Here is a 65,997-nt window from a genome sequence, read left to right on the forward strand (position 1 = left end):
TGTATTTCAGAAAAGAAACTGATATCAAAAAAAAAATTATAAATAAATTATAAATATAAAAGTTTGCTCCAAAATACACTAATTATAATTATTATAATATATTTTGATTGCATATATGTAGAGGTGTGCATTTTTAATTAACATTAAATAATAATGTGTGCTATTTCTCCTTACCGCCACTGTAATCCTCAAAAACGACGAATGTGATATCTCAATATTTTAATTAATATTACCAAACTATAATAACATTTTTTATATTCCTTTATATGTTTTAAATAAGTAATGAATTATTGATTTTTTAATGACTTTTAATAAAGGTTTATATTAATACCAAAGCCTTATACAACCAATTAACAATTCTAGAGAACTATTTATGAATTATCTTGCAACGTAATATGGTTAATTCAATAATATTTAATTTATTATTATTTTTCGAATTTTTACTAGGACCAATGATGATAATGATGATGATGTTAATTAATTGATTGACTGTATACAAATGTCCGTCCCGTTTTAATCGATCAACTTGTCGAAAGGAACATTAAAACAAAGAAACAGCAAACAACATTTTAAGTGTAAAGCAGGTCCTTTGTCGGCCGTTCGGCCGAAACCAAATTAAATGTGTTTTAAATTTTATATATTTTCGTTGACTTTTATACATGCCTCGTACCACAGTCAGATTACCAGGATCGGTCACGTTTGTGTAATGTAGAATCACTGAATAGATATTGTGAAAGGACCAGGTAGATGGGGCGTCAACGCGATATTGTTCTACATAAATATTCCTGTCGGCTCTTAAGTTAGTTCGGGATCGTTTTCTGTGCAAACATTTAAAAAAGTTAATTTATCAAGGTCCCTTTATCATTTCAAAGCTACCGGTATTTAGGTATTCTTATGGTAATTTCCGATGGTTAATTTGATTGGCTATTAAGCACACCGAAATTGGAAGGATTGGAGCAGATTGAATAGATGTTTCACAGGTCTGAAACTAATTAGACGTCGTGTTTATCATGTTTTATCTAATTGGTTAAGTCTCTATAAACCTTTTAATAATGTTAGCCTTATGCTTACAAGCCAACATTCTTTATACGCAAATTAAGCTCCTAAAACTTTTTAATAATACACACTTACAATAAATATAAAATAAAAGTGATACAATTATTAATTTTCTAAAATTTCAAAACAAATTAATTTGATTTTGATATATTATGATAAATTATTAATATAATATATAATTACAAAAATATTTATTATTAAAATATTATTATATATTATATTATTTAGAATCTTTAGAATATTATATTAAAATGTTTTCATTTATAAGCACGTGTAACATATAACAATCAATTATGCCTTGAAATCATTTAAATTTTAAAGATAAATAAGAATCATTTAATAAAACATTTGTCATTGTAAATATTACGTCGAAATATCGAAACAAATGCATTAAAATATAAACAAGCATGAAATAAACTTGAAAATAACAATAGTCATTTTCAATTTGGAATCTTAAAAGGCATTTATTATTCCATATCAATTATCAGTTATTATCGGCACTTCAAAGATATAAAACACACGTTCTAACTGAAATTGATAATCAGCCTTGGCGAATGGAACAAAAATCGCCGACTAAGAACACTGATAATGCCCACTCTAAACCTCTTTTCAAGCAGTCGGTCGAATTGTAAAATTTGTTACGTGTAATATCATAAACATTAAACACGAAAATATTTACACTGTAACCACATTGAGTTTTGTGGTGCGTTTTGTGTGTGTGATTGACAGGTGTCAGGATAAGCAAAAGGATTTTCCTTGGCCGGCATAAGAGCAGCCTTTTATTAGAAAAGGGCCTCGACTAACAGGACCGGGGGTGCAAATTGAAGGGAGGAGCGTGAAAAATTTAAATGCGTGTGGCCCTACGGTGTTAAATAGGATTGAATCTATTCCTTAGTACCTTATTTTTCTCGTTTTGTTTTTATGAAAGCCGTGTACTAGTTTAAGTTATGAAAATTGGCAAGGATGACATTTCCAAGAATATAAATCAGATAGGCTATTTATTTTAAGAGGGTCAACAATAATTTTAAATTTAGGAAAAATATGATTTGACTAACACGAAAACTTTTCATAATTAGGAAAAATTTATCATATAATAAATGAACTTTTATAATATTGGCTTTAAATAATTAAATTTTAATATACTTCTATGTAAATCTGTTTTATATTTTGTTTCATTCAGTTATTGTAATTTGTTATTTTAATAATTTGTTCTCGTTAAGGTAGATAAATATATTTTTTAAATTAATTTAATTACAGTGATTTGTCTTTTTGACGAAAAATATAATTTTATTAAAACAGTGTATATGTAATAAAATAATAATAATATTAAAAATTACAATAATAGTATAATTTTATTTTGTTTTATAAATGTTAATTATTTTTATAGTTTAATATGCAATTTATAAAGTAATCTACATCTAAAATGTGACACTAATAAATGTTTAACTTTATTATTTTAATGAACTTTATTATAAAAGTAAGAATTTTTAAAATTTATCAATTTATTTTTAACAAATATAAAGTGCAGCACCTTTTAATATTATTTTATTATATTATTATTATTATTATGAAATATTAATATTAATAATTATTAATTAATAATATTAATATTATAATTATATTATAATATTTTATATTATTAATATTAGTAAGAAACATATGTACAGGATGTTTTACATTAATGATCCTATAAATTTCAAGATTCGATGGACTTAAAATTTTAACATTTACAATTTGAATTTTGCTAAAATATTTTATACACAATGTTCACTTTTAAATCAATAAAATAACTACCACTATAATTTCAGTAATAAATAATTTAATAAAGCTGTTTTCTATTAAATATTGAAATATTTTTGTAAGAATATTTTATTTTTTAGTAATTAATACTGAATATTTATTTTTTATTTTCATATTATCTGTTAGTCAGCAAAATAGCATTGAGTAAAACACTTTTTAAAAGAGGTGTTAGAGGACTACCTTTTTTGTAAAAAAATAGTTTATAGTATGATACACGGATACTTGGTAATTTGGGAAAATGTAGCTAAATTGCCATTTTAAATGGTTTTTATTCGTGGCCGATATCGTGTTCCATCCTGACGTTATAAGGGGAGACCCCACTGAATATATACTTTAAATCTAAAATTTATATTTTTAGATTTCTTAATTTTTGCTGTTTAAAATTTGAAAATTAAATTTGTTAACAATTTGTTTGTATTAAAATATTTAAATAACATTTAATAGATAGATAATATTATAAATTTCTCAACAAATTACAAATAGAATTAATGGCAAATTGGACCAATCTAAAAAACTAATAACTTTTTCATTCTAAATGTTGTTTCCTGTGTTTCATATAATTAAATTGGAAATTCCAAACGTTTCTCTATATATTTATAAAGTTAATAGTATACAACAACCATAAGTGACATTTTGTTCAAATTTTTTTAGAAAAATAGTATAAATCGAATTATAAATGCTATTATTAAACTTTAAAATAGAAATAGAACCTTAAAAACGTCTTACATGAAACACACTGTATAATCCCATAATTTTATTAATATTGTGCATGAATAATTTAATATATTATATTATATATCGTAGTTAAATAAAAAATATTTTATTTTTTGTTTATTATTATTTATATTTTTTTTATAATTGGTTAAAGAAAAGTATTGAAATGATTGAAGTTTTATATTAATGATACATTATATTATTTATGATATATTAATATTATATTTTGTTGAAACCAATTAACAGATCTTCAGTTAGACGCAATAGTTTATTTATAATTTATTTGCAAGTAATTTATGAGTTATAATGTAACATAATAACGTTAGTTGATTTTTAGCCCCATTGTATAAGTTAAATCATGTAAATGATGATGATTTTTCGAGTTTTTCTTAATACCGATGATGATGATGATGATGTTAATTAATTGTTTGAATGTATACAAATCTAAATTTGAAATTGATACTGGTCCTCAAAAAAAAAAAATACAACATAAAACACTCAGTATATATAATAATTTTTATAAATTATGAATAAACAATATAATTCAGTATTTTTTAGTTTTCGATAAATAATATATGTTTGTTTTTTAATAACTTGTAACAAATATTTAAATATTATTATTTATTATTATTTAACAATTTTGAACAAAGAAAAGTCTCGTAATGATTAATATTTTGTACTAATATTACATTATATTAATTCCTAAGCAAAACATATGGGGAGTATTTAAAAAAATATTGGTTGCAACCAATTAACAGCTTAAATACACAACAGTTCAATTTACATATTTTAATAGAATTTATTCGCAAATAATTTATGAGTTATAATGTAGGGTAATAACGTTAGTTGATTTTGGACCACATTCTATAAGTTCAATAAATAGTTTAAAATATGAATTAAATTTGAATAACAAAAATGTTTTGAAATTTGTAATTTTATATTAACAAGTCTCACATATATGGGGTGTTTTTTAAAAAATATTTTGTTGCGACCAGTTAACAACTCTTCAGTAAACATGAAAGTTCAATTTACTTGTTATATTAAAATTTATTTGCAAATAAATAGGATACCGTCCATCACAAATTTAACACGACTTTTATGAGATATAATGTAACGTAATAACATTAGTTGATTTTGCACCCCTATATCGAGAAATAAGGCAGTTAGTTCAAAGCGAATTAGCCGGCATATTAAAGTTGTTTTTTTGGATTCATAAAATGCACAATTTAACGATTCACCTGCCCCTCGATTATTATTTACTGGACACTCATTGCCCTTTAATGTCGTTCACTTATTCATAAATCAAATATGTTTAATTTTTACTGTTAATAATTTCATTTATATGGGATTCCGATGGTGCGTTTAGTTTTCTTGAACGATAACATCGTATTGTGGCATTTAAATAACTGTCCGTACGCGGTTGATAAATAAATAAAAAAAATTGAACAAATCGTTTCTGGTGATGAACTCGATTAAACGAAGTCTGTGTAAATGTTGATCTTGTCAGAGTTTAATTGGTGGCGCTTATTTGAATGTCTTTGTGGCATGGCAGCGCGTTTTTCAACTCAATTACCGACTGGTTAAATAAAGAGTGTTTAAAACAAGAGGAAACAATACCGGCCGTAGTTAGGCTAATTAATAAATTAGTTCTTTGACGGCGCCAGTCGGCGTTTCAGAAAGAAAAAAATAATACATTTTTAACAGGATCCTTAAAGGCATCAACGCCTTTCTGGGTGTACAGTCGGAGAGAGAAATTTAGGTCGGACGGCACCGGCCGAGACGGTGGACGCAGCGGCTCCTCCGCACTGCTAAATTGCCATATTTCTATGATTGACGGCTTTAATTTGTTAATTCTAGGTTAGATCTCAGAACGCACAGTCAAACTCTTATATAATGCGACATTTTGATAACATTTATTACTGCCCTAATCTCACATCAATTCGGCATTAAAAATACATAAACGGGAAAACTGATTAAAGCTACATTTTTTTGAAATGTTAATCGCCGCAATAAGCCTTTCGATACCACTGAACGGTTCCAAAATATCGACGAAAACTGGCATTTGATAGTTTTAGAATAAGTGTAATACCTTTTGTATATAATTTGTTTTAGTTGTCACAATCAGATTAATGCTTGTGTGTGAGTTTTCTTGGTACTGAGAATTTAACTAATTGTAAGAACTAATGTGTTAGGTCACCATCTAATGTTCTAAGATATTTTTGCTGTTATTTCAAGGTTTATTTGATTAAAAGGAAAAAAATCATTATTTTTTTTTTAATTTTTTTATATAAAAAATGTTATAATAGAATTCTTTTGAAGGATATACAAAACAATTTTCGAAATTCGAATTATAAATAAATAAAATTAAGTGAGTATTTTTAACTTAAATGTAAAATTTAATAACATTTTCACTCTAAATGTTGTACTTTGTGTATTACGAAATTCAAAAATCATTATCCTATATATTTATAAAGATAATTATGTTATGTACAAAAACAACAATGGCATTTTATTCAAAATATTAGTAAAATTGTGTAAATCGAATTATAAATGCTATTAGCGATATTGGTTCTCAAAAATGACCCAGTATATCTTATAAATTTGATAAATATAATCTAATACATTTAGTATATTATATATTTTAGATAAATAATAAATGTTTGAATTTTTTAACAACTTGCTTAAATATATTTTTTATTGTAATTATAATAATGTTGATTAAAGAAAAGTTTTGAAATGACTGAAATTTTATACTTATTATTATATTATTTTATATTAATGTTATATTAGCAAACAAAATATATGGGGTATTTAAAAAAATATATTTTGTTGAAACTCAACAGCTCTTATATATTGTATTAGAAATTATTTGCAAATTATTTGAGCTATAATGTAACTTAATAACGTTATCTGATTTTGGGCCTCAGTTAAATCATGTAATTCTGATTATGATTAAGTGATTTAGTGTAAACAAATTAAAATTTCAAATTGATATTGGTCCTCAAAAACAATATATTTTGGATAAATAATAAATGAATTTTTTATCAACTTGTAATAATGTAAGTTTAAATATGTTTTTATTAATTATAAATTTATTATAATTTGGAATAAAGAAAAGTTTTAAAATTTCAATCATTTCAAAACTTTTCGTAATAACCTTAGTTGATTTTGAGTCCCATTATATAAGTTAAATTATGTAAATTATCATTTATTTTTCGAGTTTTTATTAGCAATAATAATTATAACGATTATGTTAATTAATTGATTGAGTGTATACAATGTAAAATTTCAAATTAATTTTTTGTTTTATTTTTTATTATTTTTATTTTTAATTAATTTTGGATAAATAAAAGTTTTGTATTGATTGAAGTTTTATGCTAATATTATATTAATGTTATATGAATTCCTAAGCAAAACATATGAGGGGTTTTTAAAAAATATCTTGTTGCAACCAATTAATAGATCTTTATATATTAATAAATATAATATTATATAAAGTTATTTGCAAATTATTTATAAATTGTTACTAGCATCAACGATGGTTTTAATTAATTAATCGAATATCAAAATCAGTAAACATGAAGCACTCTGTATATATCATAATTTTTATAAATATTATCAATGAATAATATAATTCAATATATTACTATTATTGTATTATATATTTTAAATAAATATTTCATAATAAAGAATATGTTTCATTTTTTAAAAACATATTATAAACATTTCAATATATTTTTGATTATATATTAGAAATATAATAACCGAAATTTTGTGATAATGAATATTTTTGTTTATGAAATAACCAGGGAGTAACTGATAAATTATTTTGTTATTTTTATAAACTAAATTTTATATTCATCACACACACTCAGGCAAATATTATGACATTTTGTCGATATATTTAATATTTCGAAATTTATCAAAAATATTGTTAATTTAGCTTAGATAATTCAACGAATTATATGTTTTTGAAAAGCTTAATTTTTCCAACATTTTTTAGATAACTTCAATTATGATCTCCATAAATTTTCAAAAAAGAGATAAAACTTTGAGTTATACATTTTATATTAAGTCATACTGATGTCAAAAAATATTAAATAAAAAAGTTATTACGCATTTTTTAAATGTATCTTGTCACTTTTCGTAGATATTTCAGAAACAGTATGTGATATTGAAATGCGAATTGAGGCAATTAACTTTTAAGAAACTATGAGCTCCGCACAGCTTTTCTCGTACGTAACAGCCAAAATCAATCAATTTAATACTTTGTATTTTCAATATACAGTCTCCGTGTGGTGGTAAATATAAAACTCATCAGAAAAGCCCTAAACAATAAAAAACAAGAAACAAAAAAAAAAAAAAAAAAAATTAACCGCAGCGGCGGTCAATAAATTCTGTGGAAAATAACAGATCCGGAATCCATTAAATCAAACCGGGTAGTGTTTCTAGCAGCAACCACCAGCATCGTTGCACCGGTGCCGTAAAAAGAAAAACGGACTAAGTGCAATTTGAGCAGTAACCGCACAAAAACATGGGTCAACAACCATCCATGTATCTCTCTGAAATCGTCAGCGGGAGCATCCGACCCAAATTTGTTGAGTGTACATTCCACGTATCATCGGGTTTGGTGGAATTAAAATTGTGAACGTGTCTTGTTCCTTTTCGAGTTTCGGTTTTTATGATGATTTATGTCCGGAATTATGCGGAATTTTGGTATAAATTTGAAAAGGCCAAGATTAGAAAAAGAGGAGTAGATAATTAAAACATTAAATTAATAAAATGCATTTCTCACATTTCTTCTAGTTTATATGGATTTTTAACACCTTAAAAATTTGACCCATATAAATTAATGTTGAAAAAGAAAATATAATGATATAATATATATTAGGCACTATTAAATTGTATAGCACATGGCTAAAATTTTGCTAACATGGTTCACGAAATATTAATAAAATCATTTAAAATTTGGTAAATTTGTTTTTCAGAGAAAACTTCTCTGAAACAGTTTTCAAAATGACTAAATAAATTACAAATGTAAGTAATTTACTATTTTGTAAAAAAATTAAATTATTAATTCACTTTAGATTTAAAAAAAACATTTTGAATATTAAAGAACATACTACAAAATAATTTACATTTAAAGAAATATTTAGATCACAGAACTGACAATAAATATAAAAAAAAATAAAATAAATTTTGTTTATCAAGATAAATAATTGGAAAAAAGACTAACCGAATATAAAAAATTGTCTTTAGGTAATTAAATAAGTTGTAATTAGTTTGAATTTTCTAATCTTACAAAAAAAATTAATTAAAAATGACAATGACAATTTGAGTAATAAATGTAAGTAATGTAATTTTAGATAAAATATATTACCACAAATTTTAATGAATTTTGTCGATTGAAAATAAGTAAATTTACTGAAAATTTCTAAATTAGATAGTAATAAAAAATATGACAATTGTAGTTGACACTTAAATTGTATCACTGCATATTTTCTTGGTTTAATAAAATTTTGTGATATTTTTGTAGTAATCTGTGTACTAGATAATAATGAAATTGAAATCAGTTATATATTATGTGTAATAATTGTAAATTTTCTAAACATAATTATAAAAAAGTTTTTATAACAAAACTAAAAAAATTATTTATCAATAATAAAACAATATTTTATTATGATACATATTTTTAAAATCATTTTTAACGAAAATCACATTAAGTTCGAAATCAATAAAATAAATATTTTAATTATTTTAATCTTTATGAAATAATAATTTAAAGAAGTTTTTGCATCATATATCAATTAATAAATGTTATTTAAAAATATAAATTTTAAAATTTTAACAAAATAAAAAATAGGAACTGTAATAAATTGTACTTAGCTTGAATTTAAAAGAGGATAAAAAATTTAAAATTAAAAATATCGTAATAAAAGTGAGTAGGCAATTGTAATTAACATTTCAATTATTAATAACTATTTGAAAAATGAAATCAAGTAATGTTAATATAAATACATAAAACGGTAGAAAATAAAACAAATTTTAAATGATTTTATTAGGTCATTAAACAAATAATTAAAAAAATTATAAATTATTAGCTAGTCTTAATCTAGATAATGTCTTATATTTATAGTAGATTTATTTTTTAAATAATTTTAATAACTAATAAATTACAATATTTGCTTTAATAAAATATATTGGTTGATATTAATATAAATGCATAGCTAAACTTTAAATCAATAATTAATAAAAGTTTAATCAATAATAAAATTCTATACATTTTTATTTATTATAGTTTATTTCAAGAAAAATAATAATAATTCAGAAATATTATATATTATAAAAATTACTTTAAATAAATGAAGTTGTGGAAAATAAAATAAACTGTAAATACATTATTTTTATTAGGAAAGGATAAAATAAAATTAAAAAATTCGTTATTTTACGTCCTTCCACAAAAGTAGTAAAATATAAATTTATAATATGCGTGCATAGAAAATAGGTTTATAAATTATAGTTATGCTTTTTATATCTAGTAAATAGCAATCGCATCTACAACAATCTATAAATCTAGATATGTTAATTGCACCAACAATTATTGTATAATCATTTTAAAATAATTATAATTTATATTTGTTTTGTTTAACATGAAACACCACTTATATTTGAGTTTGATTACAAACAGAAACTTATAAATTCCACAGTTAGACAAATCGAAGAGTCCATATTTAATGAGAATTTAAACGTTTTCATGATTTTTTTATTTTTGTTTTTAGTTTTGGTTCGGTAAATTTCCATTCCAATTTCCACCGAGGCAATTTCGCAAAAAGCGACATTTCATTAACTACAAAACGAAAGAAAAAAACCTGTGATGAGTAGGAGGACATATGCATGACCTCATCTAGTCCGCTTAATACGTCTGACAAGAATTTAAATTAAAACCAAGACTGGCGTAGATCTTTACCGCCAACACTTTGTTGTGTTTCGCCGTTTTTTTACGCGTTTCCTCCCGCGTTTAGAAACGAAACGAAATAATAATAATAATAATAAAAAAAAATTCATTCTCCATCAACATGAGAACGTGACGCGACCCATGCGAAAAAAAAAAAAAAATGCCCGTTGTGTTACGTAACAATTTTTAGCGTAGCCTTGCGTATGATACGCACACGGGGGGAAATAAACATCAATGTGTGTTGCCATTTTAACAAGAAAGTGTTCCGACATATTTACTGCTATAAATTGCAGGTCGTTATAGACAACGTAATTAATTATTTACTATTATTTATTATTATATATACTCTTATGTAAACGTAAATAAGAACATTTGAGAGAAAGAAAATTGATCCACCGGTTTTTACATTATTAATTACTTATTGAAATTTATTGAAAATATCGATTCAATTTTCAGCGTACACAACTTTCAATCGTACAAAAATACGAATTTAATCGAAACAAATCGTTTCGTGTTTATCTAGATTCGCTTTAAAATTTATGGGCGACGCAATAATTTTGATTATTAAACGAATATTTGTAAGCTTACACCTGTGTGATAAATGCATATCAATTTAAAATAATTCGACTTGATAAATAAATAGTGACAGAATAACTGGTTCGCTAACATGCAATATTGTAATGCAGCATTGTTACATACTAATTTTAGCTACATTTCTCTTAGGTGTTAATAGCTGCTGTAATCAATTTATGAAATCTTAAAATATTAGTGATACACTGTTGTTAATAATTATATAGTTTATTTATTTGCTTTTCAAAATTACTATTAAGTTATTCTGTTCATGATAATGTGAACTAAAATTACAAATTTATTAAAAATTTCATGAAGACTATACTGGAAAATAATGGAAAAAATATTTTATTTATATTATATATATTGTTATTTATATAATATTTGATTTTAATTAAATCATAATTAATTTATTTTTTATGAATACAGTTATTTTAATTAATGATAATAAATAAATATAGTATGATGATAATAAAAAAATTCAAAATTGTTTAATCATGAGTATAAAACAATATTTTAATATTATTTAAAATTTATAAAATATTAATAATTTATATTAATTTATTATGATTATTTATATTATTCGCTTAGGAACAACTAACTGCTGTAAATAAAATAAGCATTACATTTACTTAAATTTCTGAATATGATGTAAGGATAATAAGAAAATTAATAACACTTTTTTTAAAACAAGATTATAGAATAGAATCAATAATGTAAATAAGATTTGAATAAAACTTAAAATTTATAAAATTATTTAAATGAATTAAAAACTACTTTTTTAATTTGAAATAACCAACTTTTGTAAATATAATTTTTTTTTTTTGAAAATATTAACCTATTACGGAATGATAGTTGAAATTAAACCTAAACTTTAAAACATTAATTGTCAGAAACTAATAATGGGTCGGACCTCCTCTTTGATTAAGACACTCATTGAAGTGTCGTGGTATCGATCTAATGGGATTATCATGGTATTTTATCCCACACGAACTGAATTTGAGGTCTTAGTTCACTAAGACGGACTCTAAGATGAACTAAGATGTAAATTCTTTAAGCGTCGTCCCTTCATATCCCACACATGTTCCATTGGGGAAAAATTTCTGGGTGGCTAAGGCAGAAAATTCATATGGGAAACTTTAAGTTTAATGTATTTCTGGCAATATGTGGACGAGCATTATCTTGTTGAAAATTAGTTCGAAATCTCTTCTTATGTAGAGTCATCCACATATCGTTGGGATGTCATATTGCCACAAATGAAGACTGAGGATAGGATAAGTTATAGCACCCCGTACCATTAAACCCATAGTGTTATGAATATGACTCTCCATAGCAAAGCGATCACGTCTTTCTCCACATCGCCGTCTTAATAACAGATGACCATCATACATGCCCAAGCAAAAGCATCACTAAAGACATTCTGATTCCATTCCTCATTCCACTGATGATGTTCCATACACCAATCATTACGTAAGCGCCTGGTTTGCTGGTAGAAATAAGATCAAAAAAAAGGGGATAAATCCGTAGGCCAGAAGATCTTATACGAAGGTAAATAGATCGAATAACAATTGTTCTATATTCATCGGCAAAAAATTCATCAGCAATCATCCGCGTTTAACTCATCCTGTCCTTTAGGGCCAATAATCTAAGACGACGGTCATGTGACTCTGGGTCTTCTGGAACCACTTGCTCTACCTCTTCTGCCCTCTTCACTCTATAACTGCCAACATCGTATTATAATACTCACATTTCTGTTCAAACGCCGCGCTATTTCTCGAATTGAAATTTCTGCTTCAACCAGGCACATTATTGTATCTCTATCAAACTAACTTAATTGGATAAAATTATTTCTTCTTAGTACTCTAGGCATGTTAAATATTTTATATAAATTACTAAATAAAACAAATTGTGACTAAAACTAAGTACACGTTTGTTTGAAACACCTTAAAAATATGAAGAAAAAAAAACAAAAAAACGTCAATACGTTTTCCGATTGCCTTCAAATTTTAATCATTTCTTATTTTAATAGGTACCTAATTGTATACCAAATTTTAACAAAATTTTATAACAAAAATAAAAATATAATTTCAAAATTTATTAAATCAATAATATAAAACAATATTTTAATAATGTTTTCAATGTTTTAATGAAAATTCCTTTTCACTTCCGAATAACTAACTTCTGCAATAAAATAAATACATATTACAATTATTTTAATATGCTTTTTTATGAAATTTTATTAAAAAGATAAAACGATAGAGAAGTTAATATAAATTTAGAGTCTAGTATTGACTCTAAATTGTTCCTAAATTACCATCAGTTAATTTGAACATAATGAACATTTTTAAGATAAAAGGTAAAGTAATTCTCGCAAATACATTGATAAACTTAAACTAAAACATATAAAAAGTTATTTTCATAATACTGTTTAAAATATTAAAATCAAAGTATAAATATTTAATTAAAATAATTTAAAATTTGGATATTTGACATTTACTGGATAATATTTAATGCAATAAATAATTATGTAAATAAGATAATGAAAATTTTAAATTAGTTTTTTTAATATCTAAAAACTATAATTGATTTTTTAAATATGGTTTAATGAAAATTATACTTTTTTATACAAAAACTAATTAAAAATATTAATGTTATTTACATATTCACATTAGGAAATATGAATAATAGATGCAGTTTAGACTAAAACATTATCGTTAATTAAACCGGGTTAAATTTTAAGCAATAATATCTGTAAATTTATTTAATTTAATGTATAATTTATATATATTCTCTCTCTCTCTATTATAAAAATAAATTCTAATAAAATAATTCGTAAAAAGTTTGAAAGTCAGTAAAGGACAAAACAAACTTCAATATACACAGATTTACAAAATATTACTTTCTACCATAGTTAAATAATACAACTTTAGATACTTGAGCTTAATTAATAAAATACTAGTAGCAAAAATATAATTAAAAAAGTAATTATTAAGATAGGTATTAGGTAGATAGATATTCAAATAAATGAGTTTATTGAAACATTTAGGAACAAAAATTTATCCAGCCTTAATCCATATATACCTACGCATTTATCCGAAAATCCAACAAAAGCAGCCACTTGACATACAAAGAACGAATACTGGAAGTCGAAGTCCCGAACCAATAATCCATTAAACAAATAATATCCATTGTGGTCGACAAGAAAGCTTGACGAATGATTTCGACTCTCGATTCCCGGTAGGTAAATATTTTTATAACGCCTTATGCCACCTTAAAACTGTCAGACCGCTTTTTTTTTCTCTCATTTTTCCGTTCTCGTGTCCTACGGACTTGAAAAGGTCGTCTGGTAAACGGTTTTCGTAATTTATGCACAATTAATAGTCGCTGAGTTAATGCATTAATTGAGTAAGTAATTTATTGCCGGTATAGCGACTCGATTTGTGCATTGGAAAATTATGCCATGTATAATTTGGAATTTTACTATTGATGTAATAATAATGGATGTACAACGTTGTGTTGTGTTGCGGTGACAATGTATGAAACTATACCGACCATTGAATTAAATTTTACGCATTTATAACAACGAAAATTCGTTGATTTAAAAAAAATGGGTAGGGCAATGGAAAACCGTATACTATCAGGTTAACGTGGAATAACGGAATAACTACATTTGGAGTTTATTGAGTATACGGTTCAGTCATATTCTAATAGAACATAGTGGACCATATTAAGTCCCATTTAATATAAAATCTTATAAAAACTAATTATTACTTTTATTTTTATTACCTTCTAAACTAAATATTTTATATAATAACTATTGATCAATAAAATACAATAATAATATTATATTATTAAAAAATAGGCAAAATTAAGTTCGTATTGATACTTCAACATGAATGTTGTTAAGAAAATTTACATAAATTTAAAAATAAATTACTATTTACCATTTCACAATGTATTCAATGAACTATATATACTATATATTAATCCAATTAAAATTTATTATTTAAATATTAAAGTTAAATTTAAATATTCTTTTTCACAGTTAAATTAGCTGGAATATCAATATGTGATTTACAAATATTTATAAAATTCGAATTAAAAATTTATAATAACATATATACATAATATAATAAAATAAATACATTTATGTTCAATTAAACAATTTGTTAAATTTAATTATTAATCTGCATTTATGTAAAATTTTTTTTTTATTAATTTGTATTATTAAAATTTGTTATTTGTTGAAAGTTGTTATTGATTTTAATTATGTCCACCGGTTTACAATTAATTATTTATGTTTAATAATACGATATGGAAACGTGTAATAATACTAATACAACATTATCTGACTCAAAATAAATTGTATGTCAATAATCAAAAAATTGTTTTTAAAAATATGTAACACACTTCTTGTAAGGGATGTTAGCAAAATATATATAATTAATTAAAAAAGTAGTTACGTTTTTCTTTTGTTCGATTATTAAGTATTTTTTGAGTAAAACGTAATTTTATTAACTGATTATTATTGTACAGACGTACATGTAGAGGCATGTCTAAACAACCGACTTTTACAAAATTATTATTTGCGATACAATATATATATATATATAAGGTTTAAGTGAATTTTAATTTAATAAGAAATTTATTTTGTCGTAGTATTTGAGTAAAATATAATTTTTTAATATATATATATATATATATATATATATATATATATTTATTTTAACTATATTTATCAACGTACTTATGTTTAATATTATGTATTATCACTTTTTGATAATTTAATTAACTCAGCAATATTTGTTACTAATTAAAGATATTTTGAGTCACATATTCACATATGTAACACATGAGTTCGAATGCATCTACTCCCTAAATATTCATTCTCTAAAATATCCACCACTAGTAGATTAAATTAACATTCACAAAAATATGTCTCATACAAATATCTTGGAGTGTTGTGGCTGCAATTTAATAAAATGCATTAACATTCATTTAAATAATTTGTCAAATATATTTTATTAAACATCAATAAATTTGTATACTGATTTATATTAACTTGAATTATTAAAATTATATTACATATATCCATTTAACTGAATTTACCAACATATTTAATTATTATATCTTAAATTATTAAATACTTAGTATTCTATTAGTATGCAGATTTATATTAATTGGAGTTATTAAATATATCGTTTTTAACTAAATTTATCAACACACAGCTAATTATTTATGTTTATGTGTTTATGAATACTAATTTCAACTACTTAAAAACTACATCAATTATTACGAACTGTCAACTCTTCATTTGAATATATGTCACTAATTAAAATATATTTTGTAATATAATAGACACAAAAACTACTGTTAAAACATTAAACTCATAAATATTAAATGTAGACGAACAAAAAAATGAATTTATAATAATAAACACATATCTTGGGAATTGTGTCTGCAATTTGAGATTAATTGCGACTAAAATACGTTCTCATTTACTTAAACAATCTGTCATATTTAATTATTAAATACAAATATTAAGTGTTTGTGTAAAATATATTTTAATTAATCACGCTATTCAATTTGTAACAGAATTCTTGGTATGAGGTTGCATATTTATGTTATATTAATTTGAATGAATAAAATGTTTGTTATATTGATGTTAACTATATTTACCTATATACACTACTTATTTATGTTTAATAAAACGAACTGTAATTTTTCAGTAATTGGTGAACTCATCTTACATATAACATATGTTACCATTTAAAAGAAATTTTATTTTCCAATAGACAGAAACATAATACCTAAACATTACCATAACTTATTAGATAAAATAGATCACACCAAATAAATGTTAGAGAAAAATTGACTTAATATTATGCAATATACATAATATACGTATCTTGTGAAGTGTGTTTGCAATTTGAAATTCATTGTCATTTGATAAAATACATTCACATTTACTTATAAATAAATAAATATTTAATGAAGAATGAATATCTATTAGTAAAAAATAAATTTTTATTAATTACACTACTCAATTTGCAAGGGAATACTAATTAATATATTAATTGGAATTATTAAAATACGTTTTATTAAATATTTGATTTTAATTAAATTTATGCATACAATTAATTATTTATATTTCGGATATAAGTATAAATTTAATAACTGTCATCAATCATCGTCCGTATATTTATTAGAATTTAAAATATATTTTGTAGTTCAATGGACATTCCTATTTTATAAATTCGAAAGCATCTACCACTTAAACATTAAACTCATTTGATAAAATAGTCACCAAAATAAATAGCAAACAAACTAAAAAATGACCAAGTAACACACATACATACATATCTTATGAAGTGTGTCTGCAATTTGAAACTGTCACTTCATAAAACACATTAATATTTATTTTAATAATCTGTTGTATTTAATTATTAAATAAAATTATAAGTGTATGTACAAAATACTTCAATAAATTTGTAACACAATACTTAGTATTTTATAATTTATGGTATTCTGATTTATTAACATTTATTTTATGAAATATATCAATTTGAACTATATTAATTTAGTTTAATTTTTTCATATTTGGTGAATTCATTATTAGCATACATGTTACCATTCAAAAGATATTTTGCAATCCAACAGACACATATTCCACTAATGCGAAAACATCCACTGCCCAAACAAACATTGTACGCATTCGATAAAAAACAATCACCATAGCCAGATCACACAAAATAAATGGCCGTAAAGCCGTAGACGGACATCAAAAAGTAAAGGAAAAAAAATGACGTTTACAAAAATATGTAAACACACACACTCACACACACATACATATCTTGTTGTAGTGTGTCTGCAAATTTTGTGATGAATTGTCACTTAAAAGAGCCCTGAAAGCCACGCAGCATCGAAATGGATAAACCATAACAAAAATGCAATAAAACAGCGTAAATACGTTAACTACACCTGAACCTAACCTAAAAATAAAGCGCCTCGAAGTCTGGTAGGGCGTGTTGGTGTCGGGGCTCGCGTCCCGGCCACGCCCGCGCAACCTCAAACCTGGCTAAAAACTGGTTGCGACCCGAACCGTTCGATCCGTGCGGCCAATCGACGACGGCGACGGGCGGGGTTTGCCGCGTAACGCTGAATGGTAGCGAAACCTGTCGGTCGAAAGCTACAACTAAGTCCTAAAGCCGACTATTATATGATTATTCTTCATTATAGTACCTACACTCGTAGGAAGTAGATGGTTGGTTTAGAACGAGCAATTTTCTACGTAAAAAAAAACGACATATGCGCTCAATTTCGTGTAATTTAGTTTCGGTTTAATCTTCAAATAGTTTTTACTCAATTATAGTGTGAATTACACGTATTATCGCAGTTGAATGCGGCAAATTGCTTTCGGTGGTTTGATTAGTGTCATTAACTCTTTAAACTAATTTTATTTGTTCGGTCTTCGATTTTGGTCGATCGTTTTTGGCACTTTCGGTTTTACGTTGCGTCCACCAAATCGAAATAAACTCTGCAGTGATTAGTGATAAATAAACTTGGTGTTGTTCAGTGCATCGGACAATATTTACTGCTGCGGCGGACGCAAGTGACTACTGCTTCTTAAGTTCATTTTTTGGGCACGAGTTCCGCGCGCACATCACGGATTTTTGCGTTTCGTCATTCGGATCCGATTGATCTGGTGGCGTTGGGACGGCGGTCGATTCGATTGGCGTTAAGGGCCGTAAGGACAGCGGACCGCACGCCACGTACCAGCACTTCACCAAAGTGGACAACAAACCGTTCACGACGTTGAACTTCACGGATCTGGGCTCCCCGTTCGGGGGTCCAAACGAAGATCCACCGGGCACGCCGACAATGTCGGGCGAGGGCCACATCGGACCGCCAACACCCCACGAATCGAACAATTCGACGCCCGTTTCGAAGAGTGCGTTCATCGAATTGCAACAGCACGGCTACGGGCCCTTGAGGACGTCGTACCAACATCACTTCAACAGTCCGGCGGGTAATGCGCACACGGGACCGACGGGCACCCACGACGCCGGGTTCCCGTCGCCCAGGGGCGCGCTCGGTGCTTATCCCTTTCCGCCGATGCACCAGAACTCCTACACGGGATACCATTTGGGATCGTATGCCTCAAATTGTCCGCCATCGCCGAAGGACGACGGTGAGTTCGATAAGTCGAATTGGACACTTAAACTTTGCTTTACTCGACTTTTCTTCTGTTCGTTCCTTAAATTCAATATTCGAAATGCGACTGCCGGACTATCTACCTACCTCTGTAGGGTTGTGGCGGTGTTAAATTATGATTTTTGCTACCCATTATTCTATGTGGAAGTAGGCATTGGATTATGTTATTATAAGTATTTTGGAATTTATGTAAATGGAACTTAAATGACATACCAATGCATGAAACTCATAATTTAATGGCAAAGTCGTCTAAAACGGGGAAATCTATTGAAGTGGCAAGAAGTATTCTTTTAAATTATCTTCTTATCTCTAATTATTAGGTATTAAATTTCAAAACAGTCATGTAAATAAGACATGTAAGTTTAGACAAATTAAAATAAGGCACGTGAAAAATAACATAAATAAAGTGTATAATAATGATATAAACATTAAAACAAGTATACTTTATATAAGAAGGAAAAAAATACATGAAATATAAATAATAAATAATACAAATTAGTACTAGTAAAAAACAGATAACTCGTATGTCATTAAGTATTTTGGAAATCATGTAAATGGAACTTAAATGACAATTTAAGGACATCAAAATTTAATCGCACTAACACATTTATTTTATTAAAATATTCGAAGCTTAATTTATTAGTTTTTCTCATAATATTTCTAACTAAAAATCAAATTTATTGAAAAATAAATTATAATTATAAGTTTTCAAACAATTTAGACAAATTAACCTTTCTTTATTATCTTACTTCTACAACAAATTAAATGTTAAAATATAAATTTCTAATTAGATTTTAATAAAAGTTGTATTATATTTACCAATAAATATAAATAAAATATTAATAACGATGAATTAATTTTGACTGGCTTAAAAGTGCTTCAGTTTGTTTAATTTTAAATTTAAAATTTAATAAAAGTTAAGTTGTAAAAATTTGTGAATTATTTTAAAAATTATAAATTTTAAATAAAAATATAAAAAATCATTTTAATTTATAAATAAAGTGGTTTTCAAGTATCTTAAACTATTAATAATATTAATTTTACTTATTTTGAACTTAATCAAGCTTAACTGTTTTTTAAGGATTTATTTTAACTGAACACTAAAAAATTTTGAAGACAAATACAAAAATACATTTGAAAACATTAAAAATTACTATATAAAAGTAGATTTAAAGCTAAATATCTTAAATCTTCGATAGTATTAATATTATGATATTAATATTATGACCCTTAAAATTATTAAGAATTTATTGTAATGTACTAAGTGTGAATTTTATTTTAATGTTGTCAAATGAATGGATAAACAAAAATAAATTTTAAAATATTAAAAAATATTCATAAAAATAAGTAATAATATCTTAAATTATTATTATAAGTTTGATATTACTAATTTTGTGGATTTAACTATTTTTAATTTAATTTTTATCTTAACTCTTAAATTTTGACTGAAAATTTTAACCGAATTATAAGATTATTAAGAATATATTTTAACTGATTCAATTGTTCCAAATCTTTAATAAAATCTAAATTATAAGAAAAAATATTTCAGTGTAATAATAATGTAAATTATCGATAATATTAATAATACTTATGAACTTAATTTTAATTCTTAAATTTCAACGAATAGTTTTAATTATTAAAGATTTATTTTAAGTGATTCAAATGTGTTAATTGTGAATTTTAATAAAATATAAATTGTGAAAAAATTATTGAATAAAAATACAAAAATAAATTTACTATTACGAACTTTTGGAATTAATTTTTAGCTCTTAAATTTTAATTGATTATATTAAGGACAATTCAGAGTAAATTTAGTAAAATCTAACTTATTAAAAAATCATAATTCACTTCAAAAATTAGAAATATTTTATTAGAAATGTGAGAATAAATTTTGAACCGTTAAAATTTTAGATACTAACTTTAACTCATAAACTTTAACAAAACTTGGGATAAGTTTTATAAATTTTTAAATTGGAATTGTTTGAATAGGAAAACATTAAATAAATAACTAAATAAATTTATTGCTCAATTTTTTAAACTATTGATATATTATTATTATATATTATGAACCTTAATTTTAACTCTTAAATTTGAATTGAAATATCCAATATCCATTATTTTGTACATTCATTATAACTTACATCAAAAACATCGTCTCAATTTTCGACGATAAAAGAGTAGAAAAGAACGCTCCTGTTAGTTGTTACCGAACACTTAAATTTTCACATGTTCCGAGCCCATAACTCCATTGCCAACCCAATTAATTAATTAAATAATTGATTCCTAATTGAAAAATTACCGCCGTGGCTAGGTTTTCATTAAACGCATCCAATAAATAAAATTCAAGTTCGTACGGAATTGAAAGAGTGACTTGGAAACCCGGGGGGAACTTATTTCCAATCGTCCGATTGGGGCGTGACCCCGAGACGTAACGTGTAAATGCGAATATCAATCAGAAAAATGGATGAGCGCCCAAATTGTATTATAAGTGTTCGATAACTCCTAGCCTATAGAAAAGCCACGGCCGATAAGATCGGACTTCGGGAAATGTCATAATGGTTTTTGATGTTGTTAACGAGGTGTTTATTGATGGATATCTAGTGACAATTATTAACCGAACTGACCGGAGTAATGATCCGTATTTAATGGCTAATTTAGATAATTAGATTTTATTAGGTCTGCGGTTTCTAAACTCGTTCAATGCAAAGTCTTTTCTTCGCGATGCTAAACTGCCGTTGAATAACCAATAAGTTCTTGGTCGGATAGATTAAATTAAGTGACCGTTTGACGGACATTTTTCACGAAAATAAACGTATCACTGTTGTTAATTTTATTGCGATGACTCCAGTTTTATTTAATTTTAGATGGTCTAACCTTCCAACGTTTTTTTTACACGTGTCTTTAAAATTGTAAAGAAACGTTAGATTTTCTAAAGTTCGTGATCTGTTTCAACTTTGGACTGCTTTTTGACTTTGCCTTAAAAATTATTGGTGATATTCTACATAAATTATTACAATTTTTTAAAAGACTTGATATTCTATTCTATTGATTTAAAAGGAATCAAAATATTTGTTTTTATTAACACAATTAACAAAATTGTATTTTTTATTAAAAATGTATATGATTTGAATGAAATGATTAAATATTTCATTGATTCACAAAGATAATTAAAAAAAAATATATATAAAAGTACACTTAACACAATTAATAAAGAAGCAAAAATGAATTAATTTAAAAATTTATTATTAAAAATTATTAATATTTTGATTTAAAAGCAATCAACATATTTGTTTTTATTGGTAACCAACTTAAGAAATTTGTATTTTTTTATTAAAACTTGATATAATTTGAGTTATATGATTAAATGCTTTGTTGATTCACAAAAATATTTATATAATAGTACGCTTAACACCATTTTATTCAAAATTAAATATTATAAAAGAAGTAAGAAATGGTTTATATAAAAGTAAGAATATGAATTAATTTTAAAAATATGCTTTATTATTAAAAATTTCTAATATATATTGAGTTAAAAGGATTCAAAATATTTATTTTTATTGATAACCAACTTAAAAAATTTGTTAAATGATTAAATATTTTGTTGATTCACAAAAAAAAGTAATAAAAAAATATGTATATAAAAGTACACTTAACACAATTTAATTAAAATAAACAAATACAAAAAAAAGTAAAAATGAATTGATTAGAAAGAAGTAAAAATGTGAATTAATTTAAAAATATATTTTATTATTAAAAAACTAATATATTGAGTTAATTACAAATTGGTAAAAAATGTAATGCTCTTTCTTCTTTATTATCTTAAATATTATTCAAAAATTATTGAACATTTCTTGTTTGTTTTGACTTTTTAAGGTTAAAGAAGTACTTTAAGTGAAGCTAATTGAAGAACAAAGTCGTAATGATTTTTTTATTATACCATTATATATGTATCTCTTTTTTTCTTCTAACTCTTGCAGATGATACTTACGTGTCTTATTTGAAACGTTACAGAGGAAATTTGAAATTTATATCATTGCATGATGTTTTACGAAGCAACCCAATATTAAATTATAAATTCGAAATGATCGGCATACGATTAAAATGACTTGTTGTTCAGTTATTGGCAACAATTAAACAAGCTGTCAATTGAACAAAAGCGACACGAGACTTTACTTCGTTAGCTGTTGTAATTGCCCAGGCTATCTATAATGTCTATTACCGTCGGTGTGAATTCGCCACGTTGTGGAAATATTTGGGAAAATAGCCATGTGCCATCAATTGCGACAATATCGAATAAAATGTTTGGGTTTTTCGTTTGGAAACCTTGCCGATTCCAAAGTCTCCCGAGTCCAATTTGGGATGGCAATTAATTAAGTGAATAATTATGTCGGGTTTGGGGATACACATGTAAACAAACGATAAAATATATTGGACATCGAAGGTTAAGTAGATAACCGATGAGACCTGGGTAAAATTTTTTTTATCGTAAATTGTACATATAAAATACATTTGTTAATGTACGAAAGAAATAGCCGATCAAAATACATGACTGAAACGATAATTTTACATATTGTTACGCAAAACGACATGGTTTTTGTTTCAAATTAGTCATACGACAAAATTCGAATGTTGACAATTAAAAAGATTCTTCGACCGAAGGAATCGGTCCGATTGCCAATTCATTCGACAATGCGTTTTCGAATTGCCGAACTGACGGTAAACAATTTTCAATTGCAGACAAATGCCTGTCGCTGGAGAGACAAACGGGAAGCGGGAAAGGGAAGAAAATGAGGAAACCAAGGACAATATACTCGAGTTTGCAGTTGCAGCAGTTGAACCGACGGTTTCAGAGAACCCAGTACCTGGCTTTGCCCGAAAGGGCAGAACTGGCCGCCAGTTTAGGATTAACGCAGACACAGGTCAGTCCCAATTTAATTCGGTATTTTTTTATGCATATGTATGTGTGTGTGTGTGTGTACGAATAGAGCAAAAAATTAATTTTCTATAATGCGCTTCCAAGTTGTTGTTCGCTGGCGGAATCGAATTGACACGTTCGGCCAATACACAAATTTAATCTTGTGATCTCTCTCCTCCATTGGACCAACGATCGAACGAAATTTATTTGCTTTTAATAAGCATCAGTGTTCAGGTAATTGAGGTTAATACAACTGAAGGTTTAATAACTTGTGAAATATTTATGGCCCCACCAGCATAATTTACTTGTAATTTGTTTGGACTCATTAATTAATTCACTTTGATATTTGACGGAATATCGTTTTTTTTTTTATTAGCCGGATTTTTATTGTCCGCATCCGTTCCTTTTTCTGTTGCGTTTCGGCAAACGTAATTAAAACACCGACAAAGATAAAACCATATAAAACGTTTATCTTATTCTAATTAGTACTGTTACAGGTGATAACAAATTTTACTACTACCGGTATAATTGTGGACCGATAATGAATTTTACATATTAGAAAGGCATTAATATTAATTTTTTTACATAACTTATGCTAAAGCTTATGTGCACGTTTAATTTGACAAATTATTATGGATCTTTCATTCAGGGTATCTATGCTAATTCGACTTTTATTTAAACACTGACAGGAAATGTTTACATTAATATAAATGTGTTTATATGTGATACATATTGAACATGTTCTGAAAACTTTAAATAAAGATATCCATTTTTGTGTAAAAAACAGATAAATTTCAGTTTAGTATTCAGTTTGATAGCAAATTGATAACAGTATGCTAAAAATCAGAACAAATTTCATATAATATTAAAATTAAAAAGAATTTTCAAATCTTCAAAACAAAAAAAGCAAGACAATTATATTTTAGTACTTTACAATAAACCAGGAACAAATTGCTTTTTTGTTGGAAAACTAAACATTAATATGAAATACTAAAACTAAGATTAAAATAAAAGGACTCATCTAAAATATAGACTTTTTTCTTCATTTTGTTCATCTTCTGCAGAACAAAAAAGGAAGGAAATGGATTTAATTTGATACGAATAATTTCATTAGATTTCATTTTTGGAACCCTTAAATTTTAAGAAGAAAAATAATTATTTAAAAATGGTTTTTTAAATGTGTTTATAGAATTAGATTAAAATAGAATATAGACATTTCATTTCTCAATTTTCTTCATTTCCTTCAAAACAAATAAGTAAGCAAATAGATTTTATTTTAATATTCATTTTGTTAATAAATGAAATATTAAAATTTTCAAGAATTTCATTCATTTTTGAAAATCTTAAAATTTTTAGCAGAGAACTATCTCTTAAATTTTATTTCTTCCTTTTTGTTCATTTCCTACAGAACAAAAAAGAAGCAAATGGATTTCATTTTAGTATTCAGTCAAGAAGAAATTGCTTTTTTATGTTTGAAAACTAAGCACTATTATGAAATATAAAAATTAAGAAAAATTCCCATTAAATTTCATTTATAGAATTAGATTAATCATTTTGTTCAGTATCTTAAAAATCAGAAAAAAAACCAAGAACTAATTTTATAATAAATCAATACATGAGCAACATTAAGAAGAAACGTCATTACCATCGAATTTTATTTACAAACCTTAAATTTCTTTTTCTATATTGTGTTTATTTTATTAAATGAAACTGTTCCTTCAAAACGCAAAATGGAGCAAAGAGATTGTGACCAGAAGTGAAGTAAATCAAATTTAATACGAAAATTACTTTTTTACAACAAATTGTGTGTTGAATACTCGTTGAATCTTTCCCACAGATATTAGAACAGTTTTAATCAAATCAATACTTTCCGAACAAAGTTAAAAGTTGAATTGTTTAATTTAATAATTAAACAGGAATTACTACTTGTGACTGAAAAAACAGGATGAGTCTATTGATTTAAGAAATCGGTAGTTTCTCGTTGATCTCGCAGCAGTAATGGACTGCAATAATAAAAATGTTCATACCGAAAAACATAATGAACCCATTGAATCGTTAATATGTGTCAGCTCTTAACAATTTATATACCATTGACATAAATTTGATAAGGAAAAAAAAAACTTGGTCCGCACCTTTGTTCGGTTGCTCTTCAACGGAAAGAATCGTTCGACAAAAGATAGATTAAAAAAGGAAATTGAAAACAAATGAAGACTTGAAATACCATTCATCTTTGCGTTCTTGTTCTTTTATTAACTTAGCTACTGTTCTTTTAATCATTAATTTCTACAGGCAGCGCTTGTACAAAATAGAGTCGGCCAGCGAACGCGATGCGTATCATCATTAAATAAAATAATTAGACGCGGCTGTCAGGAAACAACTGGTCAACTCCGGCGAACGCAATTTCGAATTTCATGCCCACAATTATTAATTCGATACATATTATTATAATATTGTTTCTTTTTATTTAATCTTACGCAGCACAAAAGAAGAGAATACGGGATAACAGAATGCGGAGTAGCGTTATGCGTTTCGAAAATCGATCCGCCATCATTCAGTTATTTGTTTTTGTCGCCGACATTTTTTTTCTTTCCACTCCATTGTGGGAGAACTCGAAAATTGAGCCCCCCGTTTATTGATGGAATCGATTGGCGCGTCTCCACTTAACAGTTCGTCCGTTTCATGAATAATTTCTTTCGCGTGGTTCCGTTTGAACGTTTCACTTCATAGTGTCTGAATATTTCAGAGACTGAACACACACAAAAAGTTAAAAAGGAAAAATAAGTGTCACCCGACTTTTCCTCGAGCCATTTCATTCCGGCATAATCTGTACGATGATGATGATGGTGATGATGATAAAAAATAGAAAAACAAAACACGGTATGTTTAAGGATAGGTACACCATGTAAAAGGACTCGATGAAATATTTCGGATTCACGTGAGAAGTGATAGAACTGAATTCTATTAAAACATTAACTCGGATCCTATTTTAGTCCCTGTTGCGGCGAACTAGAATATATAAAACGCCAAATACGTACATTCGTCATTTTCAGCAGAACCCATACTTCGTCGGAATAGTCCCATTAGTTATAGTCGCGGGTCTAGCGTACAGGCCTATATAAAGTCATTCGGGATCGGATTAACGTTTTACACGTATGCAGTAGTGTTGATTAAACTGCTCCAGCTAGTTTGGTATTTTCACGAAACCCAAGGAAGATCGTGCCAACATATACGGACAATAGAAGGTGATCTACCTACGTTACTCAACCGAACTGAACAAAGAAAAACCCAAGATTTTGCTTTCAGTACGTCGAAATCGGAATTGAGACCGCTCCGGGCGTATTAAATTAAAATTCTTGTTATGAAAGTCGCATTTTTACATGTTTTACATGATTACACGCATTCCCCGATACCGTAATGCCTCGATGTATTAATTACTCTCAACAATAACTTTGCATCATTGTCAAACACTCAAAATTGTCCTTGCATGGTTATCATATAAGTATATGTTTGTTTTTTCAGGTTCAGGCTTAATTGTTCACAAACTTGTTCGACAGTTTTAGTTTTGGAATTCGTTGAATTATTATTAAAATTTCAGTCATCCCGTATTATATTTATTTCATTTATATTGCTCAGATTTAATTTAAAATTAACCGTGAACATTTTATTTATTTGATTATAATTTTAATTATTTTTGTCTTGTTAATTCAAATTGTGATAAACAGAAATAACTAATTTATTATTTATAACACGAGTCATTATCAGAATTTATGTGAAAATTACAGTAATTATAAAGCTGAACGTGTTAATTAAAATTCAAATAAAACAATAAATTTTAAAAATTACTATAAATCAATAAAACAAATATACATTTATGCATAACAAAATATTAAATTATTAAAACTTACTTTTGTCAAAGTTTAATTTGCATTTTCGATTTAAATAGATGCTAAAGAAATTTAGTGATTTACAAAATCTAATTTCTCTTTTACTAAAATTTCACAAATAATTTTTTATGTCTTGTAGGACTAAAAAATGGATAATTTAATTATTTGTAAGTTTTGTAATTTTATTTTAAATAAGAATATAATTAAATTAAGAAAATTATAAAAATTGGTTTGTAATCTACATTACAACAGCAATGTTTTACGCCGGTATTAATTTATCAAAAAATAGTGGCAACTTTATCGAAACCATATTAACATTAAGTAGTTTAAATTGCAATTATTCTTTTAAAAATGATAAAGACTACTTCGTTACAATCTACAAAAAATTATTTCCAGCAGTGTATATTTTTACAGTAAAATAAAATATAATAGCTGCAAAGATAGACAATTTCGATAACTAAACATTAATATGAAATTTTATAACTGAGAAGGATTCTCATGCAATTTTTTTGTAAAACTTATAAGAAAAATTTCTTAATTTTTATTTATAGAATTCAAAATAAAAGTACTCACATATAGACATATATTTCTTCATTTTGTTCATGTCTTTCAAAACAGAGAAGAAAAATGGTTTTTTAAATGTATTTATAAAATTAGATTAAAATAGACTCATCCAAAATATAGACTATTTCATTTTATTCATTTTATTCAAAACAAAAAGAAAAGTAAATGGATTTTATTTTAGTATTCAATTTAATAAGAAATTAAGAAGAAATTGCTTTTTCATGTTTGAAAACTAAATACTATTATGAAATGTTAAAATTAAGAAGAATTTCAATTAAACTTTATTTTTGGAAGGCTTACATTTTTACAAGAAAAATGACCCTTTTGTATTTTATTTCTTCATTCAAATGGACTTCATTTTACTATACAATTTTATTATAAATCAGAAAGGAATTGCTTTTTTATACTCGAAAACTAAACACTATTATAGAATATTAAAAATAGCTGAAACCAAGAATTCAGTGTGGCCCATGTAAGATGAAAAATGAACTTTTTTGCCGAATGAATAGTAGCTGAAAAGACAATCAAATATATGTGCCATAAATATTGACTTATTATCAGATAGGCGATATTATAAATTTTTTTGTGGTCAACATATGACAAAAATTTCATTTATTATACAAAAACAAGAACATTTAATTTCTCCAAATTTAATTATATTGTATAGTATATAAATCAAACAGCCTCAATATAATAATAAAAATTGTTCGACATTCTTGTGACATTATTTGACGGCGTTCAACCGCCAAAATCGACCGTAAAGAAAGGCGCCGACCGAAAAAAACCGAAAAACAAAGGCGATTGGATCCCGCTAAACAGATAAGAATGAGGTTGAACCACGAGAAATTTTCGTTGTTCGAAAACAAAACGAGTTGTTTTATTGCCCCGACGATCATACGTAAAAAAGGCAAATACTTTTTATACCCTTTTAATTACAATAAATCAAGCCCACAATGGACCATCGTTCCGTTGGAGGTGAGGCCCGGTCCGCAGGACTCGCACTGGGCGCCTGTGATTTTAATCTGGCATATCCCGGATTGAAATTATACGTTGCCGAAGAAAATATATAATAAAGTCCGATAATTATCGTTATTAAGCGCTGGAAATATGGTTTATTATGTTTGTTTGTAATTTTTCACGAAGCAAAATATGCAATTTTCCGGTAGTCGCTAGGTGTCCTGATATATTAATCATCCGATACTTTCCAAATGCCACGGCTCGCACATAACCGAGAGCAATTGCTAGGCCATTTATTTATATTATATACGCACACGGGTACACCGGGCACGAATGGTCGAATCAAAAATTCAACAAATTCACGCGCACGTGACCCGTTTTAAATGGGGGGTCACCACCGCACGGAATGAATGGGACATTGTGTTCCAACCCTTCGTGACACGTTGCGGTTTCTTCAGTCCCGAAACGGAACGCGACCTCCCGATAGTTCAATAGCCACTGGATTAAATAAGTAATGTTGTATCGCTAGTTATTCAGTCTCATTTTATTTAAACAAGTATCCTAGCACCGTGCTTTTTACTTTGCCCGGTTGATTTATTTCGCAATAAGTTTCAATAAAATCAACCATAATTCATCTCGTATCTTTATATTATTCTCCAGTGTAATTTATTGTATGGGTAATAAGAAATAATATATCTGCAATACAAGTAAAATATATTAAATTTCACAGGGATCGCCTTGGATTGTAAAGTAATTTATGGTTGTGAAGATTGTGCCAGGGAAAATGTCTCTCGGTGGTGCCAATAAATATGATTTGTTTAAATATTCTTGGCACCGCGTCAGTTTTTCCACAACTAATAAGCAAACACACGCATAAGTACTATCCGAGAAAGTGATTCATTTTCCCCAACGTATAATTATACATTTCGGCACACGAAAATGCTTTCGGTACTACCTATAAACGACCGCACTCGAAAAATAATTAACTCCCGCCTCATCTCTAGGAGGGAGGAATGTTCCAATCTATGTGGGAAACTCTCGAGCTGATAACGTGATGAACTAACTGGAACTAGGCGGGCGAAGACAAAAAAGATATTCTTCCTAATGACGATCGTTAATTTCTAGACGTTCGGTCTGGAAGTTTTACACTAAAAATTCGTTTCCGAAGAACCATAAAACGAAAACAAACACACCTGTCCAATAAAACAATAAAACCACACTTCCGTCATTCAGTTCAGTTTTTTTTTTTATATGTATATATAGGTATAGATAAAATTCGCCCGGGGTATCGGGCATGTCGGAGAAAAACTCGTAAAAAACGGTCGACACGAATGTACGGGATTCATGCAAATGCACCGCGTCTATTTTTAACCCGATGTAACATGATTTATTATAAACTAATTAAAGTGAACTAATAAACATAAAAATTTACAGAAAGAAAAAAAATAACACACACTTGAAAATGTTACGTGCACACGACATGTATTGGTCCCGTGGAAAATTTTATGTTTCACGCTTGTTTCGCCTTTATGTGTACTTTGGATACAATTTTAATTTCTTAGAATTGTTTTTTTTTTCTTCTCTCACTGCTTCAGATAAATTGCAACAAAAGGCTTGTTCAAGTTACAAAATAGTGTATAAATGAGTGTAATCGATTCCGGTACTTTCACCGTGGCTAATAAACATAAATAACAAAAAACTCAAACATGTTGGTTAGATTCGAATTTGTGTGTTTTTTGCTTTTGTGCAGCTACTTTTTACGGTACAATAAAGTTTTTGCCTTTTAGTATCTTTAAAATGGTACTGGATAAATTACTAGTAAGTAAGAGTGAATTAATGTATTCGGTTCTGGTACTTTTGCAATTGCTAATAAACATAAAATTCTACAAACAACTCAAACATGTTTTTTGTCTCTGTGTAATTAATTTATAGTAGACGCGATTTTTACATTGAAGTACCATTTTGACTCTTCAAACTTTTACTGATAATTTACTGGCAATAATTCCATGAGTTTTTAAAAGATGTTTTCAGTTCTGGTAACTTTATATTTGCTAATAAACAAAAATTTACAAAACAAATCAAACATGTTAATCCAAATTAGAAATTGTATGTATATTTTGCCTTTATCAAATTTGTTTCTAATACATATGTTTTTAACACCTTAGTACCTTTTTGATTCTTCAAAATGGTACTAAATAAGTTTCTACAAATAATCCGTCATTTTTTAAAAAAGTAAAATAATGTATTCCGCATAGTTCTTTTATAGTTGCTAATAGACACAAAAATTTACAAAACGCCTCAAACTTGTTGATTTACATTAGAAATTGTGTGTTTCTTTTGCCTTTATCAAACTAGTTTATGGTAGATACGATTTTTACACTTTACTACATAAGTTACTACAAACAATTCAGTCATTTTTTGAAAGACTAAAGTAACGTATTCTGCTCTGGTACCACTCCAGTAGTTAATAAACAAAAAGATTTGATTTGGTTTTGAAATTGTATATTATTTTCTATAAAATTCATTCTGGATAATTTACTACAATTAGTTTTTAAAAGAGTAAATAAAATAGTTCTGGTCCTCTTTTTAGAATTAATAAAAAAGTGTTATAGTTATTTATAAACAAAAAAATTCCAATATATTGAACGGTATCTACTATTTTAACTATTCAAGATAAATTATTATAAACAATTATGTCATTTTAAAGGAGTAAATAAATATACATATTCGGTTCTGGTACTTACTGTAGCTAATAAAAGTTTTGCTTTTGTGTAGCCAGTTTAAAAGAAGATTTGTTTTACTTTTTACGGCCTTTTCCATTCTTTAAAATATTACATACCCTGTCAGTTTTAGAAAACAAAGCCGGAGTTAACAAGTTAAAAAGGAGACATGAGTACTGTTAATATTTTTACTTCTCAACAAAATGGCTTCTCTCAGGGAAACTATAAGCAACGTCTGTATCTAGGTTAGTTGCCAGTTGTACCTTTGGCGTAAAGAAAAAGCCGAATACACATTATCCGAGCAAGTAAACAATGGAAACCACCTAATAACAATTATTAGAACTATCAGAGACGCAACCCAGAATATTACCATATATGTATAGACACCGCGGAGGGAGCGTACACAGAGAGAGCCCATTCGGGTAACAAAATGCCAGTCGATGGCTCGTTAGTGGATCAGGTCAGATGTCAAAGGTTTTCTGTTCCCTATAATTAGTGCAGCGCGTTGCCACGAGCGTCGTTTCTGACGGCATGAAATACCCCTGTGTTCCCCACACGTCGAGGCGAACCCCCCCGACGCGGACACCCTCAAACATAATTCATCTAACCATCCACATCGTTAGCTTATTACACAAAACCCAATTGAACGCGACTATAAAATTTCAAGGCACAGGGTTAATTAGCACTGGGGAGGGTTCTGGGTAGACGTTTCCTTTTTTTTTCTCCCCGTTCTAAAATAATAATAAATTGTAAACAAGTGATGCGAAGTTCAAACGATCGCTGTTGGTCAGAAGTTGCGTTTTTTTTTTTCTATCTCGATCACCTTTGCAATTAACGCGAAACTTTGAACCCCGGTAATTGGTTCATTAAGTAGCCCATTAACTTGATCTAAATTCTGCATTTTGCAATTCAGTCATAAGAAAAAAAAAAAAAAAAAAAAAAATGCGCGAGGTACTTTGACAGGTAATTATTGGGACCTGATTATCCGTTCGTCGCTAACAATTTGTGGGAAAAAATAGCGTAACTTATCCTTGCCTGGATTATTTTAGAAAAATTCATATTTTTTCAGATTGCGTTTCGATTGTTTTGTTCGAACAGGAACGTGTGTATACTTGGAAATCCTTGACGAACATAATGGAAAAAAAAAATTCTACGTGTCGTCATTTCCTTCTGATTGAAAAACATTTTATTGTCATTCGACCATCCTGTGTAAAAAATGAAATGATTTGTTGCAGAGTATATAATTAAATGATACACTTTGCTGAACATGTAATAATAATATGTTTTTGAAACGTACAGGGTCTTCCGACAAACATCAAATTGTTATGTTGCAAGGGGACATGCATTAAACTAACTGAAACAAAACAACGGTTACCAAGTCGAACGTTTCAAAGACCATTTCCCATGGTTTGTTTTCTTTTAGATTATCCAATAATTAAGCCCAACATCCTTAAGTAGATTTTAAAAGAACCGAATTGTTAAAGAGTCATGTTTTTCTTGAAAGGACCACTTGTATCACAAAAGCCAGCCTCTCGTTAAGGATGTATGTCAATGGTGACGTGACGCCTTTTTCTATGCTATTCTAATATTTCTACCTGTCATAAATGTGATTCGAAAAAGGCCGTAAAACATTCAGAAATTGACAATTATTAACTGAAACAAGTTACACGCTTTTGTGACCGAATTTAGTTTTTATGCGGACAAAAGTCTGCTTGTTTTGTACGAGTCTATTGTAAAATTATTATTGGGCGAAGTAAAAGGCTCCTCTATAGGTTTTATTTATAGAATTATTGAACCTTTGTTAACCACTATGTAATTGATTGGAATTAAAATGTGTGTATGAGGAGGGACATAATGAAAATGTTTGATAATATAGCAGATCTTTTCTGTTCTCTTGAAACTTAATTTAAATAATCATTGAAGACTTAAGTGAAAAATTAATAAACAATTATTTCATCAGTAATTTTGATATTTATTATTGAGTAAAAAGCTCTTCTATTGGTTTCATTTATAGAATTATTGAACCTTTTTTAAATCCATATAATTCATTTTGAAGCGAAGTATTGAGAACTTAATTTAAATAATTATCGAAAATATAAGTGAAAAATTAACAATTGTTCCATCTGTGAAACGAATTTTACGAAGGTACCGCACAAAAAGTACGAAACAAGAACCTCAGTTCGCACCACATAAACCAGAGCAAAAGATACACTAACAACGAGGGACCGGACAAAAAGAGACCTTAATAGACTTGTAAGCAACACCTAATAACGATTTTGACAAAGAAACACGATTGTTCCAGTGGCTCGGCCGGCCGAGCTGCTTTATATGCCGGACGGTAAAAATTACTGCCGAGTCCCGATCAACAAAAACTAGTTCACATAAGACTGCGGCCGTACGAATTGCAAATGAGTCCCGTGGATACTTTGTATTCGACATTTGTAGTGGCACCGGTGACACCTCATTTGTCAATATAAATTATGCCGTGAACGATGTCTTAATTCTTCAATTGATCGGGGAAAAACGCCTTTTTCAGTCGCGACCGCGATGTTTTATTCAGGGAAACGTCACCGGGCCCGCGAAGAACACAGCTCCAGTGATTAATTGCCGGAGGGGGGTTATGGGACGATTTTAATTAGTTTTTCTGGTGGCCAACGATATCGGTAGCGATCCCACGGACCTATTCGGACGTCTGGCGCCCTCAACGGCCCGATATTTTTACGGATTTATTGGAATTATTTAAAGTAACAGGTGGACGTAAATAAACTTTGGATGTAGATTTTACTGGGGACGGGCGGTGCAACAAGTTTTTCAGCGTGCAATTGTGTCGTTTCCTCAAATACGGCGACAAACTTGAAATTTCTCGTCGGAATGTAGACCCAGACAATTATTACTTATTATTAATGATACACCTGCAACACGCAACCCCTTTATTTTTAATATAATTTAAAGGGTTGTGTTTTCTTAGGAAAATTATTAAGAATTTACCACGTAATTGTACGACGCTTTAAAAATCTTCAAATTAAATATTTTATAATTACACCTTTTCCTTTGGCATGAATGGAGGTAGGACTGGTTAAAAATGTGGTGTAACGGAGAAATATTTCCCATGTTTTATCTTTAATAATTCACATTTTAGCTTGTTCCACTCCAGCCGTTGTTTAATATCGATTAAGCTATAATTTATAAAGTATTGGGGAGACTACATGCTTCCTTTCGTTTAAACATAAAATTGATATAAATGCGTAAAGAAGGTGGAGCCCAATTGTACATGCAGAATTTTACTTATTAATTATGCGCCGTTTCTCGAAAGCCGTGGCACACAATCGTTAATCAAATTTTATCTAATAATATTTTTGTTAGAAAGTAACGTTAAAAACAAATGGTTGTAACGAAACTACCCGAATTGATTTACAAATCAATGACGATTTGTAATAGCCAATAAAATATCTACTCGTAAAATTACGCCTAGTAATGACATTTTAATACATCCTTATGAAACGTAAACTGTAAAAACCTCATTTGTTATGGAAATTCGATGGATATTTTATTTAAGCTGAACCACCTAAAAATAATTTGTGTGTGTGTGTGTGTGTTTGTATGTGTGTGTGCAGTGAAATAGTTCGATAAATTGCTAACGGTTTTGTGCCTTCGAAAAATTTCATTGGCGCCCAAACAACGAGCCGGTGAACGTCTGCAGTGATTACATGCGACATGACTCCGTCTCAGTCATAAATCGTAACTTTTACTAACGGAATATTACCAATCGGTCGGCACTAATAATATTGGTTTACATAATTTAATTAATACAGTTGCAATTATCGGACATTAATTGGCCCGGCCGCAAGAGTTCACCAACGGAGACGTTTTGCGGGTAGACGGAATCGGAGAAAAGCCACCAGTGTGCGACTGCCACTTCTGTGTGCTAATTAGAAGCGCAATTTATGAAGCATGGAGCCCCAGTTACAGTAATGGTCAATTAGTTAAGCGCTAATCTCGATCCTTTACGCCGAACAACCCCGCAGTGACACATAAATCGAGATTTTGACACAGTCTTCGACTCAATGGACTAAGCCAAAAATTATGACGTTATTTGTTTCGATGTGCCTCATACGCAAGGGTGCAATGTGTGCCCATTTTTAACTAAAGCTATATTTTGGTAGAAACTTCTAAAAAGATTGTTTATACACTTCTGGTGGTACAGTGACTGTACACTAAAACAAAATTGTCTAGTGAAAAAATCAAATTAATTTCATTTGCATTAAACCGTAAGTACGGTACTTAGTAGAATTAAGGACATAAATCCTAAATGGACAAACATTCACTTCTGGTGCCACTTTGACACTATAATATAAAAGGGAATATCGTCTACTAAAACTTTCAAATTAATTTCTATATATTAAGATGTAAGTCAGTACGGTACTTAGACATTTATAAATGATTTTTCTAGAAACTTATAATAAGAAGAAAATAGTTACTACTGGATACTTCAATATAAAAAAATATCTTCTAGTAAAGATTAGTACTAAGAACATAATTTTGTTATAATCTTCTAAATAGGCACTTTTTCCGGCACATTTACACTAAAATATAAAAAATATTTTCTAGTAAAAATTTCAAATTAATTTTATATATGTATTAAATAAGTATGGTACTCTAAGTACCGTAAGTATTTAATTTTAGAATACAATTTTACTAGAATCTCCAAAATGGGTAAATTATCACTTCTGGTGCCTCTTAGATATTACTAGTAAAGATTTCAAATTAATGTGTAAGTACGGTACTAAGAATTAAGAACATAATTTTGTTAGAATCTTCTAAACTGGTGCCCCATCGACTCTACAATGTGAAAAAGGAGATTCTCCAGTAAAAATTGTGGTTGTAATTGTAGTGGATTAATCAATTGGCCGTTTTAATTAAGCGGTTAATTTGTTCGGATTATCTGTGAGAAGGGCAATAAATAAGGAATTTTGGTATTTGCGGGTGGAGAAGCAACAAAGTGGAATATAATAGGATATTAGTATCTTGTTTCGGTCGCCTCACATCCCGTACAGTCTGGCCTTCCTTCGTAGGCAGTGTTTGCCCAAAAGCAATTTGAAAACCACAAAATATAAACGTAGTGTGGCGGCGTGCGTGAACATCGGTCGCATCGAAAAACTGCCGTACCGTACACGTATTTTAAAGTGTGTTTTTGCCTGTTATAAATCGATCCGAGGTATACATGTCCAATGGGCGTTACCGAATTATTCTTTTCTGTTCCAACAACTCGTGAGGTTATGCAAGCAATATGGGCGGTGAAGTATATTCAACGTCAAAAGAAAACGGACCCGTACACTCGGTGCATGTCTGTGCTCGTTTATTACGCCCGGGTCTCTCCTACGACGGGTTCGTGTCAGAACTTTAGAAATAATATTCAGAGCAGATAACACAAACACCGAGCGCACTAAAACACTGCCCGTTTCACTTTCTTAGAAATCTCACGGCTTTAATGAGCACCTGTTTCCGCACCGAGTTTTATGTCCGATGTATGGCGTTTTTTTCTCCTTCTTCTTTCTTACACACGCAAAATTATTTTTCATACAATGGAAAAGCTGTTTCCTCCATCAAAATACACATTTGTCAAGCCGGATCGAGAGTTAAAAAATCAAATGGCGTTGTGGATTGTTTCGAAATTGGTTGGTTGGTAGCACATCAACCTTTGCGTTTCTTAGGAAGTAAAACGCTTAAAGCTTCAAACGATTTCCATAAATACTCTATAGAGACTTGGCTTCATCAATTTTAGAATTTCTTCAAAAAATTCATAAAAGATAACTTACCTCTTATCAAAATACAAATTTGTCAAACAAAATCAAGGATAACGTCACGAAGAAGTCATGATTTATTCAATAGCTTCAAATGACTTTCTTAAACAGTCTTAAAGAGTCTCGATTTCGTCAATTTGTATCAACATTAGATTTTCTTTGGAACTCTCAAAAAATAATGTAACGTTTAAAAATACCCACATACCAAATACATGCAACGATTCCCATAAATAAACAATAATACGTAATAGAATGTTTGAACTGGCAGGCTTGGAATGCAAAAATAAATATTACACAGGATCATTAAATTAATAGATGCACAGATTTAGCATAATCATAAAATTGCAAATAAATTTCGTGTCGCATATCTACATACACATGCAGAAACCACTAATTGTAAATTCGTTGGTTAAAATCGAAAATTGCGTTCAACGTTTTTGATTGTTGGTTAATTTGTTTTTTTTTGTTTGTTCCAGGTACGAATCGATTCCTTATAGTACGTAAGTTTCATCCTACAATATTCTGACCCACATGGATTTGTTAGGTGTTCGCTATGGCTTCCTTTGTGGCCAAAGTGATATGCGGAAAGATGCCAGATCTGACATAGGTGATACAATGCCGACTTTTTGAAATGCGAGAGACCTACCATAAACCAGTTTTGTGTGTAGATCAAATTTAGATAGCCAGTGTATTAATATATTCCGTTAGAAATTACAAAATATTAATCTTGTTTGCCTGTAACAGTTTCCTTGTGTTTTTGTTTGTCTCAGGAAATTTCATTAGGCTCTTCAATAGGGAGATTCGTATCGTTATTAGGAAAGTCGTTAGGCCGTAATCAGAATCGTAATCAAAGTAGCCGGTGTTGATTTAATTTTAATATGGGCGCTTTATAATTGCTCGGAAAATTTTCCATGCTAATTATCAAGAATCATTCTACCCAGGATTCGGATTCCATCAATAACGAAGCAAAATCACCCATTAAACACAATTGCAACTTGTTTATTATTTATATATACATCTATAAAAGTGTGAAGGTCATCACGCGATTCTGTTGCGTTCACAACTCAATCGAAGAAGAGTCACGGTTTCATCAATTTATTGAAAAAAAAAAAAAAAAAATTAAATAAAAGGAACAACGCCCGTTCAGTTTTCAGTCGGGGTGTTTTCGCGGGGACCGGAAGTCTGGCGTCCATAAGCCCGTTTAATAAAGCGGAAACGGCAGATTGCAATGCTACCAATATCGTGTGCATTTGAATTAGAATAGAGTGCAAACGCCGGCACGTCAAGGGTTCGGAACCCGCTCATCCGACATATGGATGATTTCTGCCCTACACTTATGTCTATTGTCTTGCTTTTCCACGTCCGGTAGGAAGAACAAGGGAAAAAACGCATTCCGATACATAACTGGCACAAAGACACCACCACATTTAGACTAGTTTATGACCGGTTTTGGAGAAATTATTGAATAGAGCCTTCAAAATCGCTAAACATAAGCAACATGCACGTCGGACCCTAGAACTGACTTTCTAGTAATTAACACGTTGTCTTTTTCAATTCGACTCTTCGCTCCGTGTAATCTTTAATTTGCACGTATAATTAATAGAAAATCAGTTGTTCAGGTTTATGGTTGAAGGTTCATCTTGCACTCCTAAACAACAATCACTAAACTGTCTTAAAAATTCCAAATGGTTATGTGTGCAGATACAACGATCGATGGTTTAAAAGCGGCCAAGCCATCCCGGTAATTTCCTCGGGTGATTTTTGAACAAATCCATCAATAACCACCAATTGAGTTAATTGAAACGTAGTCCCCTTGCATAAACAGCGAATCGGACGTGCGATTAATAAAGAGAAGAAAATTGTTCATGTGTGACGGTTAAAATTATAACAGTTTTCAATCTTACGGCTGGTGAGGCAGGCGTGTGTTTTTTTCCAGTGCACTGTACACGCCGGCCCTAATAAACCATGTGTGCAACTGCAGAAATGCAGCTAATATACGAGCCGAGTCTGAATTTCCTGTTTGTGTCATAAATGTCAATTCACGGTGCCTGACTCCTCACCTTAACGGCAAAAACAACGCCCGGATTCGAGTGGAAAGGATGACAGGCGGGCGGATCGCCGATCGCTGCCTCTTCAGTTTTTGATAATCCCAATGACGAATGCGACAACAGGAAGACGACCGAACGGGCACAAAGTGAGTCGATCTCGGGCGCGTTCTTCTTATGGCCGCAACAGTTGTCCTTTTTTTCATCTTCCTGCACATCAGAGGAACATAAAGGAAAATTATCAAGTGCACTAGATTTATCCGTCCATATAAAGAATGCACGTACTCGGCAAGACCACTGTCGTGGCTTAATGACCTTTTTTGCTCCGAATTAACGCTCGGAACCAAGCACTGTGACCAAGGCTGAAAACAGGAAGCCCGTGCACATCCATCTTCAAATGTCATTCGTGTGAGAAACGATAAAAACATAATAAAAATATTTTTGCGTCATGTTCCGCCGGTAATTATTAGGAGAACCTCACTTACATAACCAGCGACGGGTCCCATGATCACTACCATAAAGATAAATACGCTTGTAATGAATGCAACGATACCATTGACAATGCGCTTGGATTTTAATTTAAAACCGTTGCGCAACGCCGTTGCTGTTGCCAATGCGAAACCGACTCTTTGTACGAAAACTTTAAACGGATCGTTTTGTGTCGATATATACTTTTTTAAACGTCCACCCAAACTTATCTAAATGAAAAACCGACGAAATGTGGGCCACTATCGTTGCGGTTCCGCTACGCGTTCGTTTTGCTCGGGCACAATCAAAACGGTGAGGGGGTTTCCATGCATTATGCAAACAAACTAATAACAACACGAACCGAAACCAAAGAAAAAAACGATATAAAGAAATTGAAAAACTACGGTGACAAATCATTAATAATATGCAACGTAATTAAAACGAGTTTTATGAATTACGCACGTTGATTTCTCAAGTCGAGTTTGCGCTTTCCTAGACATTCATTAGGTTTAATTACTTTAATTTGGCATTAATAGAAATAAGCCAATAAGCCCGAGTGCAGGTGTCTACGATCAGAAGTGAATCATTCGATGGAATTCCGCGGATGGATTTTTTCCATCCAATACGGACCTGAATAATTGGGTCGGCAGGGTTCGATGGTATTTTAGTGCGAATTAACCGGGATTAAGAGCGGTGCAACGAATGCGTTCAGATAACGCGGGGAATTAATGCGGCGTTTATAGATCTTGTTAATAAGAACGGCCGGTCGAACGGTGTTTCTAATCGAAAACGTATTATGATAATTAAATGGAGTGTTGTAGAGGTCTTATCGTGTTTTTTCAATGAAATAAATATGCATTAAGTTGTTATTATTAGGTGGCATTTATGTTAAGAACTGTTATAAGTGTCACAACAAATTTTACAAGCGATTCGTAATCGTTTGTTCTTGTGTTCCGCAAGGACGTCTTCCGGACCTACCGTCTCCGAACTCGACGATTTAGCATTTCGTCCTTCGGGTGCACCTGAAATAACTCCTAGAATTTTTTATTGACGCAATTATCAATCGGGTAATTGGTAAGTCAGGTGCAAACTCCGTTTGTCCACGTTTAATTGCAATTGTTTTTTTAGTAACACTTGAATTTTTCCAATCGCTCAATCAGTTTTAATGAATGCGGGACCCACAAGGGTTTTTGCTGTCTTTTCAACGGATACGATGACTTTCCAATTTCCATTTCCTCTTTTTGTCTTACTTAATTACTTACATATTAATTACTGGCATATTTCGTTTAATTCATCGACCATAACTATGTGGTAGACACAAAATGGTATCGAATTTCACGTTGTACCAACTTTAAATAGCCATTGTGACAAGAAACCGATACACCAATTTATTAGCCATCCAAAGCCGCATTAAGTTGAAATTAATAATATGAAGAAGAACACGAAACTGACATGTAAACATTCCATTTTATTAGTTCGTCCCGCATTTAGTTACATTATTGATAGCACGACATAGTCACCAGTCATTTTTAACTGAACCATGGTTTAGAGGCACATTTTGCACTCGTTTTGTCACAGTACGGATGCACTAGACTTTAATTGGACTTAATTGGCGCTGTATTGTGCAGACAGTTAGGATTAAATAGCACCTAAAACTTTACAAACGCCGCGTCCTTTAACACCTTTAGAATTCGTACAGTAGCTAGCCATGTTTAGTTAACAATGATAGTTAACAGATGCCGATTTGCTGTTTTGTATCGATCGATTTTTGTTGGTGGTGATGTATGAAAGCTGAAATCAAACATTTTTCGACGTTATTGTCATTATAAATTACAAACGGGCTGACCAAACAAAGAAGACATCCATCAAAAATTAATTATACAAGGCCAAAAGGAAAATATGACTTTTTTGTTGTGTTATTTTTAAAAAATATATCAATGCAACGGAACAATGGACTTCGATGTGAACTGTGTTATTTTTCATTGGTAAAAAGTGGTCATGTCACATGCCACAAACACCTGGAAGCTTACATGCATAATGTTTATATTTGTAATAGATTTTTCACAAGACAAATGTTTGATTTGTCTTTCTCGCGGCTCTCATGCCCACAATGGTCTTTGTTTGCCATTGTTGAATTCAAGGAATCGACGTAATTATAGCCCGGATTAAGAGTTGCTTTTTACTAAAATTGCAACTCCTCATCTGCCACGGATGAACACAAATCGATACCGTTTAGTTTTGGTTACCCAATTACACATATCTAATGGCTGTTACATGAATTATTCACTAAGCTAATACCCACTTAAAAATGTCAACTTCTCTAACTGGCCACTAAACACAATCGATTAAAGGTTTTATAAGTTTTTGATGAAACTTTAATATACTTTTAATTGATCTCATTTTATATTAATGTCCACAAATTAGCATCAATGTAGTTTATGCGCTTTTTTACCTCGGCAACGGCTGCATAAAATATACTCAGTAAATAACCCCACACCGTGATCATTACGAGGAGAATAAATACGAAACGCTATTACAAAGATTACATTACATTTGTTATGATTTCATTATGGAATCGCCATTAGGACGTTTAATCGCCTTATCAATCTTTTATTAGCTACTAGAAAATAATCTGTTACCATTAATGCAGCTTTAACTGGGTACTTTTAATATTGACAAAAGTGGACGAGACACATTAAAGTTGTTGAATCACTTGCAAGGGATAGAGAATGATTTATTTTGAAATAAATCATAGTGCATGTTCAGTGAATTAATTAATTAATTTATATTGTTTTATCTTGTTACACATCCACATCACGATCAGTTGTGGTGAACGTAATATGTAAATTTTTCATCGTAACATCGAAAGCTTACCCCACATCGTTTCTAAATGCACGGCGTTTTCGAATTTACTTAATAAATTTCAAGATTCGTTTGTCACAATACATGGAACAGATAAAAAAGCAGCCAATTACACATTGTTACGATTTCATTATGGATTCGCCATTAAAGTACGAACGGACTGATTAATTTTTTATAAGGTGCGGTTTAAAATTATAGGAAAACTGTCGAAGACTCACCAAGTTTGGCGTAAAATTTCCGAACGTATGATTAGTTATTGCTGTTTACGTGACTGCCTCTCAACTTTTCTAGTAGTACTCATGTTTTATGTAAATTATCAATAATTATTTGTTGCTTAATTGAAATACAACAACGACGTGGACGGAGAATTCTACATGTGATTAATGGAGAGAAGAAAACCGATCATGCGAGCCAATTAAAAAATTAAAACAGAAAGATTGCAGAAGATAATTTTTTTCTTTCTTGTTTTTTCGACGTCCAAGATTTTTGCACCCGACGCCCCGGCAAGCGAACAAGCAACAAGAGTGTGGAGTAATTAAGGCGAAACGGTAGCATTGAAAACGTTAGTGTGACCGCCGATTGTCCGATTTCCCCGAATGGCCCATATACGTAAATCACTCTCTATTTTAGGAATCAATCGGCCTTCAATCCAAATGTACAAATGAATTTATGTGCGTCGGTCAGATGCAAGTGCAAAATGAATCGTTCCCGTTCGTCACGGTTCAAAGTGGAATCCTAGCAAATGAGTAACAATACTCGTGTGTCTGTTTGCATGTGTGTGTGTGTGTGTGTGTGTGTGTGTGTGTGTCTGTGTGTTGTTCTCTCGTTCTGTGTGGCCCGAGGCGATTCGATCATAATTTTTAATTAACGATGTCGGATAGTTTTTTTCCCGGGCCTCGGAATCGCAGGAACGGCTTTTTCCTAGAATTTCGACGCGATAATCAATGAAAATGTCGGTTGTGTGTGTGTGTGTGTGTGTGTGTGTATCAAACAATGGGCCAGATTAATATCTGGGAGTTTTATCGTTTGATAATGCCGGGCATAAAATTAGGAATTTCGGTACTTTTACAGCGCGAGATTATTACATTGCATGGGAGATTAAATGTATTACATATTAATTATTTATAAGTAAGTAAGTTGTAAACATCCATAATTTGCATATAAATAAAGAAATGTTTGTTTCGATTATGTGGCGAAATAACACGGCATATGTTGTTTTAGTCACGCCGTTAAAAACATATTTATTTGAAGCACCCAAACACCGAAGGTAATAATTGGAATTTCTACTAGGTCATTTATTATATTTAGATCTAGATTGGATTTAGTTCATTACGTATATGGTTCCAAACACATAACTATTTTTTATATTTTTAGAAAGTTACTACCATTATCATAACAACAAAATTTCAAAAATTTTTGAGATCAATTCGCAGCAAGATTTTTCAGGATTTTAATTTTTTATAATTGTTCAGATTCGTGCACTTTTTATTTTTAAAATGTTTTAAAAGGGATGATTCTAATAAATTTTCAAAAGTTAGTGCTACTAATAAATTGTCAGTCTTTTTTTTATTTAGTAATTTTTTAAAATTGTCTTATAAACAAGTAGGATGTTAAAATTTTGATTCAGACAATACTTTCTATTCTATATATTTCAAAAAGATTTATATAAAAGTTGAATCTAACATGGTTAGTATTTTTTTAAATTATTATTTTCATTTAAACAAATAAAAGTACATTTTGAAAAAGGTAGTACTACAATAAAATAAACAATTACAACGTAACAATTTTGTTTTTAAGTAGTAACGCTTTTTCAATGAGTAATCTATTTTTTTTAATTGTTAAAATTAGTAGAATACTTTCTATTCCTTAAAGATTTGCATAAAATATAAATATAACATTCCTGATAACTTTTTAAATAAAAAGTATTATCGTATAAACAAATGTAATGTCAAAATTTTGGTTTCAAATATGAATGTTCATACGTCTTTTCTAAAAATTGTTCAAATTCGTAGGGACGTGGCATTTTTTATTAGATTTGCATGAAAGATGAACTTATAAAAAAGGCCGAAGAATGTATGTATGTCGTTGGGTTAAAAACGTCATTTTGACGAAGACGAAGAGTTGATTTCACTGGATGAGCTTCCTGACGGATCATTGTACTAGAACACTTTTCCCCAGCAACAGGTTTCTAATTGATCCAGTTCGCCTGTCCGCTAAATGATGTTATAAAGCATAATTATTGATAATTATCAAAGTGCATTACGCAAGCGAGCACTATTATTTATTTATTTATCGGTTTTTGCGGCGTCCGAAACGGGTTGCTGTCGCGCAGTGTCTCTCTTCTGTGAATCGGAACGCGGCCTGCAAAAATAAAACTACACATGTCTGTGTACAGTCAGTCCATCGTACGATTCCCTGCCATTTTCACCTGCACGACTGAAAAAAAGGCGCACGATCCCTTTCAAAGTCGCCGCCGCATCCCGTACTGGCTACTGGCGAAATATCTGCTGCATTTTATTAAGCCCGTTTTTTTTTCTGCTCGGCGTTTCGTACGAACTCGCATTCGCGGGAATCACATTTTGTTATTTTAATGTTATTACCGTGATAAAATCGGAATACATTAGCGTGCCCGATGTTTTATTAATTATTATTGTTGTTTGAAGAGGCCAATTAGTGTGTTAAGTGATAATTTGTGATGTTCGAACACGGTTGTTCTCATAAATTTTACAATGGCATCCGAGTTTAGCCGCAAGATCGGCCGTTTGATTCACTGCGATGGCATTTTTCCACATTAATAACAATTAGAATGTTTAATTAAAACTGCCTTAATTACATATGGCTCGAGTTTTTTTTACTTTAATTTCTGGCAAATTTTTATTGTCTCATTAAATATTAATATTTTTCGACTTGTGGTGCCCGAGGTGAAGGAGGTGTTGCAGCCACGCCGGCGACGATTTGGGTGTGAAGTGCACGTTTTCGAAAAATCACCTGTTCTTCTGGTACTTCGGTTTTCCCGTAACCGCGAAAAATCTCGGTAATCCGACAAGTTTTCAGCCATAAATCAGCGGTCATAAGCGGAGCAATTAATTTCCAAGTAAACACGAATCGTCGCCGGCCGTTTTACAATTGTATTCCGTAACGCGGCTGTCAACTAAAAAATGTGCACGAACATTTTTCAAAACTAAAACAATGGACAAAAGACAACATAACATTAACTGCGGCTACTGCCGCGAAGGTCATCACATAGATCAACAGATATGAAAAAAGTGCATAAATGCATTTATTAAGAAATAGTGGTTATGCAATACAGTCGAGCGTTAGTCATTGCAAGCCACCATTACGTATGCACCTGTGAAAAAAAAATAATTCAATGTATAAATTATTTTTACATTAATGTGGAAAAGTGCCACGGCAAAATCCGGGTTTTATTCAGGCCCGGAGACCGCGGTCTTACGCTGTTGTTGTTATTGTTGCTCTTTTTTTTTGTTATTATTTGGTTGAGGCGATGAGCTCAGTAAACAATTCGGTTTTTGGGAATTTCCAATCGATCTCTCGTTCGAAGGAACACCGTTAATTTTAGACAACCTTATTCCGTAACTTAACGTACGACGTACTCTTCTATCGATTTGAACCTGACCAAGTGTGGTGGTCCCAGCAACACACTACATCCGAAGGCCGATAATATTTTTTCCCAACACAGCTTATGCAACAACGGCAACCGACAACCGTCAATTTAGCCTGGCGGTTTGCGTGTCAGCCGAAGTTGTGACATTTCCTTGAACCACTTTTTCCCATTGTACGCCCGTCCGAAAAACCAAAACCGAAACGCATCCAGCGCCGAAAGCACGTGTTGGTCGCCGCCACATCATCCAACAAACACCCCCATCGTCAGATTGCCGGATCCGGCGTTGCGGCGGACCTCGTGCTGAGAAAATGGCCTTATTACAATCAGACAGGGGGTCATTATGTCGCGAGGGGGGTTCGGCTAACTATCCTCATTCAATCAGCGGGACGATTGTGTGCGGGGACCTCGCGCGATGATTATCGCATTGTGTCCGCTCAATTATTTTTTGTTGCTCTTCGGCTAAATATAAAACCCGCCGCGACGGTCCAAACATTGAAGCAGGTTGATGTCTCTATGAAATTACCACGATCTCTGTGCGTATGTGTCAATAATATCAGTTTTTATGCCCCCCATTAATTCTTCACTCCACGGCCGAATTTGCTGAGGTGCCACCACGTATGAAAAGGTTTAATTTCCACTATAAATAATAGCCCGACAAACGTTTCAGATTCAAATACCCGATCGTAGGCAGAGATAAAGGAGTATCTGTAGGGACTGGGCAAACGAATCCTATACTTTTCCAAAACTTTATGTAGACTTTATTCAAATGCCTTCGGATGTTTTTAAAAAATGATCCAGTCTCGTGACTGGCGGCCGTTAATTCGACGAAAAATCCACCACGGACCAATGCTGCTAACCACCACGTATCAATTTACATATTCCGACTATTCCCATTCAAATCGACAGTAAACTTCTTGCAGAACATATCGTTTATTAATTTCTTGGGGTTTTCATGTTTATTCATAAAAATCCCGACGTCTGTTAGGCACGCGATGAGTTAGTGTCCATTGTTCACATCTCTTTGCAGCGTTTTAAAATGCGCCGCTTTAAGTTATTCAAAGTTTAATTAAATCGTAATGCCCGTACAAATTGTTACATGCATAAAAATAAATTCTGCCAGCGGTACCTAAAAACAAAAACAAAAAAAAAATGACTGGAAACCAGAAGTTTCAATAGTTCGTGGCCGAAGTTTCGATCGTGGTGGGGCCGAAAACGAAACAATACGAAACATGCTGATTACTTTTTAATTGCTTCGAATTAAACGCATTACAAAATTCCCCCATTCAGCCCACCATATTATGCGATTGCTTCACAGTTTATGAAAGAAAGAAAAAAAGCTAATTTATATTAAACTTCAACGTTTTGACACTAATATTCCGCGTCGGTTCACAATTGAATAATTTATCGCGTCCATTGTGCGTTTGGGGGCCGGGTGAAAAACTGAACATTAGAGTTGATTTGACATATTGGTGGACATTACAGGTTCATTGTTCCCGTTGCGGGAACATGAAAAATTACAACCGATTCTTCTGGATGATCATTCAGAGTCGGGAATTACATGGATAAGCGGGGTACCCAAATGACGTGGTCAATAAGTAAAAGTAAATCATTCATAAATAGAACGAAATCGGCTGCTGCATGGAACCTTGAACGACGCAGAATTGTGGCGGAAACGCAATTTTCCCATTCTTCATTATTTAAATAATCGCACGGCATTCAAGTAGCGGCAATTTATTCCGGTTTTCCAACAAATTAACACCTGGGTTTCGGTGAAAAATGGAATCCCATGTGGCAACAACTAAATAAGATGTTACCTAACGTTTTTTGATGAAGAGTGTAATTAAAAAGCAATCAAGGACCGACCGGCACTTGCTCTTGGATTTTTTCGACATATAGTTTTGTTCTCCATTTGAATATGATTAACATCGGCCGTTGAATAGAGAATATGATATGCGCATTGTGGATAAGAACTGTGTCCTAGATTTACAGATTCAATGTACATTGGCGGACAGAAAGGTGCAGATGGAAAGTTCATTACTTTATATTGTTTCAGTCGCACTTCAAATTTGTATGAGCCATTGGGTCCAATATCATCGACTAACTGGGAGACATTAGCATATCTTGGATGTCTTCTTCTATTTTTACCAACGGGCATACAATTTCTTAAACACTTTTATATATATATATATATATATATAAAGTGACTGAGGTACATTAGTATATCATGAAAGTCTTCTTCTATCTTTATCAAATGTCAAATTATTTCTTAAACGTGCTGATATTTGTTTTTAAAAGTTTGTCATACTTTTCACCTCAAATGCACTTCAAACTTGTAGAGTTATAAGAGCCAGTATCATCAGCTGACATTAACATATCATTGAAGTCCTCTTCTATATTTTCCAAAGGATAATCAATTGCTTAATGCATTGATATTTGTTTTTATAATTATGTTTAGCTTCCCAATTCTAACACACTTCAAATTTGTAGAATTATCATACCCAATAACAGGAACTGACTGAAAGATATTAGTACATCATGAAAGTTCTCCCGTATATTTACCAAAAGGCAAGTTATTGCTTAAACGTGCTGATAATTTATTTTTAAAATGTTGCCAGGCTTTTTAGTTCCAATTCACTTCAAATTTGTAGTAATGGGAGCCAATACCATGAGATGACATTATAGTCATCTAAATTTGCCAAAGGACAACTAATTGCTTAAATGCATTGATATTTGTGTTTAAAATTTTGTGAAGCTTTCCAGTTCTAACACACTCCAAATTTATAAACTTATTGTAGCCATTAATATAAACTCATTGAGAGACTTTAGTGTATCATGAAAATGCTCTTCTATATTTACCAAAGGACAAATAATTGCTTAATATTTGTTTTGTCAAACTTTTGAGAATTATCACACCCAATATCGTTAACCGACTGAAAGATAATGGAATATCATGAAAATCTAGATTTACCAACAGGTAAATCATTGCTAATATGGACTGACATACATTTGCTTTCAAAATCTTGTCGAACTTTCCAATTCAAATGTAAAAAATGGAAGACCCTCAATCTGTATAGGCTTTTCCAAACTTATCCATGAATCTCGTTCACCACTTGGTAACGTATTCGATCGAACCACGTTTTAGTATACCGTCCTAGATTTTCGACTGCAAGCCATACTGAAAATACCGTTTCTACCTGCCGTCAGCGAGCAGCAAGCGCAATTTTATCTAGGTACAAAAATATCGTGTGCACACTATATGAAAAAAAAAAAAAAAAAAATGTGCGCGCACGAAACAAAAAGAATTTTCATTCGAGTGTACAACTACTACGCCTTGGGCCGTATTCCGTCCGTTTCCGCTTTACACATGGCAGAACACACATTACAAATGTTGCCATCGTATTCTATCATTAGGGAGCGGCAAACACTATCCCACGTAGTCACTTATGACATGTTCCGCAGCCTCGATCCGCTCGGTTCCACCAAAACAAAACAGGACCCGACTACAACGTATTTCGACCCTCGAAAATTGACAAAAAAAAAAAAAAAAATAAATAAATAAATAAAATCAAACTGACCGACGCACGAAATTCTTCCGCGTCAAATTGCTTCGACGTTCCCGAACCCTTTTATCTGAACTTTATCCCGCACCTGATGTCGTCGTGTTCTGCCCATAAGGGTACGGGTTCGGTTCTGTTTGAGTGGATCCGCGTCCACCGTGCGCAACTGTTGTAAACCAATAAAAGTCACCGTTGCGCGTTCAATAAAAAAAGAAATGATAATAATAAAAAAAAAACAAACTTATAAGGTTCAGTTTTGTCGAAATAAATTTATCAAACCGGGTCGTAAATATGGTGGTTTTTGATGCGTGTCCCTCGACTTTTGAAATGGTTAAACGGTTGCTGTGTATGTCTAAGCTTACCCATGTTGAAAATTAATTCAATTGTTTTACAAATGATGACATGATTCATTTAGATGATGCTTTTGTTTTGTTTCGTATGAAAGGGAAATGAAATGTTCACATGGAACTCTTCGACTGCAACAATTTATCGTTTTCGTTCCCCAATTATAACGATATGGTAGAGGTTATGATTATCATTATAATCATTTTATACAAATTTGTTGTTTACTGATTGAGAACTAATTGAAGTGAAGAGTGGCGTTTTTTTTCTTCGGTAATTAAGTTTACCCATGCTGTACAGTCGATTGTACCACAGTATAATAATACTTGTACCAAAAGTATTTCATGTGTTTCTAAAATTTTGATCATTGTAACTGATACATAGACTACTAAAACTAAATTACTAGGATACTGTTTTGGAAATAATATTCATTCAAGATAAATAAGTAGAATATTTTGAAATAACTATTTCATTATCGTTCATCTTGGAACAAGGATTACTTACCCATAAGCTGACTGAAAAATAATTGAATTAAAGATGACACTTTTAAATTTGATAGTTTTCTGTATAAGCTTAACTTTGTACTTCACAATCTAATCTATTATTATTATTATTAAATGAAATAGTGGAGCCAAAAATATTTCAAATAAAATAAGTTTTTCTAAAATCTTAGAGATAACTACTATTGTTTAGAATCTGCTAATACTTATCTCAAATTTGAATTATTACGTATTTTGCTTTTATTATTATTCATCTTGTCCATTTTACAGTAATATGCCTAAATATTTTGAAAAGATTACTTATTTGAAAATTGATTGAGAAATAATTGAAATGAAGACTGCTATTTTTTAATTTGATACTTTACTGATTTAACATTTAACTTACGTTTATTTATGCTTTACAATCAATTGTATTGTTGTAAAATAATATACTAGAGCCAAAAATATTTCAAATAAAATTAGCTTTTCTAAAATTTTGAAGAAAACTACCATTATTTATATTTCTTACTGCTAATTCTCATTTCAATTTGAAATATTAGGTATTTTTATTCAAAAAACAAGTCAAATACTTTACTTGCAGTTGATATTTTGCTTTTATTATTATTCATCTGGTCCATTTTACAGTAATATGCCTAAATATTTTGAAAAGATTACTTATTTGAAAATTGATTGAGAAATAATTGAAATGAAGACTGCTATTTTTTAATTTGATACTTTACTGGTTTAACATTTAACTTACGTTTATTTATGCTTTACAATCAATTGTATTGTTGTAAAATGATATACTAGAGCCAAAAATATTTCAAATAAAATTAGCTTTTCTAAAATTTTGAAGATAACTACCATTATTTATATTTCTTACTGCTAATTCTCATTTCAATTTGAAATATTAGGTCAAATACTTTACTTGCAGTTGATATTTTGCTTTTATTATTATTCATCTTGTCCATTTTGCAGTTATGTCTCTAAATGTATTAAAATTTCTTACTGCTACTACTGATTTCAAATTAGAATTATCAGAATCAAATTAAATATTTTATATTATTTAAGGACCTTAAATAGATTGATTTAATTACTTTAGATGTTTGAAGTTTGAGCGTCATTAATAATTGAGTGTGCAGCAACGATAAAGAAAAAAACAAATGTAAATTGAATCAACCGTTTGTCAACAGTGATATCGAGCCTCTTAAATCAAAAACGAACGTAGAAGAAAATGCCGCGTGAAATTGTCCATTGAAAGGCATGAGGTGTGCAACATTAATACCAGGTGATACCAGGTGATGTTTGTAAATTGTTGGAACCGCGCTAAGATATTCAGAGTCGGGCCCGTGTGTTGCAGTGGGGCCCACAGCATCGAACTGTCACTCACATGAAGTCTTCAACTCACGTTTATTTTTACTCATTATAAAATAATAATTAAAAAACGCAGCGCAGAAGAGTGAGAGATGGCGAGCGAGATGGAGAGACGCAGCGGTTTCAAAACGCCACAATCTCCGCGATAATCTTGAAGGCCTTGTAACATTTCCTTTGCTTCAACCTTTGGAGAGCCCGAGGGCATCGCGCCGATCACGACTCACTAAATTATCTAAAATTGGTGGTGTTCTGCGCTCCCGCCAAGGAAAAACCACCGTTCCCGGTTCCGACGTTTCGAAAACGTCCATCCCGACGTCCCGAACCGGACCGTTTTTTTTCTTTTAATTCACTTTTCTAACACGCTGTGCGTAACAATTTAAATGATAATTACGCTAACTTACAATAAATACGTGCAGCGTTATCATGGCGATTCGAATGATGTGCATCAGATATGCGAAACTCATTGCTTGTTAAATAATTTGTTTGGAATTATTTAAATTAATCGCCTTATTAATAATTACAGTGCCCACACCGGTAGGTGTTGTTATAATAATTACAATGATTGCGTTTTTGATATTGTTTAGCAGTAACGATGCTCGTTCACGAAAATGCAACATTATTTTAAATTAAAGGCGACGTAAATTGAAACTGATCATGGCACTGCAGTAGTTATCAATTTTTAATTATTTTTTACATCAACTTCCTAATCGCTTTTTATTTATACTTAGTTTATGTTTTTCTAATAACTAATAAATATTATTCTATAGAAATGCTAATATATTCACCAGACTTAATAAATTATACAAGCTTAATGAGAATGTTGTTTTATGATTTTCTTGTTTCAATTTTTGTTCTAAACAAATTTTGTAATGAAATGGTTCAAACATTATTTTGATTTATCGATTTCTTTTCGGAAAAGAAGTGAAATCAAAGGATTAAGTTAGAACATTTGCTTCTACAAGTATACTAATTTTTTTTTATAAAGTATTTCTATAAGAAAATATATTTTCTCTTTTTAAAAATACCAAGTAAGACCATAGACAATTAAGGGAAGATGAATAAATATTAACTAAAAGTCATTTAAAATTAAAAAAACTTGGGACAACCTTTACAATCATCAAAATTCTGACATTAAAAAAAAAAAAAAATAAATAATAAAATTGTGCAATGCTTTTTCCATTTTTGAATTAATAATTTAGACAAATATAACATTAAAATTATGTTAATGATAGGTAATGGTTATAAGAAATATTATTAATGGAGTAAAAAATTAGAAACTGATACTCACGAAGGTTTCTTTCGATAAATCTTAGTAAAAATATTATTTCCACATTCTGGTTCATTTTTGCGCAAAACCATTAGAATTCCAGTAGTTATAAAACTTAATTGTCAATTAAACTTATACTGCCTTTTAATATGCGTGCTCCACAGTAGTAATTTTTAATTTGAATATGAAATAGCGAGAGCATTTGTTGCACGAAGAAAACCGTACTATCCGGAGAATTGAAATGTTTATTATTCATAAGCTGAAACCAAAACTAGTTGCATATAATCAAGGAAGCAGATTGCATACTCGAAACCTTGAGAATTGTAATTATTAAGAGAATTTTATGCACAATGCAAGAACGAAAAGAAAAAAAAAATGACGGACATAAAAAAGTCCGGACTGTTACAAATGACCACGGTCGAGGTAAAAATTCTGTACCACACGAAACTATTTACTTGGTTTAATCATTTCTTTTATTAATAGGCAGATGCCTGGGTTACATCATAATAAGATATGGAGGTATGTAAAACAACCATTAACAACGTTATGTAATTTCGTTGCCAGCGAAAAAAATTTAAATTCATGATCATGTTAATATTCAAATAAAAATTTTAATGCTGTTTTTATTTGATGCAGGTAATTAAGCTCCCTGTAGAAAAAATCACCGCAATAAAAGCGTTTCACGGGAAAAAATGAAAAAAAAACGGAGAGAATCTCTTAGGATATTTTATTTATTTTCCTGACCCAGGGATTTTTTAATTTCATATCTTAATTCCCGAAAACAATGTATATATTGTTTTTTAATTGTGTTGTTTTATGTTCCTTTGTTATTGAGTTATCACAATTGTTGTAAATTATGTAAGAGTCGATTTTACCTCTAGATATAAACAATTTAAGGTCATCCGCATATATCGTAATAAAGTACTGTTAATTTTATGCACCAGATTTTACGCATAATTCTTCAAGACATTCTTCCTCGCTGCCTGATTTTTAACCATGAGGTTTACGATGGAATTATTAACGTATAAACAGACACAACCCAACCATACGTTTTCAATCGAAAATACAACCCTAACAAGTTAGGCATGTGGTGCAACAGAAGTTGTTCATAAAAGTGCATAATGCATGTTGTTTAATGCACTTAATTGTCGCAGTCAGTCAGTCAATTTGGCAACGTCCCTTCGGCTCATCACCTCGAATACTTCCAACTTTAATTACAAACGAAATAAAAGCACGAAGCCGGAGATATTTGTACATGTAGAACTCAAAACATGCATTTTAATGCGGCTAATTTGTTAATCCGGTCCCCGCATCGTTCTGAAACAAGACCGACACGTCAGTAGGTGTTATCTTCACCGGTGTCATTAGTTCATCTTGTATCAATCAAGAAAATATTCGGATTAATCGAGATGTTTATCGGTCGAGAATTCAGGACTGTTCAGACGGTTATTTATGACGGTAACAGTTTTTTGCGAAAAATTTCTTGTCAATTACCGACAATAATAATTGAATTTATTGCTTATGGTATAGGATTAAATAGTATTTTTTAATTAATACTGGCATAGTTTTCTTATTAGAGCCAGTGCAACAGGTTTTGCAATTGCAATTTGGCGAATTCTGTGGGAAATAGCGCATTCTGTGCTTAAAGAACCAGAGAATATGATTTCCTGTTCAGTAAGCACCGCATTTTCTGCTAGTGTGCGACGCTAAAAAATATACCGCTGCAAGTGAGCATAATCTAACCGTGTTTCTTATTTTTGTTGCAGGTTAAAATTTGGTTCCAAAATAGGAGGAGTAAATATAAGAAAATGATGAAGGCTGCTCAGGTCACCGGTGGTACGAACAACAACGGTACTCCAGGAGGTCATTCCGGCCTTTTAGGTGCCAATGCTAATCTGCCATCCTCGAGTCCAGGTCCTCAGGGTCAAAATATGATGCCAGGTACGGATGCTTTGATTTCCATTTGAAAATTCCACTTCTCCCTAACATTGCTGTACGATGAAGCAACGGAAAACGTTTTGATGTATCCAACTCCCATTAATTTCACCACAAACACAGACAACTAACCAGACGTTTAAACAATTACATACACTTATCTACACATGTAAATGTACGCTGGTCGATTTATTAGTCGTCGTGAAAATTTGTTGTGTGCGTGGTCTTGAAATTTATATTGAAACTCTCGTCGATTGATCGTAAAAGTCGCTCATGAATTTTCATTATATTAAATTAATTAATAAACGTTGTGTTCTTGTAACGTCTTAATTAATACGATGCGAATGCAAATTGCTTGTACATCATTAAAGTAGTTAATAAATAAAATTCGAGTTGAGTACGTATACCCGAAATATTGGGTCAACATCGGCTTCATGTGCACGTTTTTCATAATTATTTTTATTTAAATAATATATACAGTTAAAGAAAGTATATATTTAAATATGAATTTTTTATAATTATGCTCGAAAGAAATTTCATTTCGTATTGAATTAATGTTAATAATATTTAAAAACTAAAACGTAAAATTTTACGTACTCCTCAATTAATTGTAAAAAATCATTTAAAACACACAAAAATTATTCAAACATAGAAATTAATAAAATTAAATACAATCTTATATTAACATGTAAATTGAAAAAAGTGACAAACGGTTAATTAAAATGAGCCTTTTCCAATTTAAATTACGATTTTGGAACAAAAAATATTTGCATTTGTTACTGTAAATAGTATTTTAGTAATGTGGTTATTAATTATTTAATGGTAGGTATTAATCTATGTGTAGAACTGTAAAAAGATAACATAAATTGGAAAAGACGGAATGAATAAATAAAACGACTGTTATAAAAATAAAATCCAATTAAAATTTCATAAAAAAGACAGAATATTTTATTATTCGATATAAATTAAAATGGAAATACCTACATAAGGAATCTAAAAACACACATGACTAAAACATAAAATAACTAGTTGTATAAATAAAATATATATCTAGATTTTACCATCGAATTTCAGAATGCTAAAAGATGTTTCATTATTTTAAAATTTTATTAGCACGGAAAAATTACTAACAATAAATTAAATCGTGTGTGTATATCATAAAAGAGTAGAAAAAGTAAGTCAAACCAATGATTTCTAAAATAAAATTAAGAAGTATTCTATTGATTATTTAAACGAATAATTAAATATTACAATAATTAATTATTGGAATTATTTATTATGTTATTTAAGTAATATAAATAATACATTATTATAAATGTTATTACAAAGAGATAAAACGTGGAAAAAATAATTATAAAAATAGAACAAATATGTAAAATAACTATTTTCTAAAATAAAATTAAAGCACAGAAAAATGTACAATTAGTTATTTAAGTAAATAATTACATATTACACTAATAATTACAATTTTTCTTATGTTAAAATAAACTAGTTTTTTGATAGTTTTAGAGAATAAAACTTAAAAATTTAATAATAAGAAATTTAATTGATATTTAGTTTACTTTGAGATTTTAAATATTCTATTTTAATTATAATGGTAGTAAAAGTTCTATTAACTTACGATTTAAAACTTAAAAACCACATATAAATTGCGAAAAGTGGGGCAAATAAATAAAACGACAATTTTCTAAAATAAAATTTAAATATAGAAAAATATAAAATTGGTTATTTAAATAAATAATTACATAAAGGAATAATTAAATATTTTAATTTTTATGCTTGTCTTTAGCTAAAAATGCAATTAAAACTAGTTTTTAGTTTGTTTTTTCAGAAGAAACTGAAGAAAAAATACTAGAATTTTAATTGACGTTTACTTTCAGAACATAAATATTCAAATTACAATACGTAATGCACTCTTATGTAGTTATAAGTAAAAATGATTTTAATACAAATTTGAGCCACATTTTTATATTTTGTAAACAAACTATTCGACCAAAAATTCATTATATGGTGAAACTTGAGGATCATTTACAAAACAAAACATTTCGTTGCCACGTTCAGCAGATATCAACAAAAGCATGCGGAGAAAAACCGTGGAACGGTTCATTAACATCGAAACTCTTTCATTTTCCAGGAGGAGGCGGTTCATCAAGCGGCTCGCCCGCCACCGGCTACATGCAACACTCATCGCCCGCACCCAGTTCCACCCCTGGCTCGGACATGTCCGGCCAGCCCGCCGCCAGTCCCAGCTGGGACGTCAAGCCGCAACAGCCGATCCATCCGCCGCCCCATCCGGCGCCTCACCCCCACCCGTCCCACAACTACCTCCCGCAGTACTCGTGGTACCCAGCGGACAATCCCGGCCTCCTGACGTAAGTAACACAAATAAAAAACACACTGTTTTCGATTTTAATTATTCATTACACTCGGAGGTGCATTGCAGGGGAAAATTTACCATAAAGAAATCAAACGTAAACTGGTCATTAATTTTTTGTTTAATTGCCTCAAATCCACGTAATTACTATCCTAGTTAAATTCTTAATTGGTCCTCACTATTGGGTTAACTGTTAAGTTTACTTTTTGTCGCAACGTTGCCGGTGGCCGAATGGTAGTTAATTTGAAACCTTTGTTGAGGGCGAATTTCATCATTTAGCAAAACCTAATTAACACACAAACACTCATTGAATAAACCGTATCGGCGTTTGTGTGTGGATATTACAAAAGCAAACATGTAGGCAGAAGTATCTTCTTAACGGCACCGAGAATCTGATGTAATCTAGTTAAAGTGCCTTTATTGTTGCTTTTAATAAGCAATTATTAGTACTTCCTCACTTCGTTGTAGTTTGGAAGGTCTTTTGTAAGCGATGTGACACACTTTAATGACTACATCGGAACGTACACTTGAACCCAATTCAAAACAAAAATGTTAAAAGGATGTTAATTAATGATCATTGCTATTTACTTATATATAAATATTTGTATCATAAACAGTTTTTTTTCTTTATTCATTCTTCAATTAGTTCGATTTACATATTAAATAAAACTATTTGATTTTTTTATTTTAAGAAATGTCTCCTAATTCACGCTAGTCATCATTAAAATTTTATTGACAAATTATCTGTTTTAAATTTTAACAACTATCATAATAATAAAAACTTATCCGTTGAAATCTTTTCGATAAAATTCTTGTTGATTTATTATTTAACATTCTTCCGTCATTCGTTAAAAAAACTAATTAAAATAGTTGCAATTTGTTTTTAAGCAGTTCAGAATAAATATTTGTTGTTGATATTAAAATGTTGCAATCAAACAAATGTCCAGACCGCAGAAACCTAAATCAAATCGCTGATTTATAAATTAATAAAGACTGCCTCTTCGTTAATAAAGTTTTTAGTGGACTAAACCGTTATGGCAGTTAAAAGCTTTAAAAATTTAACAGGAAACGTTCACTAAACACAAGAAAATAAAATCTTCATAATTATCATCTGCAAAATGCATCCTCTGAACTAAAAAAAAAAAAGAAAGAAAACAACAAGTTAAGCAAAAGCAATAAACTAATTTCGGTTTTATGTTCTTTACAGGGTGTGGCCAGCAGTTTAATAATGAATCAAGTGATTAGTTACTAAAACTTCAATTAACAAAGGATAAACTGTGACCAGTGAGAGTATGTATGTATATGTTACATATGTCTGTTTCATTGTTGTATAGATTGTTTTTAGAGCAAACATTCCATTCTTTTGTACATTTAGATCTCAGACATGTTTTTGGTGGTTCCATTTTTACTATTTTCAAAACCTGGACTACACACAAAAAGCAAGCACCCTTCCTTTTTGTGCGTAATCCACATTGTACATGACAAATTATGTAATAATGAATTTGGTGCAATATATTTTTCGAAATCGACCCTCAGAACGTCAGTAAGTGTGTGTTTGCAAATTTTGGACGAACAAAAGTTCTGCGCTTAATCCACTGTTAAAGTCTCTTGTTAGATGATAAACTTACTGATAGATTTTTCGGTGATTTTGAAAAATATTCGATTGTTTTAATTAAAATATAAAAAAATGTAAAATAGTAACGTACTAACATTTGTTGCATTTCAACGGGGGGTATAAAAACGAATCGCACACAAACAAATCAAATTTCTGTTTTTGGCTTTGTTGTCTAAGTCAGGTAATGTTCGTTTTTAAGCCTCATTTTACTCTTTTTAATTTATTTTTTTTGTGTTAGTACGTTTTTGTTGAATATGTAAAATAGATAGAGTGTGATTGGTTGCGGACGTTGCGGAAGAAGCCGAAATGTTTAAGGCTGGCGACGGATCATGTGAAATCATTGGGTTGCTGCCGGCGAAGTCCTCCTGAAATGAATGGGGGGACATTTAGTGATTCCTGTATATTATTACCTATTATTAAAGTAAATAGTTGTTGATGATTGTATGATGGTGAATGTCAGACAGCAAATGTACCTTATTATGTAAAGTAGATATAATTGAGAAAAAACTGTCTTAAAATTAGAACGAAATTATAATTATTATATGAAACTATTTCTAAATGTGTATAAAGAAAGTATATATATTATAAAAATAACAAACTTTTAATAAGATTTTTTATTTGTTACCCAAATAACAAATGTTCACCCTTCCCTTTAAACAAGTGACAGTAAGACAAAATAGGTAAGTCTTCTTTTATTTACTTTTAACATAAATTATAATAGTATCCTAATAGTATAAAAATACTTAAATTTAAAAAAATAAGGACTTATAAGAAGTTTAAATAAATTTTTCGTTTTAATCAATATAAAAAGTTTAAATAATCGAAAATAACAATAATGTAAAAAATAAGCACTTACAAACAGTTTAAACAAATTTTTCCTGTTTAATAAAAATAAAAAAATCAGATTATTAAAAGACATACAAAAAGTACAAATGTAAATAATAATAATAATAATAATAATAAATATAAAGGAAAATGACAAAAAAAAAAAATAAAAAAAAAAGTTTAAATAATATTTTTGTTTAAAAAAATTAAATTAAACATATAATATAAATAAAAATACAAATGTAAATAATGCAAATTACAATAATATATAATATTTTATGCATTTTCGTTTTTAATAAAATTTAAAAAATTCAGCATCTTAAAAATTAATATAAAAACAAATGCAAATAATCGAAAATCACAATAATATAAAAAATAAACACGACAATAAATTTTTTTGTTTTTTATAAAAATAAAATATTTTGGATTATAAACAACCATAAATAATATAAATTTGAATAATTTAAAATCGCTGTTAACTGTTAAAAATAAACACAATAAGTTTAAATAAATCATTCGTTTTTAATAAAAATTAAAAAATTCAGGTTATTAAAAAACATAAATAAAAATACAAACGTTAATTTTCGAAAAACAATAAATAAAAAATAAATAAAGTTTAAATAAATTTTTGTTTTTTTATAAAAATAAAAAATTTCAGATTATTAAAAATAAATAAATAAAAATTATAAATTTAAAAAAGCACTTACAAAAAAATTAAATAAATTTGACGTTTTTATAAAAATAAAACATTTCAGATAATTAAAAACATTTTGTCCCTAATAAATATCACAAATTTCAGATTATTAAAAAAAAATAAATAAAAATATAAATGAAATAACGTTTATGTTTATTTAAAAATAAAAAATTAGATAATTAAAAAACATAATTAATATATATAAGCGATAATAAGTACTAACATTAAATTTTTCGTCTCATAAAATATAAAATTTTAGATAATTAAAAATAATGAATAGAAATTTAAATGTATAAATTGACACAAAAAAACTGAAATTAATTTATAACTAAGATATTTTAAATTATTTTAATCGTTATAATTGAGTATAGAATTGTAATCTTTTTTATAATGAATAAACAAAATTGTGACAAAAATGTTCTTTATAAAGACCAATTCAGAACAAATTTATTTGTATTTATTTACAAATCATATGTCATATAAATTTAATAGCAATTTTGTACTATAATTGTTTTTTAAATTTATTTTTTCTCGCTGTCTTATTTCTAACTTAAAACCTTCATATTGGACATTGAACTTTCAATTGGTTCATTAAAAAAAGTATTTAATTAATTAAAATTTATTATAAGAAAAATGTAAGAAGTTTAAATATACACACTTTTTTATTAAAATTCTCACAATTGTCATAATTCTGCCAATATTTTTTGTAAACTTAAAGTTTGGGTTCTTTTACATAACAATAACAACTTTGACGTTGTCGACGTATTCATTATTAAAGTCCATTTAGTAGACACACACACACACAGACAGATATTGTGTGTGCCTAATTTAATATTCAGTCCGAAATTTCTTCGTCTTAGACTCCAATCGAGCACGCATCATACCATGTTGTTTCTAATGTGCCACGACATAAAGAAAGTAATATTAAGTCCGAATGCAAATCGAACGGCTAAAATTAGAATCCAGACATTAATCAAGCCAAACGTTGACTAGTAACAAACACGCCGTGTTTTTGCCCGTTTCGTACGTAATTTTCTTGCTTAGAAACGAGATGTGTCACGTCACTTTGGAAACACGGCGAATGATTGATGCGCTTATCTTATTAATATCAGAATCACATCAGAAACGATTCGAATCCGGATATACAGATGTGTCGTACGTTCATTCCTTTTTCTAGTTGATCACAATGTTTCTTTTTTTTCTGGAATATTTAATCTTCTGTTCCGTCCAACATCTTAACATTCGTTGAATTGTTAAAGACCTTTAAATTATTTGGTGTAACAAAATTCTTTAGATTTTTTAATTTCATCAAATCTTGTTGAATATTTCGACTTCTTAGTTATAATCCATTTTAGTGAGACAAATTAATTATCTGAGATAGTAACTCATTTTTGTATATTTTTTTACATATTTTGGTGGTACTTAAAAAATGTGTTGTTTCTTTAGAGTAATTTTTGAGTTTCATGAGAGTCTACACTAAGTAGTTTTAAAAACAATATAAATTGAGAATTTTCCACGTTCCCTTCAATATTTTACATTTTTTAAAATGTTTAGGATCTATATCAGTGTTTCCCAACCTTAGCCTTTCTAAAATTCTTATGCCCCCCTATGTAACATACATAATTTTTAATATTAAAAAATTAAGTTGTTCACTTAAGAAACTTAATTGATAGATATTAGGAAGAAATCACTAGAAAATTGTTAACGAAACACAGTAAGTAAATTTTCAAAACATACGATGAAAAACTGAAATTCAAAATCCAAATAATTTAATAAAGATTTTAATAAAGATATTAATTATTATATTATTATTTTAATTTAGTGAGATTCTTGCGATTGATGCTTGCTGCACAGAGATTTTATGTTAGGTTCCAATTTGGTTAGTTTCAGTCTCAAGTTACCACGTTGTGCTATATCAAGCCGATTTCTTTTTTTACCAGTAAATCATTTACAGCATTAAATCCACATTCAGCTGTTTCCTCACAAAGCCATGCCATCGCTCGTTTTATATTAAATAAAGTTTTATCTGACTCTGATCATTTTGCAATTCTGGGAATTCTTCTTGATATTGCATATTTAATATATCAGAAAAATCTACTAGCATTGGCTACATCATCCATGTTGGAAAAAATTTGTTTTAAATCAGAAAATCTTTCTTTTAAATCAGCCGATAGAATATTCAGATGATTGACAATAGCAATAATAACAAATTTGGCACCTAAATCTAGCATTATATTTAAATGTAGCGGAGCGAAAGGGTTAAACTCGTGTCGAGTCCATTTTCGAGTTGCCCCCTGTGGGGCGTGGGCTCCATGTTGGGAAACACTGATCTATTTATTTTTGGTGTAACAATATTTTTAAGATTTTTTAGATTTCAAATTTGATTTATATATTTTTTTATATTTTGGTGACTGACTATTCGAAGGCACTTTTATAGAATACATCAATTTACTACCATCTTTTTTAACGCAAATGATGAAAAATTTCAACAATTAATTGGAAATTGAAAATTGTTTATAATTTTTTTACATTTAAAATTTAATTTTCTCAAATTTTTTACTATACTTAAGCTATATAAAATAATATATTTTCACATTTTCACAAATACTTTTATATATTTAGTAATTGTCAATAATTTACTTTTTTCTGAAAAATTGGATAAAGTTTAAATACATTTTTTAAAAAATTTTAAATACATTAAGAAATTACATAGTAATATTTTTTCAATTTTTTTAGGAAATATTTTATTTATTTAGTGATGTTTAAATATGCAGAATTTTTGGTATTTTTACATATATGTAAAAATATTAAATTTTATCAAATTTTAAATATAAATATACATATAATATATCTCATTAAATTTGAAATATTTTATTTATTTAGTAATGTTTATAATGAGGAGCTTTTTTGGTATTTTTACAAATATGTAAAAATAATAAATTTACTTCTTTCTGAAAAAGAAAATTTATAATGTACAGTTTTATTTTTTTAATATTTTTACAAATATATAAAAGTAACCAATTTTTTTAATTTTTTAATATTTGAAAAAATATTTGTATTTATTTAGTAATTATCAGTAGTTTACTTTTCTCTGAAGAAAAAAATTATAGTGTGGGGTCTATATTTTTTTATATTTTTACAAATCCCTAAAGAATGCCTTTATTATTATCATGTAACTGAAAAACACATTATTAAATATGAATTGAAGTACACCTAAAATATTTACAGAAGTACTTGAAGCATCCTGATTTTTTTCAAGTATTTTATTGAGAAATTAATTAAATTAATTATTAAACATGTTTTCAAGCTTTAAAACTCTATGTCAGAAAATCTAGTAACAAAAAATTAAGGGTTACTTTGAATTACATTTGGCAAATTTTAACCAAACAAATTAGCAATTATTGCATTAATTATTAATTAAATTAATTATTAATTCTATGTATGTATAGGACAGGTTATACTGATTTTGCTTAGAACTTTATGTACAATTAATAAATACGGAAAGCTTTATTTGAAATATCTGAGTTTAGGTAACTTTCAATAAAAAGATCTTTTAAGTTTAAATAATCACCGGCCACATTTATTCATAATGTGAGAAATTCAATACTGAAAAGTTTATATTTTTTGTTAAATAAAAAAAAATATTTATTTCATACATTAAAAAAGTTAAAAATTTTAAACATTCGAAAGAAGTAATGAAAATATTTTTTGTCTTAATATGGGACATATTTCAGTTCTAGATATAAAATAAATGGACCGTTTAATTTGAAGTGGAGCAGGCCACATAATAAACAAAATTGTTCACGTCAATGTTGGCCCAATATACCTGAATAGATGAACGTACAGAGTTGGTAACACATGAAATGGCAGAGATTAGCAAAGGTTTCGGTTGGTGAAGATCGTCTCGTACCGCTATTTCCTCACGTTGATCGCAAAACCGTCTGTAACATTAAAAACTTTCAAATTACACGAGATGTAAACCGTACGGTAGCGTAAATTACACGTGTTAAAGAGTATGTGGGTTGATATGACAGGAAATCACTCTTGCTAAAACAAAAACTAACTTAATGAACGTGGAACAGTTATGACATTTTTAATACACATTCACATATATTTTTTTATATTATTTTAATTTTAGTTTCATAAAATAGATTTTCATATGTCGCAGTCAGCTGTCCATGACATGGATGTGGCAATGCTGTTGTAAAAACACCGAAGCAGAAGGTGACATCCGACAAATGTATTTTAAATTAGAATCATTCTATTCTATTGTTGAATACGTTCGTAACATTCGCACTTAACGCGTACGCATCGTACGTTTCAGGTGTGTTCCAGCACACGTTTGCACCGATTGCTCTGAGAATCTCGCACGGCACTTTTTTTCG

General features: G+C 29.6%; 1 protein-coding gene across 1 annotated transcript; it reads left to right on the top strand.

The window, feature by feature from the left end:
* The first annotated feature begins 18,381 nt into the window (after positions 1–18,381).
* Positions 18,382–60,701, top strand: LOC109605757 (homeotic protein distal-less). The gene is made up of 5 exons (XM_020022349.2): positions 18,382–19,286; positions 24,047–24,228; positions 55,936–56,110; positions 58,239–58,476; positions 59,686–60,701. The coding sequence occupies exons 1-5, from the start codon at positions 18,977–18,979 to the stop codon at positions 59,702–59,704; spliced, it is 924 nt and encodes a 307-aa protein (XP_019877908.2). The 5' UTR covers positions 18,382–18,976; the 3' UTR covers positions 59,705–60,701.
* The last annotated feature ends 5,296 nt before the right edge of the window (positions 60,702–65,997 follow it).

Source organism: Aethina tumida, chromosome 1 (genome assembly GCF_024364675.1).
Source record: "Aethina tumida isolate Nest 87 chromosome 1, icAetTumi1.1, whole genome shotgun sequence".
Taxonomy (NCBI): Eukaryota; Metazoa; Arthropoda; class Insecta; order Coleoptera; family Nitidulidae; genus Aethina; species Aethina tumida.

Coding starts and splice junctions, on each gene's coding strand:
- LOC109605757 (XM_020022349.2), top strand. CDS start 18,977: ATGTCGGGCGAGGGCCACATCGGACCGCCAACACCCCACGAATCGAAC. Junction 19,287..24,046: donor GCCATCGCCGAAGGACGACG/GTGAGTTCGATA, acceptor TTTCAATTGCAG/ACAAATGCCTGTCGCTGGAG. Junction 56,111..58,238: donor GGGTCAAAATATGATGCCAG/GTACGGATGCTT, acceptor TTCATTTTCCAG/GAGGAGGCGGTTCATCAAGC.